This window comes from Centropristis striata, chromosome 22, assembly GCF_030273125.1.
Source record: "Centropristis striata isolate RG_2023a ecotype Rhode Island chromosome 22, C.striata_1.0, whole genome shotgun sequence".
In the NCBI taxonomy this organism is placed as follows: Eukaryota; Metazoa; Chordata; class Actinopteri; order Perciformes; family Serranidae; genus Centropristis; species Centropristis striata.
Window position 1 is genome coordinate 16,412,396 of NC_081538.1, and position 72,089 is coordinate 16,484,484.

General features: G+C 38.2%; 1 protein-coding gene across 4 annotated transcripts; it reads left to right on the plus strand.

The window, feature by feature from the left end:
• The first annotated feature begins 240 nt into the window (after positions 1 to 240).
• Positions 241 to 9,226, plus strand: pfkfb3 (6-phosphofructo-2-kinase/fructose-2,6-biphosphatase 3). Of its 4 annotated transcripts, XR_009389799.1 has the most exons (16): positions 247 to 655; positions 3,069 to 3,197; positions 3,342 to 3,438; positions 3,544 to 3,610; positions 3,915 to 3,989; positions 4,082 to 4,138; positions 4,255 to 4,379; positions 4,470 to 4,677; positions 4,785 to 4,931; positions 5,022 to 5,126; positions 5,326 to 5,455; positions 5,574 to 5,701; positions 5,827 to 6,015; positions 6,329 to 6,351; positions 6,966 to 7,614; positions 7,815 to 9,226. XR_009389799.1 is itself a non-coding variant. In XM_059326205.1 (15 exons), exons 1-15 carry the CDS (start codon positions 574 to 576, stop codon positions 7,819 to 7,821), a joined length of 1,569 nt encoding a protein of 522 aa, XP_059182188.1. In that variant the 5' UTR covers positions 249 to 573; the 3' UTR covers positions 7,822 to 9,226. The 4 variants fall into 4 exon arrangements, 3 of the variants coding, with proteins under 3 accessions (XP_059182187.1, XP_059182188.1, XP_059182186.1); XM_059326205.1 differs by lacking the exon at positions 6,966 to 7,614 and having other exon boundaries at positions 249 to 655; XM_059326204.1 differs by lacking the exons at positions 6,329 to 6,351; positions 6,966 to 7,614 and having other exon boundaries at positions 241 to 655; positions 4,255 to 4,370.
• Positions 9,227 to 72,089: the final 62,863 nt, after the last annotated feature.

A 72,089-nucleotide genomic window follows, 5' to 3' on the forward strand; every position in this document is an offset into this window, starting at 1 on the left:
CCTAAGTTACTTGGGATAAAAGCTTCTGCTAAATGACTAAATGTAAATGTAAAGAAAATCATTGGAAAATGTCTAGATATCAGCTCTTAACTTAAACTCTTATGAGCTATTGTTGTTGTTATCATTATATTTGTCCAAACAAATGTACCTTTAGTTGTACCAGGCATTGAAATGAACGAGAAATCGAAGAAAACAAGGGTGGTCTAATAATTTTTTCCATGACTGTAGATGAGATATTATAATGCTATGAGAGTTTATCACCGCAGGGTGTCGCTGTTGTTGCCTGTGGCCGCGTGCATGTGTGTATGTAAATGTGCGCGGGTGAGTATGGCGTCACCACAGTCACGTTGTTTCCCGGCCAGGCGGGGTTAAATAGCGGATGTGTGCCGCAGACCGGCAGATTAGCCCGGCTCAACAGCCTGCTGTAGACACCGAGAACAGCCCGGTTATTTTACCTGATCGGACGAGGCTCCTGCTCAGACTACCATCGGCTCTTTTTGTCCTCGTCTCCCCTCTCCGGACTCTACGCGTCTCGGTTGTTGTGTTGCTAAGCGACTCTCCAGTCCTTAAGGAATGCCCAGAGAGCTGACCCAGAACAGGATCCAGAAGATCTGGGTGCCCACCAAGGATGACAAGCCGGCGGCACCCCGGAGAGGTAAAACACAATTTCTTTTATTGTTTTCTTGTGTTTTTGCTCAAATAGTATCACTATAGAATGATATTTTCTAATATTATTACTGGTACGTCGTTATCTATCCCGAGCATATTTTTCAATGGACTTAAAATGTTGCTAATTTTACATTACACAGCCTACAGACGGCTCCTTTTATCTCTAGCTTAAACGACAAAGCGCGTCGGGGTCAACACTACTTATAGCCGTCAACATCTTCTTTTCCTGTGTTAAAACAATGTAGCAACCAGTTAGTGTTTTTATTGATGGAAAGGGTCATTTTTTCGACATTTTCATTTCATATTTCGTGTCATATATCCGCTGGTTGCCATATTTCTGCTGTGACAGTCATCAGTGCACCTGTCTTTAACCGCTACTCTGACGTGGTGGTCTTCATCAGCACGCGTGGCACGTCACAGCCCTCAAACTGGAGGCGCATGACAGAGGCTCCGGTCGCCATGGACACCGCAGCCTCTGTCGGATGCTTTGAAGCGGCTCCGCGCTCTAATTGGTCGGCCGGCAGCGCGTGTGCATGGTGCGACCCTGGAGCCGGCTCGTTCATGGCTCCGTACCAGAGACCACAGACAGAGGAGACACAAAACAGGCTCTTTACACTTTAAATAGCAGTTTGTAATCAGCCTCAGTGACCCTGAGAGCCTTTCTCCTTATTTTGCGCTTTTGGATATTTGTTATGGCACCTTTTCAGGAACACAAAAGTCAAATAACTGAGTTTATTAAACCAATGAAAGAACAATGAAACAATGATCCTCTCCGACCCATCGCCTCAAGAATTGGTTTGCAGTAGGGCTGGGCGATATGGACCAAAAGTCATATCCTGATATATTAAGGCTTTGTGACAAACCCTAGTTAAGGGCAGCATTTATATATAAAGAAAGAAAAACATTTGAAAAAAAGAGCTATATTGATATATGCGATATCGTCTAATTCCATATCACATTTAAAAATGTATCAATATATTTTTTTATATCGATATATCTCCCAGCCTTAGTTTGCAGTAATAAATGCACCAATTGTGAAATTCTGGGCCGATACAGATGTTTTAAAGAACAATTTGCCCGAAGGCTGATGCTGTTACAGATGTTTTTTTGTTGCTTATTTTGTTTTTGTTGTTATTTTTCAATCCCTTTGTGTCAGGGAAAACAAAGAAATCTTAATTATAAAATTAACTGACTATAAAGTACTGCTTTGTCTGAATTTGACCAACACAAGATTTAGCCAGTGCAAAATTGATGTGACACATACCAATGTTCGGCTCATATATTGGTGCATCTATAGTGTGCAGACATTTAAGCTTTAGTGTGTCATTTTTTATAGTATAACTAAAGAGGATTATAATCTACTGAAAAATATTAGAGCAATCATCAGATGAATTTGTAAGACATCATGACATGATTTTAATGAGATGCAGTCCGTGCACATCTGGATTCACATTGGTTACTTCACCTTGTGTTCCTCCCTCACTTGTGCCTGAACTCAGATCAAAGAAAAGAGGTTTTTATTAAACTTGTCCTTAATCTATCTATCTATAACTACTTACTAAGATACTGAAGAAACTGTGTGTCTAATCTATTTAGGGTGAGAGTTTAAAAAAGCTTTAAGGCAGGACTATTTGAAGCACAGAGGTGGTGATGCTGTACAGTAGGTGTAATAGATGTGAGGAGAGCAAAGGGGTTTGAAGGGATGATGAACCAGATGTCCGAGGATCGACTTAGAGTACTTAGAGACGACTTAGTCCCTTTAAGCAACGTGGCTCTTTTGTTATGGGAACAAGATTAGCAGGTATAAATTTGCTCTCAGGGCGTCAGCAGCAGTACAACAGCAGTGATGGGGAATGAAAAGAATCTTGCACACCTGGATGAACAAAAGACAATTTCCAACTGAAAATGTTTACCGATCAAACAATTTCCATGACCCACAGAACACATTTCTCACGTAGAATCAACGCCCTGCATTCCTCTGCCCTGCCACCCACTGTGAATCCAGGGCGACATATCAAATGATATAAAATCTCCCATGGGCCTCAGGGGTAGGGGTTACAGTATGTTTGGCCAAGTGAAACGACCCGTCCTGGCTCGTGTGAGCGGGTTCACGCAGAAGTGGGTCAGATGTTTAGTGAGGGGGAAGTCAAATGCAGCACACAGCCACGTGCCTGTTAGGAGTGGGTCAACATGCAGAGAAATAGAGATTATATGTCAGCAATAAATAGATTCAGACAGGGTGCATCTCTCTGTGAACTGAATGTGAATTCTGTCGTTGTTCTCTTCTGCTTCTTTGCTACCTGAATGATATGACTTGTTGAGAAAGACTCTTTTTTTTCTGTTCTGCAAACATGCACTGTTGTCATGACATATTCCTCCTTGTTTTTCCCTCTCTGCAGCGGCTGGCGCCCCTCACTTTGCCAACCCTCCCACCGTCATCGTGATGGTGGGTCTTCCCGCCCGGGGCAAGACGTACATGTCCAAGAAACTGACCCGCTACCTCAACTGGATCGGCATGCCCACCAAAGGTAAACAATACACACAAACACAGCAGCTGTTCAGTAGCTTATCAGTTCCAGCTCAAAGTGTTTTCTCCTGGAACATGGGCTCATATTTCTACCCCCAGGACATCATGTTCATACTTGTTGCTTCTTTTTCTGTGTGTGTTTCAGTCTTCAATGTTGGAGAGTACCGTAGGGAGGCAGTCAAGAACTACAGCTCCTACGACTTCTTCAAGTCTGATAATGAATGTGCCGTGAAAATCAGGCAGTAAGTTCTACATAAATACAAATACACTTTCATAATAGTTTTGAATCAACTGTTTATTTATTTTAATGGTAACAAATAATGAAATTCACTGTCTTTGCTCTTTAGGCAGTGTGCCTTAGCAGCCTTGAGGGATGTCAAGTCCTATTTGAAGGACGAGGGAGGCCAAGTCGCGGTAAGTTCCATCATCATGCATTACACGCTCTTCTAAAATTATTATAAATTAAAAAATAATATATATGGAAATATTTATCAATTATTTTCATTTTCAAAGAATCTGCAACTTATCGTTACTATATACATCTTTGTTTTACTAAATGTCAGAAAATAGATAAAAATTTAAATCCAAGCTTTTTTTTTTTTGCATGAAAAATTACCTTAACGATTACTATTAATCAATCTTCAAAATAGCTGGCAATTATTCCATCCATCAGTTGTTTCAGCTTTACTTGAAACCACTTTTTTCATGTCCCTTTCAGGTCTTTGATGCCACAAACACAACAAGAGAAAGACGAGATATGATCCTGCAGTTTGGAAGTGAGAACGCCTTCAAGGTATGTGTTACTATGGTGAGGTGCGGCATCAAGATATGACATCACTGATGATGCAGCTACTTTGAACTACCTTTTCTTTTTTCTGTGCCCAGATCTTTTTCATCGAGTCTGTCTGTGATGATCCCAGCGTCATCGCATCCAACATCATGGTGAGTCACATGACATCACAATGCATCCTGGTCCCTTTTGAAATGACAAAAAATGTTTATAACTCTCTGGCTTCAGGCGTGTTATTTGCCGTCTGACAATGTTCCTCCCTGTGCAGGAAGTGAAGGTGTCATGTCCAGATTACCGGGACTGCAACAAAACTGACGCTATGTTGGATTTCCAGAGGAGAATTGAGTGCTACAAAACCAGCTACCAACCCCTGGACCCTGATCAGTATGACAAGTAAATAATTAGCTTTGATTTTTTTGTTAGGACATCTGCGATATCCAATACAAACTCTCGCATTAATTGCACATCCTGTTCTTCCTCCAGGGATCTCTCCTTCATCAAGGTGATTGATGTGGGTCGTCGCTTCCTAGTTAACCGGATCCAGGATCACATCCAGAGTAAGATCGTCTACTACCTGATGAACATCCACGTCCAGCCCCGCACCATCTACCTGTGTCGACATGGAGAGAGCACCGACAACCTGGTGGGGCGGCTGGGCGGTGACGCAGGGCTCTCGCCACGGGGCAAACAGGTAAGAACGTCCGCAAACAGAAACTGCCTCGAAAAAGCTTGAAAAGGGCTTGACTTAGACTCTAGAAAAGGTGTCAGAGGTGCAATACCGTCTCCTCTCTGCTGTAGTTCTCAGCTGCCCTGGCTCGGTTTGTGGAGGAGCAACAGCTGAAGGATCTGAAGGTTTGGACCAGCCAACTGTGTCGCAGCATCCAGACCGCAGAGCACCTGGGAGTCCCTTATGAACAGTGGAAGGCTCTCAACGAGATAGACGCTGTGAGTATAACACTAACACACATTATTACACCACACCACACAACTGTATTGTTGCCAAACTGAAATCTTATACTTCTTTGTTCTTTTCAGGGGATATGTGAAGAGATGACATATGATGAGGTGAAAGAGAAATTCCCAGAGGAGCTGGCTTTGAGAGATGAAGACAAATACTACTATCGCTACCCTGCTGGAGAGGTACGCACACAGTCTTCAACCACTTCCACACTTAAACCATAGCTCATCTGCTGCCATTACAACATAATATTAACCACTGTGATCCAAGTATCTAGGAAAAATAATACAGATTATAATTTAGATAATATTTACAACCCTGCTTCAGAGGTATTTGATGAAACGGTAATAAATAACCCCACTCTCCTGATCCTGATTACAGTCCTACCAGGACCTGGTCCAGCGTGTGGAGCCGGTCATCATGGACCTGGAGAGGCAAGAGAACGTCCTGGTTATCTGCCACCAGGCTGTCATGCGCTGCCTGCTGGCCTACTTTCTGGATAAGAGTGCAGGTAAATCCAACAAGTCCTCCGGTTAACTGTCAAAGTGTAAATAATATTTTGTTATACTCCAATCTGCTACATGCAACCGTGTTCATATATATGTTTTTCCTTGCATTTGTTGTTCCAGACGAGATGCCCTACCTGAAGTGTCCCCTCCACACAGTGCTGAAGCTCACCCCAGTCGCCTACGGGTGCAAAGTGGAGTCCATCTATTTGAATGTGGAGGCGGCAAACACCCACAGAGACAGACCAGAGGTAAAATACCTCAAACTGCACATTCATTTGCTGTATTATTATTAAATAATACACTGCCTACAAAAGTTTTATGTATACTGCTGAAGTAGTCCAAATGTCATATGTACAATATTTTTACCCTGCAGGAGGTGAAGAGGGGTCCCGGCACCTTGATCAGGCGGAACAGTGTGACTCCTCTGACCAGCCCGGAGTCAAACATCAAGAAGCCGCGCATCGATGAGCTTGATGAACCTCCGATCCAGGAGCTGCATCCATCTGTAGCCTCTCTGGCACTCTGCAGCCCCTCACACCTCCCTCTCGCCCTGGCCGGACAGGTAGGTTTCTTATACACAAACACACACACACATGCACCCCCTTTAAAAATATCTATATGTAGAGCTACTAGAACTGGGTTTCTTAAGGCCAGAACCAAATTAGATAGGCTCAAGTCACAAGAAGCTGATGCTTATTTAGGGAACTTTCATGGTAATTTTGTTGTGTGGTGAGAATCGTGACGTAAAACCCCCAGAACATCATTTCCCTTATCTGTTTCCTTTGTGACAGCCTCTGTACAGACTGCATGTATATGTTCACTCACTTGTTTCCTGTCCTCTTTTGCTCTGCTGCATTCTCCGCTGCTCCTTACAGCACTGGCTGGGCAAAGTTTGCCTGTAAGTATTGGCTCAGTTCACTATCTGTGGCTGTCTATCTGCTCTTTCTGTCGCTGTGTCTTCTATACATTGTGTTCAATGCTGACATTTCTTTTCCCAAACTGAGAACAGCACAAAAAACAATTATTTAGTCATGGTAAATCTGAAAAATACACATTTTGCACAAAAAGTGGATTAAGAGATCTACAAAACCTTTAATAGTCACATTTATACATCTTGGATTAACCTCTATTAATCACATTTTAGTGTTTATTAGGATAAATGTTTCTCATTTCAGTAAATTGACATTTTGGCCCCGGACATACTCTTACAGTAAGTCTCTACTGTTCCACACTTGAATCATAGGAAATTATGCTTTATATTTAGGAGTAGCAGCACAGTTTCCTTCCTCCCTCAGTGTGGGAAAAGAAAAAAAGCTTTCATACTGTATTTGGTCATAGGGAACCCTCATTTCCCAGTTTACATTCCTGTGATTCCTGTCTGCTTGCGTTATTGTTGTTATCATCAGCACAATCTGCTTGTACTCATTCTACGCTGATTCATGCTCATTGCTGACTGTCCTGTTCTTGTCTCTGTGTTTGGTTTATTTTTGGCCTGTCCTGTCCTGCTTAAAGACGAAACCTCCTCGAATATCTGAAAGTGGTTTCACTAGTTTTTCAAAGGTAAACATGCTGTAGCGGCTTCGCTGTTGCTTCATACTGTAGTCCTGCCAGCAGCCACATCTGACACTAATAACTTTAGATGATTATCTGCCAACCTAACTAAACCAGATTATTGTGACACATCTCACACGCTAAATCATAATCATTCTTAGAAACAAACTCATGTTAAGGGTTTTTTATGATTAATTGAGATGTTTTAGAAGAACTGAACTGTTAACTAAATAACTCGGACTCATTTAGCAAAGCACCATGCTAAAGTTAGCTTCCATTAGAAACACGTCAACAGTATTGAAAAGCTAAATTAAAATAATAAATAATAATTTCCAATTCAGAAACAAACATAATCCTCATTGAGTGCATGAGGGTAAATGGCATGTATGCACTAGTTTTACTAGTATAGTGGAAAAGCGAGGATAACGCTGTTGGGTGTGTGAGGATCTTGTCAGCTTCATTCAGCTTCGTTCTCAACTGAGGATTAACTTTGTGCAGATACAAACACAAACAGTCAGCCACAGCAACCTGTTCACACTCTTGTGGACTCTGGTAGTTTTCACGCCCTCTAAAAATATCATAGAGGAAATTAAGGGCTGAGAAAACACAGGTGATGTAACTTGTGGTTTAGGGATTACATTGCGTGAGAGTATCATTGGGGATAGTAATGCAAGAGCACTGTCTTTTGCGTTGTTGTTGTTGTTGTTGAACTTGTGGCAGCCAACTGTACTGTGTTGCATAACTAATAGTTTCAGAAAAATACAGAAGGCATCTAAAGTCTTATTGGTGTTATTTTTTGTGTGTTTACAGAACCTGAGGAGAAGATCATCTAGCCGCCATGACCTCCTGCAGCCCTGCCAGTAAAACTGCACCTAAAGAGGCTGGAAAGTGGATCGCTGACAAAGACTCACTGAAAACAGCAGCACGAAACAAGGAAAAGTCCAATTGAGGAGGGGGGGGGGGGGTGTTCTGTTTGTAAATGTTTCATTTTGTCAGCCAAGGACACGAATAACTGGACCATGGTTATTTAACTGCTGTCCTATCAGATATTTCCGTTCAAAGATATGTCATTTCAAAGCAAGACTCTTAATTGTCCCTTTCTTGCCATTGTCAGACACTCTGAGACTGAAGAATCTGTGTTTTTCTGGAAACCTTTAACTTTGTCACGTGAAGAATGAATTCAGACTGAAAGAGGCAAACTGTGACTCATTTCAGTGCACATTCCTGTTACACCTCACAGCTCAGATGGCTCTCTGGGAAACCAGTTTATACTGGAGACCAAAGACCAACCACCACTCCCAGGTACACTTTTCAGCCCATCCTTTTTTAAACTTATGGTTTAGTTTACATTGTAAACTTTTTTGGCACTTCTTGAGAAGCACTGGTGTTATACATGCACACTTTTCGAATGTGCATCAGAAGAGCGTCATGATTTAATTGACTCCTTTGTATGCTGACACTAAAAAATAAGCGATTATTTTGCACATTGGGGATAAATTTGTACTTTTTTTGTGTCACTGTATTTTTCATGTCACACAACTTCACTAAATGGAGGTGATTTTTGCCGTAGAGTGCCTGTAGTGCTTGTTTTGCAAGCCTTACGCCGCTTCTCTTGCCATTTCTCTGGAATTGATTGCTCGAGGAGGGGCAACACATTTCACCTAATAACTCCACATATCACGTCAATATTTTACTTTTTCAGTTTGAATATTTATTTTTCATTGTTTATAGTTTTAACGCTACAGTGCATGCTGATCATTCAACAGAGTTCTTAATTTTCAAGTTTATTTTCCTTGAATTCCTTTTGCTGTCATTGTCTGCTACGCACAAATGTAAGCACCTATATTTTTGTTATAACTATGCGTGCTGTTAATAATATCTTTGTAAATGTTAGTGTACATACAGTATAACTGGAAAAACATGGGAGATCTTGGGATTCTTTTAATGAAAATGCCTGTAGAAGTATTTTTGTACTAATAGCAAGCACATCTGTTGAGGAAGAAGCTGCTGAGTAAAACTTTTGTTAACATGTTTGCTTGAGATACTTGAAATTTGTTTTTTGTAAAAACTTTTATTATATTCTTTATTTATTTATATGTAGTTCTGAATGCTTGGAGCGAGAGACACATTGTTTTAATCTGAGGACTATGCATGAGAGGACAGTATGTTGTACAGTTGATTTTGCATCTGCTGGACCAATAAATTAACTCCTAGAAAATATACACTGTTTGTTGTTTGCTTTACTTTCAAGTTCAACACTACTATTGCGTCAAGCCTTTGTGTTTCCTTTTATGGAGCTAATCTGTAGTGTACATAGCGTTTCCTGGCACACCTGCCTTCACTATCTCACCCATTCACAAGATTCATGAGTCAGACTGCTTATCAGGCTGATTGTGACTGGGTGCGTTCATGCTGTGAAATTGCATTACAGTGGATGACAAAAGAACCCCCTCACAAGACTGAGCACAAAATGATAATATTGTACTCATAAATATAGTGGTGACAAAACCAAGCTATCAGACAGGAAAAAAAATACAGGCAGAAAGCCTGGTGAAAATAAATATATTGACTGCTAATTTCACAAAGCTATTGAAAAACAATTTTAGAATTTGAAAAATTATCTATATCTTTCTGAAATGATAAAAAAAGATCCAACATGAAAAATCTCTCTGTTAACATTACAAACCTTTATATTTCAAATCAAATTCCAAAGTAGCAACACATTGTGTGAGCTGTAAGCTTTGATAAGATGTATGTAGTCGAGCTGCAAAATTCAAAGTGGATTTTTATATCCATGTTATTCTCATGACTTTTGTTATTCCATGACTTTTAGTTGACACGTGGTTTTGAGGATTTGAATGAAAAGTTTTTGACTCAAACTTGAGTCACAAACTAATCATTACTGTTTCCTGTTTTGACTGAGCAGCTGCCATGTGATGAGGGAACGTACTGCATGAAAATGAACGAATCACTCACTGAGACTCCCCAGCCATATAAAAGATTAGTTCACAGCCCCAACTTATTTAAATCTTATAACAGATGTTATGAGACATTTAGAGCTGGAGAAAATCAGATTCTTACTGAAAAATCAGTAAACCAAGTTCTATAGAATTTGGCAACCATTTATTGATTATTTTAACCAGAACACATAGTCTCAGGGCAAGTTATATAAGTGCCCTTAATAGAAGGAAATCACTTTTATCTATCTGATTTCAACATACATTTCTGCAGAAATTAAATGTAATATTTGCCAACCACGATGCTATTTACAGTGACATGTCATTTCCTCTGCTCTCTCCATCTGTTTCCTACTTTCCCACTCATCACACACAGACACACCGTATTTTATTTATTTATTTTTATTCATGTCTCTGTATATTTTTTTTATATATATATATATATATATTTTACTTTTGCAGAGTGTATACATGTTTGGGTACATAGGTATAACCTTTTTTTAATTTTTTTTTTAAAACTTTTTCTTTACTTTTAAATTAATCTCCTTTCATCTGTCTACTTTTCATTTTAAGATACATAAGTTAATACAACTTAAATGACCTTTTTTATGTAAACGTGTACTTGTAAATGTGTATGGTGTCTGTAGTGTTTGATATGTTTTATGTTCAAAATGAGGAAAATCAATAAAAAGAGTTGAAAAAAAAAGATTAGTTCAAAGAGAATGAAATGTTCATGAATGACACGAGCACGAGAGTTTAGTGCTGATCAGGAACCGTTAGCATGGTAACACACAAAACCACCACCAGCACATGCACTCAATTCATACAGTAAAAATGATAAAATTCTATGAGAATTACTGCCTTTTTTCATTTGAGATGACATGCTGTGATTCGAGGCGCTAGCTAGCTACAGAAACATGAACATGAATTAGCTACAGCTGTTAGCCTTTGGCTACAATTCGTAGAACGCTAAATTATTAGCAACATTTTCTCTCCATCTCTGAAATATTTGGTAACAATAACACGCTTTATAGTGTTTATTGTCATTGTTTATTGTCTTTCTTTTACACCCATCTCTTGACCGTCCCGACAGTGTGTTTTGGATATCTGGGATAGCAAGTTTTTCTGCAGGATTGTCCACAAATAATCAGACTTTTACCAACTGAAGGAATGTTCATGCATGTGAAGTAACCTTCGAGGTTGTGTTTTATTTTGTGTTCTGGTCTCGTTATTTATTTTGAAATAGTAACTCTCCTCTCGTTTCAGGTCACTTGCCCTTCCCCGTGTGTCATCTGTCTGATTGTCTCCCCTAATCACCGATTGTGTTCACCTGGTGCTCCCTTCCCTCCATGTGTTCCAATAGTCTGTGTTTCCCTTGTTTTGTGCCAGTGTGTTTGACCCCGTCACCATACCAGCCCGTACTCTTATTTTTGCCACAGCCACAGCTTGTCTTGCTTCCCCTTTTTGAGTTTCCTTGCAAGAGTGATTTTTCTTTGTAATTTTATAGTGCAGCGCTAGAAGCCCTTCCCTTCCCTTTTAGCCCTTTTCTAAGTTATGGTAGTGTTTTGTAGATTTCTTTCTTAGATTTTTTCCCTATCAGGTTTGGTTCCTCCCTTTTGGAGCGCCTTTTACTTGTTGGAGTTTTTATTTGTTAGTTTTCCCCTTGTTAGATTAGATGGAATTCCCCGTTTCTGAGATTAGGATTTATTAGTGTTTTGTAGCCCCTTTGTTTTTCACTCTGTGAGGATTAATCCTGCTGCCTTTTTGAATAAAGAGACTTTAAGTTCACCTGCTCTGCGTCTGAGTCCTGACTTGAGCCCGGCCTGACACCTTGATTTGCCAAAGTCTCCAGTTACGGACACAGTTTTAAAAAAAAAGAAGAAAAAACCCAGAGCAGAATCTTGTTTTCTCTCAGACCACTTGAATTACAATATGTTGAAAAACACTTTAGCATTTTAGGCCCAATTTAAATAATAAAAAAAACACACAAAAACTTAACTACTTTAAGCTTGAAGCTATGCAAAAATAATTGTCTGTCAGTACCAATATCTGCTCCAAGCTTGTCACATTTTCACTATTTTCCATAAGTACATAAACTGATACTTTTACTGCTTCCTGCTTTGTAGAAATTTTCCAAATGGGTGCTTGACTGCTGCTATAGCTTCAGAGAAGACTAATGCAATGAGTTTTAAAATAAATTTTAAAAAGTATACCATGCACTAAAACTTTTTGCAAATGTAGAACTGGAAGCTAGCTTGATGCTATCTGATTTCAACATACATTTCTGCAGAAATTAAATGTAATATTTGCCAACCACGATGCTATTTACAGTGACATGTCATTTCCTCTGCTCTCTCCATCTGTTTCCTACTTTCCCACTCATCACACACAGACACACCGTATTTGCCAGCTGAATGTGGTATTTCCCCATGTCTGAATCAGGAGGAAACTGAGAGTCTTGGCTCTAACTAGTCATCCTGTGGCCAGATAGGCTATGTGACTACTGTCAGGTACACCACTTGCTGCCCCGCCTCACTTACACACACACACACACACACACACACACACACACACAGATACAGGTTTTGCATGCGATTCCTGGCAAGTTTACCTTTTCCTCAGCATCATGTAACTGAGCCTCTAAAACCTATTTTGCATTCTGACTTTGCATGTTGTTGTCTTTCATATTGGACCAATTTACCTATGCAAATATCTTATTATTAACATGCAGAATCTTGGCGTCACACCCTGTCAATTCAGCATTTTATTAGACTTCTTTTTATGGTTTATGTGCTAAATAAAAAGCATGATATACATGTAATGACTGGTGGCTCAGCAGTATAACTTTCATGTGGCCTGGCATTGGCACTGGTGGTTATGCTGGTGTATGTGTGTAATCTCTGTGGGAGTCTGAAGTTGCTGTGTCAGATATGTGAATAGTACGTGCACTTGGTGTTAACTGGCAGCACTAAGCCAGCAGCTCCACAAATAGCAGCGTAATTCTGTGCTGACGAAGGACTGTGTACGTTCCTAAGCACTCAGCTTAAATGTATACAAGAGTAATGGAGGCTGGCCCACTTAGTCAATGGATGACAAGATTATGATGAATGTTTGTTTACAATTTGTTTTCAAGTTGAACTGATATTGCTGTTAATATTTATTAATTCTATTTGATCAGCGTCAAGCCTTGTATCTTCATCACGTGATTAGCTCAAATGCTGATTTTCAAAACTGTTTTATAGTGTGCCTTAAAAAATTTCAAAATATTTTTTCTCTGTAACAGATAATCTCAGATACTCATTAATCAGCAGATACTTACTGATTTGGATTTGATTTATTTTGGCACAGTTTTAAAAGAAAGAAAAGAAGAATGTAATAACAACAATAATACAAATTATAAATTCCAAAAGAAATGATTTGAATGAAAGAAAGACATGCCAGGGAAGCCCAAAAAACCCTCATAGGGCTTGAATAGTGGGATTCCCTAATATAACATAAAAAGAACGAGGAACATAGAATCATGGTTAGTGATTTAGGAGGCCGAAGTTGTAAAGCTTTTCGGGTAGGTGAAAGACATTGAAGACTTTGTGGTTTTCTTCTGGTGCTCCAATTAATGACTTCCAAGCAGACTTGCTAGAAATGCAATGCACACACTGGTGCTTCTCATATGTCCCTGCAAAATAATTTAGTTGACAATACAATCTGCAGTTGCCTGCCCTTTGATTCCCTCATTTATTTATTTTTTAGTACTTAAAGTTAACACTTTTGCATCACAGCAAGAAGGTTGCCGGTTCGACTCCGGCCTGCAGCTCTTCTGTGTGAAGCTTGCATGTTCTCCCCGTGTCAGCGTGGATGACCTTTGTTTCTCAATTGATTAAAAAAAAATGGGTTTGATGTTGCTTTTTTATTTCTAGAGGTTAGAAATATGCTTTTTTTTTTCATAGACGTGTATTTATTGAGTTTTAACAGTTTACAAAAATTACATTTTAATACATTTGACAAAGCATCAAAGTCAAGCTATAAAGGAATCCACTCCCCCCACCCCAAAGGAAAAATAAATAGTTAAAGAAAAGAAATGACAGAACTAGTAATAAACCAAAAAAAAAAAAAAAAAAGTGGGTAACGACATTACATATTCATACACAGCTTAGCATCACATGGTTAAGAAATCAACCATTAGGGACACATCATCTTCAGGTTTCCAAAGTTTCCTCAATTTCGCAGTTCTCCAAGAGGGTTCTCATCGGGTACTCCAGCTTCCTCCCAAAGTCCAAAAACATGATAATCTGGCGACCTGACCAGGGTGCACCAATGGTGCGGATAAGCAATTAAGGATAATGAATAAATGAATAATTGAAAGTCATAGTATGTCGTTAAAATTCCATTATAAAAGTCATAGCGTTGTATTTTCACTAAAAAGTGTCGCAAAACAAAAAAGTCATAGTATAGTATGTAGTTAAAATTCCATTAAAAAAAATTATGGTATAGTATTTCGCCAAAATTACACAAAAAGGTTCATTTAAAAAGGTTGTTTATTTTTTCCAAAAAGTCATACTATAGTAAGTTGTTAAAATTTCATTAAAAAGGTCATACTAGAATATGTCACAAAAAATTACACCAAAAAAGTCAGAGTAGTATGTTGTCAAAATTTGATTAAAAAGTAATACTATAATGTCGATTTTTGTCAAAAATGGTCATGGTCAAATGGTCAATGTCCATAACTGACAGAGAAACACCATTTTATGTTGTTGTTTGGATGTTTAAAAATTGTGAGAAAAAAGTCATATTATACTATGTCGATTTTTGTCAAAAATGGTCAAATTTTAAAATGCATAAAAATGCAAGAATTTACTTTATTCCAGTCCGTTGATACATATTAGTGTTTCCTAATTGATAAAAAAAAATGTGTTTGATGTTGTTGTTTTTTTCTCCCCTCGAGGTTAGAAATATGTTTTTTTTTTAAATATTTCTTATGTTTTGTTGTTATTGTTGTTCATGGTGCTTCTGTGACGTCTACATAGTTGCCCCATATTCCCTGTCTCCCATGCACCATTGAACAGTGAAAACTGTCAAAGCTCAGGTAGTTGCAGCCCAGGCCTCTCCTGCTGACGCTGATCCAGCCCCAGTGGACCGGGCCATCCCCAGTACAGCTGACTACCATTGCAGCTGTAAAGTGTGAAGGACGTCCCTCATGGATTCATGCTACCTTCTGTTTTGATGCCCCTGACAACCTTTGTTACCTTATTATTATCTTGACACTGCCAGCAGAAACAGAGGGGGGAAGATGGTTGCTCCAAAAAATCTCCTTTTTTGAGCTGTAATTACCAACTCACCAGAAAGGTTGTTAAGTAGAGCCTGTCTCCCTTTAAATGCTGCCCTCCCATCATAACCAGTGAGAAACTGGCCCCATTCAGGCCTCCACATTTTTCAGTTTACCCTGAACAGAATGGTGGACGTAAATAGCACTTTCCCATTCCACAGAACATCAATGCAGGAATTCCCTAATGGTTTTGCCAATCTTTGACTATGACACATGCCATCTACTCTACCCCATTTACATCCTCCACCCAAGAAATGTGCCCACTTCTCATCCGTGTATCCTACGTTGTCTGTTTGTATATTTTGCAAAGAGTTAAACTGTTCTACATTCTACAAATGATCTAGTATGTATCCTGGTTAAATGAAGTGTTTGCCTGTGATCTTCAACTGCAGAACTGATTTTCATTGAGTGACAAAAGCCTTTGATCCATTGTGAATCCCAGTCCAGGATGTGAGAAGAGAACACCTGCAATTATTCAAATCACCTTTTGCTTGTGCAACAGAGTTCTATTAAAATAAAATACATTCATCACTCTGGACTACCAGTTGCTGTCTGTTCGACTAAATAAAATAAAAATACAATGTCAAAAATGGTCATAGTGTAGTTTGTCCAAATGCCTTAAAATGCTTTAGAACACTATGTTGATCATGGTAATATTATAGTATGTCCAAAAATATTTAAAAACCTCCACTATATTATAGTATGTCGAAAAAATAAAAAATGGCATGCTATAGTATGTCGAAAAATGTCAAAAACTGGTCATGTTGTAGTTTGTCTAAAAATACCATTAAGAATAACACATTGATTATTGTAATAATATATGTCCATACTTTTTAAAATGAAAAATAAAACACCATATGTCCAAAGGGAAAAAAATAAATAGCCATACTATAATATGTCTTAAAATGCCCAAAAACACTTGTCATACATAAAAGTATGTCGAGCATGGTAATAGTATAGTATGTCCACATGTGTTAAAAAAACCCACAATAATTGTATGTAAAAAAAATAGAAAAACGTGTTGTACAAAAAATAATTAAAAAAAAATCATAGAATAGTATGTTGTTAAAATTCTGTTAAAAAAAGTCATATTATAGGATGGTGTTAAAATTGTAAAATGTTGGTGGTGTAGTGGTTAGCACTCTTGCCTCTCAGCAAGAGGGTTGCCGGAGTGTGCATGTTCTCCCCGTGTCAGCGTGGGTTCTCCGGCTTCCTCCCACAATCCAAAAACATGCTTAGGTTTAATTGGTGACTCTAAATTGCCCGTAGGTGTGAGTGAGTCAGCCCTGTGATAGAGACCTGACCAGGGTGCAACCCACCTCTTGGCCAATGGTGCGGATAAGCGCTTTAGGATAATGAATGAATGAATGAATGAATGAATGAAAGTCATAGTATAGTATGTCACCAAAACTACAGTAAAAAGTCATAGTATAGTATGCCACCAAAATTACATTAAAAAAGTAAGTTTTTAATTCCATTAAAAAAAAGAAAAGTCATACTATAGTATGTTGATTTTCTCAAAAAAGGTCAAATTTTAAAATGCTTGAAAATGCTACAATGATCATTTTAGAGCATAGTTTGTCCAGAAATGAGAGAAAAAGTAAAAATACTATCTTAAAAAAATCGTCAAATTGAAAAATACTTAAAAAATTAAATAAATACTTTATTATAGTCTGTTGATACATATTACAGCATAGTTTGTCCAGAAATGGCAAAAAAACCAACATATTATGGGATGTTTCAAAATTGTGAGAAAAAGTACTATAGTATGTCAATTTTTGTCAAAAATGGTCAAATTTTAAAATGGCTAAAAATGCTAAAAAAATTACTTTATTCTAGTCTGTTGATACATATTATAGTATAGTGTGTCCATAAATTACATAAAAAAATACCATATTATGGGATGTTTAAAAATTGGACGATAAAAAAAAGTCATACTATACTATGTCGATTTATGTCAAAAATGGTCAACTTTTAAAATGCCTAAAAATACTAGAATTTACTTTATTCCAGTCTGTTTACACATATTAGAGCATAGTTTGTCCATAAATTACAGAAAAGCACCATATTATGAGATGTTTAAAAATTGCAAAGAAAAAAAAAGTAATTATTATAGTCTGTTGATACATATCGGAGCATAGTGTGTTCATAAATGAAAGAAAAACACCATATTATGGGACAGTAAAAAAAGTCATACTAGTATGTACATTTTTGTCAAAAATGGTCAAATTTTAATAGGGCTTAAAAATGATAAAAATTACTTTATTTTAGTCTGTTAATGCATATTAGTAAACTATGTAGCCAACACTAGATCAAAAAGTCATAGTAAAGTATGTTGCCAAAGTTCTTTAAAAAAGTAATTATATAGTATGTCGCTAAAAAAAAGTCAGAATATATTTTGTCGCCAAAATTACATCAAAAAGTAGTCATTAAAAAAAGTAATAATATAGTATGGTTTTAAAATGACATGAAAAAGGTAATTTAAAAAGACACTTAATAATAGTATGTTGAGCATTGCAATAGTATAGTATGTCCAAAAAAATTAAAAACACCATATTATAGTATGTCCAAAAATGTGTGAGAGTTTATTTCAAACATATTGAGAGTTGCTAGTTCTCTCTAAAAAAAAAAAGGACACACTCAGACAGGTTTGAATCAAATTGTTTATAGCATGGAAAGAGGGCCACAGCATGGTTGTTTCCTGAAATGGCTTTTACAGTGTCTTGCTGATATTGCATCAAGTAAACCAAACAACAACAGTCATGACCAGTTGATTCAGTCAGACAGTCACGCATTCAGCGCTCATCATGTGTCTGAAGCCCCCTCAGTACAGGACCCTCTACTCTCACAGGGAGCTGACACACATATCATGTATCAGAACAACACAACATGAAAAACAACACCTGTACTTTCCAGTCAAAAAAAAAATCCCACATCACCCTTTGGACACAAGGTGTCGAGACAATACTTTTGGGAAATTCCACAATAAATCACTCACTCATTTCCTAATGATAACTAAAATGCCAAATATTATCAATTGATAATTACATCAAAATATTACAGTTTAAATGTTCTCCATGCGCTTAAAACTAAACAATACTAACTGTAAAAGTAACTCTCTATCTTTTTTATTGTATTAAAATACTGCACTGCTATGACAACGAAATTTCCCTTCGGGGATGAATAAAGTAATCTGTCTGTCTGTCTGTCTGTCTGTCTAAATTGACAACCTCCATATTGGAGGTAAGAACAGGAATACTTCATTTATACAGAACCTGTGGAAATTATGTGGTGTGCTCTAATATGCAGTATTGAAGCTACTACAAGAAACCTTTCTCCTGGTGTTGACCTTTGCAGCCCCTGTAGACAAAGTGGTAGTGTTATCCTGCCAGATTCCATTAAAAAAAAAAAAAATTTTACTGCAGCACTCTGATCAAGCCTGATCCTAGTGTGTCCTGGCTGCTGCTGGATTTAATCTGATTTGTGAGGATCAGACTTGGTGGCAGGCATTGAAAAGAACTACACGGTCGCCCATAAAGTTGAAATCATTTTGTTTTCAGACACAATACTCTGATAATTGTGGTTTCATTTTCATTGTGATATGTTTGAAGGAGATTTTTTAATAACATTTTGAGAAGATATACATTTTATCTGTCAAGAATAAATCACATTGTCACAATCATTTCATGGAAAGAAGTAAAAAATATTTTATTCCAACTATATGTATATAGAAACAACCAATTATACTACTCATAATTATATTACTCATTGTCATGTTTGTTTATGCAGGTCATATTGAGACATCATTGTTAAACTGAGAGTGATTCATAATCAATTCCTGTTGTAACTAAAGTCAATAACTAGAACTAGTAAGATAAAGGAATACCACCTGATTTTTAGAACTATAAAAAAAGTAATCTGCAATAAACTGATGTATCATCTTGCACGCTGTATGACTTTAAAAAAAAATTTTTTTTACCACCCCTTTGATTGGAACACAACACCTGTGTTTACCAAGCCGATGATGAAAACTGCAGCCAACATTTGCCAGCAGTCAGTCATCAATTCCCCATAAGTTTGGTGTTCCAGGGATGAACCCAACACCTGCAGACTGTCTGCTATGTTGGTGGCAACCACGATGTGTTATGAGACAATGTGCCATGTTAAACCAGTGTTCCCAGGGCTGTAGGGAATCCTTGTTTACCCATTATTGACCAAAATAGCATATCTGCATCTGAATTCACTTTGTGTGAATGGTAACATTTTTATCTTTTGCTACCTGATAGATTCTCACCAGTCCAGATAATACAGCTGATGAAGCTTAAGGGAGGCTTTTAATAATTCAAAATCAGTCGCAAATTGCATACCTTATGTATGGCACCCATAGACTGTATATAAATAATGGACATAGTCATCGTGACGTCACCCATTGGTTTGTGGCCCGTTTGAGGCATCAAGTTCAGCGTTACACTCGTCATCATCTTGTGTCGCCATCTTGTTTCCAATACGGGGAGCAGACCATATCTGGACTGTGGAGGAGCGAGAGGGAACTGATCACTGACTACAAGCCTCTCTACACCTCAACCTGACTGAGAGAAGCTGCTGCTAATTCATGTTAGCATTAACTGGAGCATTAACTGGGATGTTCATTTTAGCTAGCAAAAAACAAAAATAAAATGCATGTTACTTACCTCAGAAAACTGAACAGCGACTCCTTGGAGTGTCTGTTAGTCCAACCAAACGCTGAACAAGACATTTTTACTGAGCAAAAGGTTCAAATAAACTGTCATTAAGTGAAAATACAGTGAAAGCGAAAACGGTAAACATCCGTGGATACGCATTGTTCTGCTTCTCTTCTGATGACGGCTTGCCTTGTTAGCCACCTGTCAATCAAAGGTAGCGTTGCCCCAAATCATACGATTCTTTATCTTCTAATTCCTTTTAAATTGGACCATTATTTGAACTATTAAGATCAGATTGTCTTGCAGAAGATCTTTTACTAGCGATTGAGACTATAGTGTTGTCCTAAAAAAAATTCTGAGGTAATAAATCAAGTGAGAAGTTTTCTCATTTTGTATTGAAATGAATGGACTGAAATGCTTCAGCAACCTTCATCAGCGCCCCCTGCTGGAATTTTCAGTAGAATGCAGCTTAAGGCACTTCCTGGTTTGCCACCCTGCCCAGACCCGGAAGTTGCCGCCTGACAGCAGAGCCCTCAGTGTAACAAACAGATCAGAGCTGGAGAAAAAGTTTCTGAAAGGTCAGAACACAGTTTAGATGGACCTAAAATCAGTTAGTTCTTTGAGTATTATTTGTGGGCAGAGAGGGTTACACAATTGTTGCTCCACTGGTCTCTGTTACATGTATGTATGCCTCTTTTTTACTGAAAGTGAATGCATCATGTAGGACTGTGAGGAGAGTAATATCAGCAGATCTGTTGCATGTGCAACTGCAGATATACGACGGGAGCAACATGTCCGTAAGAACAGTAGGAACAGACTGCACACATTCACATTTATGAGCACGTCTGCCTGGTAGGAGGCCTCCGGGGGAAGACCCAGAACACTGTGGGGAGGGATTATCTATCTCGTCTGGCCTGGGAGCGCCTCGGGGTCCCCAGGAGGAGCTGGGGAGGGGGATGTCTGGAATGCCTTGTTTAGCTTGCTGCCCCCGTGACACGGCCCCGAATAAGTAGATAAAAATGGATGGATGGATAAATGATTATAGTCCGGGAGCCTGAGTGCAGATGCTGACAATAATAAAGGGACACACTATTCTGTCTTGAACAATGTGCCCCAAAAATGTCACAAAACATCTTAGTAGTTTGTCATAAAAATGTATTGAAAATGTCAAAGGATCCCATAAAAAATGTGTAAAACACCTCCTAGTATAGTACAGTCATGGAAAAAAATCTTAGACCATTGTTTTCTTCAATTTTGTGTTCATTTATTGCCTGGTACAACTAAAGGTACATTTGTTTGGACAAATATAATGATAACAACAAAAATAGCTCATGAGAATTTAATTAAAGAGCTGATATCTAGACATTGCCCATGGTTTTCCTGATAATATCCAAATTCATTATCAATAAAACCATGTTAAATGTCTCGATATTAGCTCTTAAACTAAACTCTTATGAGCTACTTTTGTTGTTGTCATTATACGTGTCCAAAAAATGTACCTTTAGTTGTACCAGGTATTAAAATTAACAAGAAAGCAAGGAGAAAACAAGGATGGTCTAATATTTTTTTTCATTAAAAAAGTAATGAGAAGTCATTAACACGTAAGCCATAAAAAAAAAAAAAGTCTGGTATATGCCATATTTAATGCATTTAATGAAAATTTCTTCATTTTTTCCATCTATTATTGCACAAAGTTGCTTCTGTAATGTTGAATATTATATCTTTTTTAAAAATGTGTTCCGTTTGTATACCAAATCCAGATTTTGGCCTTATGGTTGTTGATTTTCAAGGTTGCAAGACTGTACCATTGTAACAGATGAATTTCTGGGCAACATGAACATGCATTTAGACTCTTTAGATGAATCAACAAGATGCATTGAAAACCTAATTAATAAATCACAGAGTAAAACATACGATGTGGTGAAAAGACAGGAAATATTCTTATCCGTCAACTTCACCAGAAAACTGTGGATAGGACTATAGCTGAGATAAACGATGAACCGGGCACTAAGCATCTAGATCACTCATGAGATCAATTCATGTTTTTATAGATTTTACTAGAAGCTATATGATAGTGAATCCCTCTGCGACGACACTTTATTTGATTAATTTTTCAGGAAAATAAATGTCCCCACAATTGATAACAAAACTGCATCCGAGCTAGACAAACCATTCACTGTAGAGGAACTTACTAACCATCTGGAGTCCATGAAACCACCGGCACATCACTTCTTCATGACGTGAAGACATAAAAATGAAGCAACATTGAGTCTTGCCATCAGCTTCCCTCTAAAGTTCTGGCTTGAAACTCCATGCCAGTTTTTTTTTGTGATGATATTCGGCCAAGTAAAACCGGAGATATTGTCAAATAAATTTAGTATAAAATATTGCACTACATTTTACCTGTTATATGTTGTATATGCAACCTGTATTCATATTTGCAATATTTAAAATTTTGTGTTTTGAAAACATAATTTTCAAGATCCGATTTTATGTTTCCTTTGTGTCTTTTGGGTTCAAAATTTGAATCAAGTAAGTCAAAGTTAAAAATGAATTATCCGGACATGTAGGTGAGGTTGTGCTAAAAAAAACTGATACCAACATGGCATTGGTAAAGATTTTTTAACAGCTTTTTTAACTGACATAATAGCCTTCAGAGGGTTAATGCAATTAGGCTCATGCAAACTGGAAAATCCCCGTGCAAATTCTTTAAAAAATTTGACGGTCTCACAGGAATCCGTGAAATAGCCACGAATTCGCTTAACTCAAAATCCGTGGAATAGCCACGGAATCACTCAAATTTCCGTGAAACTGACACGGATTTTGCTATAATGCAAGTTAATGACAGTCATATCCCGTGGCTATTCCATGGATATTTTTTTTCCTATTGGTTTGTTCCAAGTCACGTGACTTTTAAGGTCCCAGCGGTCAGAACAAAAAACATGGCGGACAGTTCTCTCATTTTTAGTGAAAAAAAATCAATATTTTGACTTAGTTTCTGCATAAAAATGGATTTTGATCTGTCATTAACTTGCATTGTAGTGAAATCCGTGTCATTTTCACGGAAATTTGAGTGATTCCGTGGCTATTCCACGGATTTTGAGTTAAGCGAATCCGTGGCTATTTCACGGATTCCTGTGAGACCATGTTGCCCATCCTGCTCTCTGTATTTGAGGAGTCATATGCTTCAGGCTCCCTTCCTCTGACTATGCAACAAGCGGTCATCACCCTTATTCCTAAAAAAGACTCTTTAGATGACCTTTTTAAGTTAATTAGGAAAACAGCATTGCTGTGTTTAATACAGGCTATAAAGGGGCCTTTTAAACATCTACACAGAGTGAGTCAGCATCACATCGTTATGTCTCACACTCTATCTTTGTCGCTCCTCGCCATGACTCAGCAGCTCGTCCTTCTCTACCTGCTTAGCTCCTCCTAATTACCCAGTCATGTGGCCCTGTCCCATTTGAGCTGAAAGTAATCTACTTGTACCCTTCACAAACTCAGTAGGCCTATATACACTAATGCATGTACAGCCAAACGTATACAGACACATACACAAACAAACTCTTTGACCCAGACAGACATATTTTAGTGGTATTTTATTTTTTATGAAAGTGAAAAGGAAACATTTAGTGACACAGACACCTGAACAAACATTTCAAATAACATTATTTTTATGGAAGAATTATCCTATCTTTATTCAAGAGCGTAGATTTTCAGTTTGAGAGCATAATTTGTCTTTCTCATGCTCAGATTTGTTCTCCTCATGCTCACATTTTGCGCTCGCACTCAGATTTCTGCTGCTTTCTTTCAAAATGTATGCGTGCACTTAAAAATCACATGCTTGTGCTCACATTTCTTCTGCTTGGACACAAACATTTCGCTCGCACTCAAATATGTCCTGTGCGCACTCAAATCTAAAGTCTACGCGCTCAGATCTCAACTCTGCGCTCTCAAAACTTTTGTGCTCGGACTCAGAACACGCACGTCCTCTCAGGTTGAGGTGTCTGCTCAGACTGAACGATGTCCCGCCCTGCGCTTAAACTAGTGTGTTTCACCAGCCAATAGGGAGACAGCTAGATTGTGACCCCGTCTTAGGTGCGTTGCCTCGCCTTTTTGAGCGCTCCGTCGGGGCGGGTATATGGTCTGTTTGTAAAACTGCTTCTCTCTTAAAATACACCAATTGACCATATTGCTCCCTGGTCAAAGCCAGGGAGCGCGTAATTAGGCTAATGTTGGTAATACTTTCACTTTCACAAGAAGAAGACTTTGAGCAGGATTCGGAGCGCGGCAGCGAATGAATGGGAGACAGATGGATGGCCAAAGACCTCAAGTAAGTTCATTGCTAAATGTTGCTACAACTCAAAACACTCGTACTTATCAACATATATAGCGGGCCTTTGTCGGCACTAGGGACAGCAACTCATTATGAATGAAGTGACGTCAGCGGGGATTCCCTTCAGCTCGCGCATCATTATGTGTGCCGACCTGCCGCTGGTACGATCATACGTTGCCAATTATTGTACTTTCGTTGTACATGTTACAATGAAGGCCCGCTCTATATGTTGATAAGTACGAGTGTCAAAATGATTACGGTACTGTTGAAACTATTGAAATTGAAATTGAAATTACTGTATATGGTCGATGTGTTTTGAGTTGTAGCAACATTTAGCAATGAACTTACTTGAGGTCTTTGGCCATCCATCTCGTCTCCCATTCATTCGCTGCCGCGCTCCGAATCCTGCTCAAAGTCTTCTTCTTGTGAAAGTGAAAGTATTACCAACATTAGCCTAATGACGCGCTCCCTGGCTTTGACCGCGTAAATAGGACGGTGATACACTGCATTACACGCACCAATGTTATCCTCAAATCATTATCATCATCATAGCGTATTTTTCATTATACTTTTTTAAATCACGTAGCCAAGTCTATTTACCCATCATCTCTTGTTAAACGTTTCAATAAGAGAAGCAGCTGGTTACACGGATTGTATTACTGTTACATTAATTTATCAATTAAAAATGTAAATCATAATAAGACATGCAGCAAGAGTGCAGCGGACGGGATGCGAACCGGCGTCCCATGGTTTAAAATGCAACAGATGGCAGCGTCCTTCACCACTGGACTATCGTGACACCACTGAACAGGTGAAAAATAAAAAACAATAAATATATATATATAAATAATAATTAAAAAAAAATATATATATAATCTAAACTACGATAACTCCTTTTAGGACTACTTAAGATTAATTCTACATAAATATGCTGCGTCTTAAATAGGTGACGATTCAAATAGCTGGCTAATATGGTCAATTGGTGTATATATAAGAGAGAAGCAGTTTTACAAACAGACCATATACCGCCCCGACGGAGCGCTCAAAAAGGCGAGGCAACGCACCTAAGACGGGCCACAATCTAGCTGTCTCCCTATTGGCTGGTGAAACACACTAGTTTAAGCGCAGGGCGGGACATCGTTCAGTCTGAGCAGACACCTCAACCTGAGAGGACGTGCGTGTTCTGAGTCCGAGCACAAAAGTTTTGAGAGCGCAGAGTTGAGATCTGAGCGCGTAGACTTTAGATTTGAGCGAGCACAGGACATATTTGAGTGCGAGCGAAATGTTTGTGTCCAAGCAGAAGAAATGTGAGCACAAGCATGTGATTTTTAAGTGCACACATACATTTTGAAAGAAAGCAGCAGAAATCTGTGTGCGAGCGCAAAATGTGAGCATGAGGAGAACAAATCTGAGCATGAGAAAGACAAATTATGCTCTCAAACTGAAAATCTACGCTCTTGAATAAAGATAGGATAATTCTTCCATATATTTTATATTTGATGTTTTTTTATTTATATAAAAATGGCCTTTGTATTTTTTTTTAAATGTTAATGCAAATAAAAAATGTAAAGTGCTGCAAATTGCCGTTGAGATTTTCAAAATTATTATTATTTTTAACATTTTCTTGACATTTAACGGTCCTGCAATAATACTGTAATTGTGACAATTTTTGTCACTATAATTGTGCACTGCAAAAAAGGTGTGTCTAAAAACAAGATAAAACACTAAATCTGAGGGAAATGATCTTGCTGCATGGACAGATAATTTCACTTGCCAAGATTTCTTAAATTAAGATTACTTTACTTTTCATACTGATTCTAGATTTAATAGACTACTTCACTTTTATATCATAATAGTTAATATCCTGTTTAATATATTCAAATGATGTGTTTGGAAAAAGGGTCACTTGAGTTAATGTGAAAGCACTGAGGGGATACACCGCAGAAATAAGACTGGAAAACCGCTGGCCCACATACCTTTGCACCTGCCAGTAAATACACATTTATGTCTTTATGACTGTCTGGATCACATGCTCACAGTTCACACAGTAACCTTAGACAGCCTCACGAGTGGAAGTTTACAATTTCAAAGTGGAAACATTCACAAAATGATCAGAAAGACCTTGTAACCCTCCAGAGACCCTGTTGGCCTTTGCTTTCAAACTGGCTAAACCAGTTTGAACCAGTAGAATAACACTACAGTCTTTATAAATAGGGCTGAATAGGCACCCCTAATTTGAATATGAGCTGTCCGGTGCTGACTTTTGTTGTGACTTTTTTCGTCCCTGTAGAAGAGAAGGGTCTTTTACACGAAGCAGGATGTGACATAGTACTCTATGCGACAACAACACATGCCATTTGTAAAAGCCGGCGAAGCAGTGTTTAGCTGCAACTTAGCGACTTTGTTGCAATATTTAACGACTTTTCAGAGCCCCTTAGTGACTTTTTTTTCAAGAAAGCGACTGGAGACAAATCCAGTGACTTTTTCTTGTGTTATTGGTGACTCGTTCTTACTCATCTTGAGTAAGAACGAGTCAAAGCGACCCAGTCCTCCTGCAGCAGTCTCCCCCAGCTGCAGAGCCGAAGGGGATGTTAACCCCTTAACGTCCAGTCTGCAAATTGCTAATAGGCTAACAGTTAGCTCTGTAACAGTACAGTGTGTATGTGCTGCTGCTGCAGGAGGTGTTCACTTAGCGACCTCTGTTTGTTAACAACAAGCACCAGACACTCTGTGCACAGTTAGCGATGCCGGTTAATTCATGATCACAAATGTTTATGATCAGCGGAGACGCTGTGCATAATTAGCCATGCTGCTTTGTTTATGATCAGCTGCTTCAACTTTCTGTCACTCTTTTCATAAAGATAAATAGTTATATATATATATAAATGATCAGGGCTTTACACATATATTAAACCACTGGTTTATGCCACAGTTATCCTTAATTAACAGCATTAGTTATTACCCAAATCATTTTTTATGTTTTTGTAATGGTTAATACACCAGTATGTAGAAGCTCTTTAACCGAAATTATATTTTTAATGCTAAAATATAATTATTATTGTTATCCAGGAATGTTCATGTTTACTTATACACAAAAATAACTGTAAAAACAGTAAAGCACATTATTATCTCTTGATTAAGATGTCAAATGAAAGTTATTTACTTGCATTCCTGAACAGAAAAAAAAAAGAGTTTTAATCCCAGTGAGCCGGCTCAAATCTGGGTATAAAATGATGAATTTAGTTTGGTATTTGCCAAAAAAAATAGCAATCACATTTTAGTTTTAAACAAGCTGTTTTCTTGTTCTTAAGATCACTGTAAAAAAAAAAAAAAAAAGTTAAATTTACGGTAAAATACCGGCAGCTTTGGTTGCCAGAATTTCACCATAAAAAATACAGTGAGTGGGTTTTCTACTGTAAATTTATATGTAAATATCAGCAAAAACTGTAATTTAGACTGAATAATCCTGTTATTTTTAGGGAAATTGTGTCTGTGAAATTATAGCATTTCTCCATTAATTTTACATAAATGTTTTCTTTAAAAAAAAATACATTTTTACAGTTGAAGTTTTGTACTATTCCTTGATTTATGGTAATTAAGTGTCCACTTAGGTGATAAACATTTTTTTTATTTTACTTCCTATTTCTGATGCTATTTGACAGTGTTTTACTGTAATTTCTACATTTTTTTTTTTTTACAGTGTAGGTGGTCTAATACATTTTTTATTTTTAACAAATGTATTAGAAAACTTTAAGCACTGTAAACTACTACTAATAACTGTATAATAAAATGAAAATAGAAAAAAAAATAGAAAAATGAAAAAAAAATAGAAAAATGAAAATAGAAAAAATAATTTACTTTTGTCAGTTGTAAAAAGGGTCTAAGGACAGAGGGTGTCGTACCATGTACAGTCTGTGAAGCCCTTTGAGGCAAATCTGTGATTTGTGATTTTGGGCTATATAAATAAAATTGATTTGATTTGATTTGAAGAATAAGAGAAGAGACAATTAAACAATAGTTATATAGGTAAATGTCAAAACCTAAACCCCCTGCTGTGGTCTACAGTCACTGAGCTGTGAAAGTTGGTTATGTATATGAACACTAAGCAGACTGTTACGTTACACGTTTTGTAATGAAGGCATTACCTCCATTATTCATGTGGTTTGGAGTGAAAGCTCATCGCTCATTCTTTGTCCCAAGGCCATTGATGGGGAGGTTTTGCATTGAATGGAGAGGATAAGTCACTCAGCTGGCCTTGAATGGAGTAGAGCAGATTAAATAGACCATGTGTGGACTTGATTACACTGGCGCTCAAATAAAAGCCCTTTTACGTGCTCCTCTGCACAGGTCCATCACTGACAGAAAACTATCTTACTGTATCTACACTGTAAAAAACTGTTGTTTTTACGGTAAAAAAAATGGCAGCTGTGGTTGCCAGAACTTTACAGTAATAAATATATTACGGTAAAATTATATTAGCACTGTTGATTTCACGTTTAAGACTTCATTTTTATTCCTTATTTTACCGTAAAAAATAAAAAGCTTTTCCTTCAAAAGAAACTGTTCTAACATATAATTTACATGAAAATTCTTTATAAATGCTGCATGAATTAAAGATTATACCATTAAATATTACAGTATATTTTTGTTAGAGATATGGTCTTTAGTACATTTAACAGTGAGAATTCTTTTTACAAAAAATAAATGCAAAAATTACAGATGGCTTGTATATTACAGTATATTTTTGTTACAAAAACGGTGCCAGTGTATTTTATAGTGGCGTAATGTATTTTTTTTTTAAAACCTGTAAAAAATAGTGTTTTGGCTGATATATACATTTACGGTGTTTCATTGTTACTGAAACTGAATTAACCCATTTATCATTTTACGGTCTTTTACTGTCATGGTTTAGCAGTTTTTCACCGTAAAATCTACAGAATTTTTTTTACAGTGTAGTTTAATCCTAATGTTTTGTGTTTGGCATTGCATTGGTAGATTATACAGGTGCATTTCAATAAATAGAATATCACAGAAAGTTTATTTATGTCAGTAATTCAATTCAAAAAGTGGAAATAACACATTATATAGATCCATTACACACAGAATGACACATTTCATATCTTAATTTATTTAATTTCTTCTAATTATAACGATTATGGCTTACATTTAATGAAGACCTAAAATTCACTGTCTCAAAAATGTATTATTATTATTTATTGTTTTGCAAAAGACCAATTTAAAAATATGTTTAATATGTAAATGTTGGCCTCTGTAAAGTATGTCATCTATATGACTCAACACTTGGTTGGGGATATTTGACTTGAACTACTGGAAATTGACTTTTGCACCTGTATATAACACTTAATCTAAATAATATATAATAACTTGGCTTTCAATTTCAGTTTGAGAACAGTATAGTTTGTCAGTTTTGCTTTGACTGGATTGTGTATTCAGTTGTATTTGATCTCAGAACGAAACTTCCTGCCACTTCTGTCACTTTCCCAGAAAGGTCCTGTTATCACCCACTGAATGATCACATGCTTCCTCACATCTTACATCCTCTGCTTTCTGCTCTGAGTGCTGAATAGACAAGGCACTGTGCTACGACAGCGCTACTTCACTTTTTAGCACTCATTTTAACTTTACTTGCATTTCATTTTAATTTGAATGCCAGAAATATCAATAGGTATGTTTCTTTGGCAGACTTTTATAGTAAGTGTGTGTATGGCTGTGTCTTTTAATGTGGAGTCAGCAGCTATAAAACAGAAAGTAACAACAACATTTAGAAGAACAGAAAAAAAAAACAGTAGACAGCACCACAGCTAGATAAGAGTCTCTCTATGCTGGTGCCCTCTTTAATCTGCCCACAATCTATTCATTTTCTCACGGGTAGCTGACTTGTAGCACCAATCTCCACTCCTATGTAGATGATATGCATCTTTATGTTGCAGGTAAACCATTTGATTGCTATTAGATGTTTTTTTCAATTGTGGTGTGTTCAAACACATTGTCAAATAAAGAGTTTGTACAGATGCATACAAAGTCAGTGGAAAGATGAAATAACATGTGAATTTGCCCTGGACAATGCAAATGTGTTACCCATTATTTATACAGTCTATGGTTATCTCTTTATGCTAAAGGCACTGACAAACCAAAATTGTTGCTCATAACTTCTGATGCAGACCTCACACTCAACTAAACATATTTGTGTTTTCATTCACGCTCTGTACTTATACCTACAAAAATGAATGCACTATAATTCATATCTACACTGTAAAAAATGTCTGTAGATTTTACGATGAAAACTGCTAAACCATGACAGTAAAAGACCGGTAAAAGATAAATGAGTTAATTCAGTTTCAGTAACAATGAAACACCGTAAATGTATAAATCAGCCAAAACAGTATTTTTAAAAAATGACATTACTCCACTGTACAATACGCTAGCACTGTGTTTGTAACAAAAATATACTGTAGAATATATACAAGCCATCATTTTTGCATTTATTTTTGGATAAAAAACTTTTTCTCACTGTTAAATGTAATAAACATCATATCTTAAATATACTGTAATATTTAATTTGTGCCGCATTTATAAAGTATTTTCTTGTCAATTATATGGCAGAACAGCGTTTCTTTTAATGGAAAAACTTTTTATTTTTTATGGTAAAATAATGGAATAAAATGCCATCGTATGCGTGAAAATCAACAGTGCCAATATCTTTTTACCGTAATATTAAAAAAAGTTGCACCGTATTTATTACAGTAAAGTTCTGGAAACCAAAGCTGCCGTTTTTTTTTACCGTAAAAACAACAGTTTTTATTTTACAATGTAGGCTGACCCAGGTAATTAAGTGAGCCTGGAGGCGGGACATGCAGGTTTAACTCAAATGAAAGAGTTGAGTGAGCTAGTATAAAGAGTGACAAAGTTCATATAGGGCAGTGGGGGGACTGGATGGTTGGGTCATATAAACACCCAAGAGAAGTGTATACACTTTTCATTAACCAAGTAGCTTTGTTGCATAAACACGTTCTGCACTGTAGGGGCTTGCACAGTCATCACTCATGTTGGTGGACAATTGCAGGGTAACTCATGAAAATGGTGCATATGTTTAACCCTTGTGCCCTCCTTGGGAATTTTTGTACATTTTTTTCTCTCTTTTTTTTTTTTTTTCATTTGTTGATTATTTTGGCTGTGTTACAGCTTGAGGCATTAATTTTTGCAGAAACTTTTCTTTTTAGTAAATTTTTTTAAATCCATTGTCCAACCCTTACATGTCTTTCATACCCCATTGGTGCAATTACTACCCTCTCACCACCCTCGTGGCCAAAAAAAAAGCCACACACACAACAACTGCAATTAAATCACTATACAAATTGTGGAGTTACAGACCACTTGCTTGAATGGAAGTCTCTGAGGCATTTTTGGCCACAAAGGTCACGCGAGAACTGGCATACAAAGGGTTAAAATTCTGAAAATTATTTAATTTTTGGTAGTTTTGAACCTGTGAACCTGTTGAACCTGTTTACAAGATTTACAAAAAAAATTCTGAAAAAAATATTGATGTATGGTGGATTTAATAGTAGTTTAAGTGTCACCAGAGGGAGTATCTGGCACAACATAAAAAATACTAATGCAATCAAATTGATTTTGTTGATAATGTTTGACATATCTGAGACTCTAATCACCACCAAAGTCCTAGCTCCCTACAATTTATTGTATGGAAAATAATTAATGTTTGGTGTTTTTTTTGGAAGAAATTATGGAAAACTTCAAATATATAAACTGGCATATAAAGGGTTAAAATTCTGAAAATGATAGAATTTTTGGTAGTTTTGAAAGAGTCTGAAGTTGTTTAAGAGATTTATGGAAAAAAAATCTGAAAAAAAAATATTGATGTATGGTGATTTAATAGCAGTTTTAGTGTCCTTTTTGGCCATGAGCGTCACCAGAGGGTAGTAAATTTGAGGAGGACATAAGGGTTAAGATATCATTTGAGGATGAATCAAATATACCTATGTTGTGCAGATGGAGCTCCGGCCAGCAAGATCTCCAACCTAAACGGACCGTCGCTACAGGAGTGCTGATAGACAGAATAGACCGTTTGTCAAGACCACCCATAACGACTATTATGTCTGTTTGTCAAAATGAGCGTTTCGCAACTCACGGTAGCACGGAGCGTTCTAAAAATAGATGACAGGTCATTATACATACACGTATGTGTATGGTTTGCAGTTGTAAAAAAGGCTGCAGTTTCTGTGAATCTATACCACAAAACCACCGACCTAAGACAGTTAAAACAGTGAAAAAATGTACGTACATGCCGGAAGTGAGGTAGTTACGAGGATGATTGGAAGGAAAGGAAGTTACGTAAAAAATGTGAATCACAAACTGTGAGCCACATAAGTTGTGTAAGTTATGTAAACAAAATGTTATGTAAGGTTACTTTAAAAAAATGTAATTCACGAACTGTGAGCACGGAAGTTATGTAAAAAGTAATTTACTTTTCACACAGGTCGCCCACCCTGTTCTCCTTGGTGAAAGTCTGTTTGTTTGACCCATCCACCTCCCCTGCCTCCCGCCCCGAGTGTGATAACCGCCATTTAAACTTTGAATCGCCGTCCATCATTACTACAACGTCCGCAAGATGGAGGCGGAGGACAGTCAAAAAACGTAAATGTGAGTCATATCTTGCTGCACGTACAAACGATTTATATCTATGGATTTTGAGGCGAGACCAGTCTGGTACAGCAGGACTGCTGAATTGGCCTTTTCTGTACAGAGATGCACTTTTGAGTGTTTGGCCTCTGTGTGAGAATTTTATTTGTTCTACTGTATTTGTGTCCTTTACAGTGGGAATCAACAACAGGAAGTATACTGAGGGACAGTGGGCTAAGAGGTGACAAAAGTCCCTGGCTCTACTTGAAACGAGAATGCTGTGGTTACATGAAACGTGCAGAGTCCAGAATGCCTCAGGCACAAAGAATCCCAACTTAAAAATAGCTAATAGAGGACTGGTTGCCATAGAAAGGGAACATTCTTTAAATAGGCATTAGAACTGAGCTTTTTTAACTGGGCGCAATAGATGAAATAAATGTTAAAAAGTTAGAAACTGATTACTTTTGCTAGTTAATTGTCACTTGATTGATGTTGTTTTGTGAACCTTAACTTTATGGTAAGATTTTTTTTTTGTGACTACATGGGGTGTCTGTGTACTTATGTGTTTGTAAGTTAATAACAAGTGATGTATGTTAATAATGGTAATAACAAGTTTATATACTCCATTACTATGTTATACATATATGAATATTACTGTTGTTATATCACTGAATATAGTAAATTAACATAAGGAGAAGTGGTGGGATTTAATAAGCTTTGGCTTCTTCCCACTCCTTTTGAAGACAAATAAGTGTTGAGTCTTGTTGTTGTTTCATTTTGTTTTGTTGTCTTGTATTTATTGTTGTTTGTTTGTTTTTAATTGTTCATCTTTTATTTTGTGTTCAAAATAAATTCTCAATCAAAATCAAAAATGAAAAGATTTTCAGCACACTTTTTTTGCAGAGACTGCCGCAGTGGTTGTATTCAACATCCAACTGTAGTGAATTCATTCACATTGTATTGCTGACCAAGCCTTAAACCTGTTTGTTAGGCGGCCTTCAGAGGACAGACAGATACATTAGAATTAGGTACCAACTGTCTTGGCAGCCTACACATCATACATCATTCCCTTTGTGCCCAAATAGATACTGGATTGAAAAAAGAGCTAAATCTCCAAAGAAGAGAAGTTGCCAAGATGGCTCTTGATGTTGTTAGACAACAGCAGCTTACTTCCTGTTATATCGGTGTCCTGCCTCTTCCTAAATCCGCGCCAAGTTAATGGGTTAGAGATGACTGACTAATAGGATAGTCCCAGGCTGCAGACACGCCAACATAAGGACACAGAGGAGGAGGTGAGCCAGGGGGGAGGATAGGGAAGGAAAGGAGAGGGACAAGGAAAGGGAAGAAGTGAGGAAACACAAGGATAGATCGAAGTTGGAAATAAAAGAGGAGAAAATTCATGGAGGAAAAGAGGGTAAAGAAAAGAAAAGATGGGATTCATTCATAAAAAGAAGTGGAAAAGAGTAACCAAAGGAAAAATGCCCTTGCATCAATGTGCTCAAAGTCACGTCCACCTTCTCCTTCTACCCGTCTCGTCATCTTTCTTCTCTTGCCCCTCCTTTTTTTCTTTCCCCCTCTATATGAATAATTGAGAGAGTGATGTGTGGAGGCTCACGTAGTCTCAGCATGACAGAGAGAGAGAGAGAGAGAAAAAAAAACCCAAGGGGAGAATTACCACTGGTGAGGAGGGACACCTACATGTTGATACATCTATTTCTTCAACCCTGAAGACAGAACAAAGAGAAAAGATGATGACAACATGCAGGGTTTCACCATGGGTGGTAATAATGACCACATACACACTTTTCACAGGCAGAAATAATGCAATTAGTTGGTTTAAACCTCAGTGGGTGGAGTCATGTATGCCACCTTGCCAAAATGTAGCACAGTCTTTATGACTTCATTTCCTCTTCTGAGGAATGTAGCCAGTTTGTCTGACCTTTGAAATGTGCAAAACTAGAACAAGACTATTCAGATTAGAAGTTCAATCTCCTGTACATGTTTTTAATCAATCTGTCTTCTCAGACTGCATTTATAGGTCCCAAAATCTTCCTGTTACTCCTGTTAAGTTCGGTAAACCTTCTGATGATTATTTGGATAGTTTGCAGCATAGCCGGACGGTAGAGAATGTAACCCAACTTTAAAGCAGTACTAATAAACTTTTTGTCCACTTGGGGGGCAGTGGAATAAGAGGAGTCTGGAGTCTTGTTAATTTGAAATTATATATTATTTAAAAAATTTGAAATTATATATTATTTAAAAAAAGAAAAAAAAATGCTCTTCTTCTTTTCTCTTCTTTTCTTCTTTAACATATAGCACTCCTGTAGCGATGACAGTTAGCTCTTAAAGTTATGTACTTACTTGATTCCTGTGGTCTATGTCTAGTACCTTCAGGTTGAATGCACTTATTGTAAGTCGCTTTCGACAAAAGCGTCTGCTAAATGACATGTAATATAATGTAATGTAATGAAATTATTGGGAAAAAATTCCATTATAACCGTTTAACATAATAATAATTCAAATGGTCTGAGAGAAAACTAGACTCTTACAACTTTTCAGGCTTTGGAAAATCTAGACTTTGACCAATCATGGGTCATTTAATAGAAAGGGAAAGGGAGTTCCTATCTGCTGGTATGTTGTACAGAAGTGAAAGCCTGACTCAATGGCGAACAATACCGTGGAAAAAATGACTATTTCCACATTGGTACCAACTGCCTAAACTGCATATCAACCCCAAAACAGGCAGATGAACTTATCAATAGTAGACATTAAAAGAGAGTTTGGCAATAAATTAAATTAAAACATGTCCGTAGTCATGTTTCAATCCAAATGTCTTGCAAATTTATAACCAAATTTAGAAAAATTTGGCAAAACAAATTGCGGATGACTTCTTGTCACATTCACTGCCTTTATACCAATATTAAGAGTTGGTTCATTAAGATAACAAGTAGGTAGAATCCACTGTCCAAAACCATTTTACCACTGCATAAGAAGAGTGTGCAACAAGATGATATTGAGCACCAGTCAGAGCTAAAAAACTGCTGAAACTGGATGGAATAATGTTTGTCTCATTTTGCCTTGCTCTCTCCCTCTGTTCATTAGACCGAATAGTTTATTAGAATTAACTAGCTAGCACACTCCAGGGTCCCTCCGCCTGCTAGGAGACTTCACCCAGAGGACAGCAAACTGCTAAACATTCAGTTAGCGGCTTTAGCACCTTGAACACAGCCAACACAAACCCCAGCGTTGGTTACATCAGCAAGGTTACATAAGGTAAAACTCAAACAATGCGATTATTTCTGCCTCTGGGAATGTTTGCATAGATAAAATTTCAGTTGCTGGTCAAATAGCAAACATTCCACAGATGCTGACTGTGGTTTTTATATAAAACAATTAATGAGCTCTAACCTTATGGACCAGCCTTAACCTGCTCCGCACATGATTTCACTTGATCCCCATACTGGGGATGCATGCATGTGTGCAGTGATGCCATCTCTGGGGCACGTTAAGGATACTGTAGTCTGCATATTTGGCATTAGTGCTTTTCACAAAATTATATAATGAGATACTGGAAAAATGCCACCTCCCCCAGGAAGGATCTTTGGATCGTCTCGCCTGTGAGTCAAAGTAAGCTTAGACTGACTGTGGGCACTAATTTGTGTTTGGACAGAACTCACTTTGTGCTGAGTGAGAGGAAAAACACTGGAATGAATTGAATTTGTCTCTGTTGGTGACCCAGACGGACGAGGTAACGTTTCCTCAGTGGACCAAGAGTGCATTGATTCTTACTGGCCTCCAGCTATTGTGTTTGTGTGTGTGTGTGTGTGTGTGTGTGTGTGTTGTATTCCAGTAGCAGAGTGCAGGAGGAGGCCAAGGCCAAGGGTTACAGACATGCTGGTTCAACACAAAAACGTTCTTACAACCAAATACTAAAGCACAATGCTAGGTGATGTTTGCGATTAAAAAGTTCTCCATCACTTCCTCCAAGTTTCATGCAAATTGAATTCTAGTTTTACTGAAATGTCACTTCAAGGTGAACGCCATGCAAACCTGCACAGTGGGGTTAGACCATAATTTAACATTTCGTGTCAGCAGAGCTGCCAAACCTTTCTCTAACCCAACCTATAAATACAGAGGAGGGTAAGGAGCACCCGGGGTGAGACAGATTGGCAGTGACAGTTCCAAGGCACCCAAAGAGCCAATTGTGCCACCGGGTTGCTCTGTGTACCAACAACGGCTCACTATTTACTCTTGGGGCTTTTCATTAATGATCTTACGCAACTGTAGAGCCACAGGAGGTTCAAGGGTCACTTCATTCAGACATTAGTGGTAGACCGTGCAGATACAGTAGAGTCTAGTGGGGCAAATCAAGAATTGTCAGTAGGCCAATCAAGAATCCTCCTGGTCCAGTCTGTCTTAATGTTACATTATTAACACAGCTGGTGAGCATTAAACAACATAAATAATTTAATAAGCCTCTATTATATGACTTAAGAGCATTGACCATTGACCCTGAGGTCATTTGTTCTTGTTCAAACTTTACTTCTGACACATGGGAAGATTTAAGTACATGTCATCAACTTCTTTATTTTAAAATTGCGATAATTCGATTTTGAAATACCAGTTGCTAAACTTCCTTCACACAGCTCCCAAGTATTCATCCCTCATCCACATCATGTGAAGAGAAAACATCTAGAACACATACAAAAATGTGAAAAGCTCAACTCATATCCCTTTTCATGGGTACTAACCATCATACAGGTGTGTTTATTTTGATGGAATTTAAACTACACGTTATTCGACACTCATCCAAAAGTGAAAATTACTTCAATAATATACACATTTGCATTTATACTGGTATTACTAGGTAGAAATGGATGTTCCAACCATTTTCCTCATTCCTTTTCGTTAATCTATTCCAAATTACTATTCACTAGTTATAAGGCTAAAATATTAACCACTACTTTTAGAAAACTATTAAAATGTTGATATATTTCTCTTAACAAGTTCAACCATTTATCCATTAGCTATTTTTAGCTAACTATTTTAACAGTTTATAAATTACTTTTAACTATTTCAACCAGTAGCATTACTAGGTGACAGTTTTAACCAACAATGCCCTTATCTACCTATATATTCACTGTTTAATTAGCCCAGGTTTAGCTTTTTAAACCATTTATCTATTACTTGAAGCTACCTATTTAGTAGCTAGTTTATGAAATACTTCAACCTTTCTATATAAACTAGGCTACTCCTGCTCGTATTACTTTTAGCTAAATAGTTAAACCAATTATCCATTACTTTTAGCTAACAATTTCAACATTGTTTAAAAATGATATTTAGCTAACTATTTCAAACATTTATCCATGCGTTTTCGCTAACTACATAAGCTTTTTATTCACTTAGCTTCCTCACTAGTCTATTCATGACTTTTAGCTAATTAGTTAAAACACTTATCCATTACTTTTAGCTAACAATTTCAGCATTGTTTAAATGGCTTTTAGCTATGAGTTTTAGCTAACTACATATGCTATTTATTCACTTAGCTTCCTTACTAGCCTATTCGTGACTTTTAGCTAACTATTTAAACAATTTATCCATTATGCTATACCCATTTGTTTAAAAATTACTTTAAGCTTGCTTTTTATACTATGGAAAATTAACGTAAATCTACTTTTAGCCTACTTTTATCTCACTTTTATCTAAATATTAACCATTAATTTAAGCTAACAATTTCAGCTACTGATGTGATGTGATGTGTGTTGCTAACTAGATTTCACACCCAATTGCCAATTGCATTTTTCTGAAATGGTAATTGGACTGCACTTATATAGCGTTTTTATCCAAATGGCTTTACACTACAGACTACGCTCATTCACACACACATTCATACTGGTGGCCGAGTATTTTGCCCAAGGATACTTCAACATGTAGGCTGCATGTGGTCTGGGATTGACCCACCAACCTTCTGCTCTACCAACTGAGCCACAGCCTCCCCAAAAATCTCATATCAGTTGAGATACTCCATGTCTTTCCATGTACTCCCTGGTGCAGAATGAGTTCAATCACTAACATTATGAGTTAGTACAAGATGAAGCCTACCCTACTGCAGTGTGTCTCAGATGAAGAATGAACAAAGTGCTCTCTGAACATCTGATGGTGGTTACATAATTGGTTTCCACAGTGGATTACTACCCTGGATTATTAATGACAGAAATCAATGGCAGGGGAAAAAAATACATGTAAGAGTGAGACTGCAGAAAGTTGTACTTCAGGAATAAACTGTGATGCAACTGATCCACCACCCAGAGATTAAGCTGCATTTTTGAACAGTTTGAGCTCAGAGCTTAAAATTTATATCAAATAGTACTTTGCTCTGATGGATCATTAAGGAGTCGGTCGCGGTGCACAGAGCAGCATCAGGGTAAAAAATGCTGTGATTTGTAAAATTGTATCTGACAAGTGTGACGCCACAATACCTGATACCCAGCATGACCCCGGGGGTGTTGTAGCTGCCAGCTGCGTCAGAGGTACAAATCCTCAAATCAATCTGATTCATTACAAAAGAGCTGTATTGTTCTGAACCACAATGCATCACTTTTTTGAGGAAGTACTTCATCTGAAACTGGTTGAAGGTCATGTTCTACACAAAATCAAATTCTTTTGATGCTGAAGTAAGTGAAGAATTGTTCACTTTCTTGTGCAACAGATTGACACAACTGAATGTCTTTAGTTGCATAGCCAAGTTCCCAGTGTTGCAACAACACTTCTGCAAAGCATATCACCCCAGTTACCATGAGAAAATATAATGAGTAAATCTTTGTGGCTTTCATATTAATTTCAGTTGGAAAATGATGCAATTATCTGCGTTTTTTTCTCACAATTTTAACAGTAGGTATTTCAACATTTCATCTTTCGTCATCTTTAAATAAACAAAAGCTAAAGCTAACCATAGCCGCAGTGCTGTGTGTGACTTTGTCAAGCCGTTCATTGATGACAGACTCCTTAATCCTCAAACAAGTGGATTTTTTCCCCCGAGGAAACTTTTAACCTCTTATCCTCTGTCCTCTCAGCTGTAGGACAGCTCTAATGGTCTTACCCAGGATTCTCTACAAACCTGCTATCTGTGTGTAATTCTTTGCTTCACCATCTCAACTCTGCAGGCCTTCAAATCAAACTCAGAGCAAAATACCAAAAACAATTATAACCTTTCACACTAAAGAAAAACAAACTTGACTGTTCACCCTGCAAGGTGACATCAGCTTTGTCTGTGACTCTGCAGTTGACTCCTTAATCCATCAGAGTGCTGTGTGAGAGCAGGTCTAATGCTGAACATATCATGACTGTATCTGCTCTTAGCTGCTGTATATCCGCTTAACTCTCAGGATGCATGGCCCACTAACTTAACCCTGATCTCTATATGGTGCATTAAATGCAACATACCCTGCAGATCATTGTATAATTCTGACATAAAGCTTTAATTTTGTGTTGCTGCAGTCACTTCTTTATAGTTAGACATTGCTACAACATTATCATAGCAAAACCTATAACGCCAGTACCAAAAAAATTGTATAAAATTGTCATAAAACAGAATTCTATGACGATATTTTGACATTTTTTCGGTCATATATTCAATTGAAAACTGGACAAAAACTATATATTTAATATTCAAACTGATACTTTTGTTAAGATACGTGCTAAAAGCGATGAATTCTGTTTTTGTTTGTTTTGCACAGCATCCCAACTTTTGAAATCTGGGTCATACTTGCCTTTCACCCCATGACGGTGTAACTTTCAAAAGCCCAAATTATTATTGTGGCAAAAAAAATAAAGCCACTAATTACAAGTTTGTACAAAATGAAGCCTACCCTACTGAAGTGTGTCTCAGATGAAGAACAAACACAGTGCTCTCTCTCTCTCTTTTTTTTTTTACATTATATAACTGTTTGTCTGTGGGTGGTAGTGATGAAGACAAACCAGTTTTTGGAAGCTGTCATTTACTTTAAACCTGCGATAGTCCTCTTTATTATGTGGTACGGGCTAGTCAGTGTGCTGTGTGGGATGATTGCAGGTTGATGTGTGTGTGATAAAAACACGAGCGTTTGGATGACTGAAGTAATCCATGAGTCATAAATCTGGTTGTTTGGTTACCTGTGTGTCCAGGGCCGCCAACAGTCAGAGAGGGGACATGGGTCAGTTGTTCTGGGCCCGAGGTCAAGGGAGGGCGTCAGGGTGGGAGACCATGTCCTGGGCAGGAGCTAGACACATGGCTGCCTTTCCATTAATATATGTTTTTATATTTTATTCTGCATCCAGAAAATCTCTACTTTGTTTTCCACTAGCATCCATGCTAGTGCCAGGGCTTTACGCAAGCTAACATTTCACCTTCGATTCTCTTCAAGAAATATTAAATCATTTTGGGAAAAAAATACTCATTTGTTTCTTACCAAGGTTTAGACAAGAAGAACGATATTATTAATGTTGCTGCACTGTAAATATCTACCACCAGAAGCAAGTTAGCTTAGCTTAGCACAAGGGGGTCATCCCTATGTTCCCCGGGTCCTATGTTCCCCGCTTTTTCTGAAAAAGGGTCCTATGTTCCCCACTGTTACAGGGTTAGGGTTAGGGTTAGCTGGAGACCTGCAGGTTTGCCACCCCTGACCTAATCTTTCCTCGTCTAGGCCTATTTGCTTATGCATGTCAAACAGCCCGTAGGCCTACATAGGCCTATTTGCCATGAAATTTGGCAGTAATGGTGGAAAAAATAACAGACTGGGAAACATAGGACCCTTTTTGGGAAAAGCGGTGAAAAAGGGTCCTATGTTCTCCAGTCTCATACAAAGAGGGGAACATAGGACCCAGGGAACATAGACACGCTCCCAGAACAAGTAACCAGTGGGAAACAGCTAGCCTGGCTCCTTCAGAAGGTAACAAATCTGACTATAGCAACTCCAAAAATGTGCTTTTTAAAATCTTGTTTCTGGAATGTAAAAACACAATTTTGTGTTTTTTACAGTGGGTTATGTCACAACTGTTAAATAGTGAGCTTTAAGTACTGTTAGGTGGTTTCATTTCTGACAGAACCAGGCTAGCTGTTTCCCCTTGTGTCAAGTCTATGCTAAGCAAAGCTAAGTTAAGCTAAGCGGCTCTAGCTTTAGCCTAGTTATTTACACTTGACAGTGGTATAACCTTTCAAATAGCAAGAAAGTAAAGAAATTATTATTTTTGTGAAGCAGTGTGCTGTTGTAGCCTATTCAAATTTCACAATAAAAGTCCTTAAAAGGCTCTCAATTACAATTTGGGACACCGCTCCCATAGTTTACTGTAATTAGTTTCCACCTTTGAAAAGGAACTGACAATTTACAGTAAATTCACAGGAGAGTTTTTTTAGGAAACAACTATGTAATTAAGTAGCCTGCTAATTAAAGGGGAAGGGAGACGATAGCACAATACTAGTTTAATTGTTAGTGTCAAGTTAGCTGAAAATGCAAAAATGTAAAATTTGTCAGCAGCCATGCACAATAAAGTAACTAACAATATGTGAATAATTAATGCATGTTTGTGTGAGCTTCACTGGAGCCATTAGAAAATGTATTTCTTATAAAAATCAATTAGTACCTAATTAGATAATTCTGAGGAAAACATTAAAATAAATGATACAATAATATCTCACTGTTTATAGATATTATATAAGTTAGTCTGAGTGTAATATTGCAGGCTTGATGCTGATGTTTGTGTTGTTCTACAGTGACTTCACATCTGGATGTTCTGTGACACAGCAGCTGGATAAACAGAAGCCTGCAAAGATGCTGCGTTGTATTATGTTCTGTAATCACACTGTCTACTGTACCAGCAGATTGAACTACACTGTAGGTACACATGCTTTCTGTGACCTCACTCATTTGTGTGCATGCATGTGTGTGTGTGTCTGGAGAAGGGGTCGTGGTTAATCTGCCTGTCTGACTGTCTGGTGGTACGTCTGTGTTGAGATCAGTGTGTCCTGTCAAATTCATAATGCCATCTAATCTGAACTGAAAGCCTCTACTCATTCACTCAAACAGGCTGACGATTAAAAAACTAACAACCACACCGACATAAATCTCTCTGGCATGATTCCCAGCCTGACTCACTTTCACTGACCACACAAATGAGTGACTCAGACTCTCATGTGACAGGAAGGATATCAAGTGTTCCCCTCAAATTTCCCTTGAATTTCCCTGCTTGAATTGATATGAAGGAGGCGAGCGCCCTCTTCAGGAAAAAGAGTGTAAAAACAGATAAAAAAAGACCCCAATGAAAACTTGCATCAGAAACTGACAAACTGTAACTAACCCACTGATGTTAAAAAACAACAACAGATGCTACACAATATTCATAGTTTAAAAAAATAAATAAAATAAATATATATATATATATATATGTTATAGCTATGCTGACACAAAAATGTAATGCAGCTTCTTCTAAATATTGAAATATGGGTCATCCAATGACACAATCACTTTCTATCTTGCAACATAATGTCATTTTATGCTGCTGTTACAATGCAAAGGTGGTATAACTCCACTAAACATATCAGCTAGAATCCAGTGGTGGAGGAGGTATTCAGATTATTTACTCTAAATACCATGACCTAAAAATAGTCCATTATGAGTAAAAGTCCTGAATTAAAAAGTTCCTTTGGTAGTATAGTTTACAGTAGTATACAAATATCATCAGCATAATGTGTTTAAAGTATTAAAAGTGAAAGTAACCATTATGCAGGTTGATAATGAGTCCTAATATAGCCCATTAGTCTTTAATGATGTAACACTGCGAAATGTCACAATGTTACATGATTACAGAATTTCATAACATTCAGTTTAATGTTGTAGCATGGAGACTAATACAAATGCTCTGTATACTGCTGGCTAGATTAGTAAAATCAAAATCAAAATTACTTCATTTATCCCTAGGTACCCTTAGGTAAATTCAGTTAGTCTGGTAGAATCTCGATTAGAATGAGACAGCCTGATGGCTGTAGGAGAGAAGGATCTTTTGAATCTCTCCATCCTGCAACAGAGAGAGAGGAGCCGTCCACTGCCGTTTTTAACCCAGGGATGGGCAACTGGAGGCCCGGGGGCCGCATACGGCCCGTTCCCTCACTTGAAGTGGCCCTCAGTACAACTACATGCATTTGGGCATGAAATCTTAAAAGTGCAGTGTAAAAATGCACAAAATTACTCCTTGCAATTAATGTTGGTCTGCTGTTCTTGCACTGAAAAAAAAAATCACAGTAAGTGGTTATTTTTTATTTGCTTCAAACCTTTTGTATTCCTATTTATACTGTTATACATGCATTTGAGCATGAAATATGTGAAGTTACTGCACTGTAAACATATTTAAAATAGCAGTTTCATCATATCTGGTGAAGTGTACGGTCCTATGTGGCCCTGGGGTAGTGTCCATGAAAAATTGTGGCCCCATCCAGTGTTTAAGTTACCCATCCCTGACCTAACCACTCTCTGTATTTAGCATTTATGCTCGGGTGTGCGTACACAGACATAACTACATGCATGTCTGTCTGAGAATGCATATGTAGAGGTGAATGGTAAATGTGTGCAGAATTCAACCTGTTTGTAAGAACTACCTTTCTATATCAAACCTGTTTTTGGTTTGTTTGTTTGCTGTTTTTATTATTATAATAATAATTATTATTGTTATTTCTCGATCTTTATTATTTTCATTGTCATTATTATTTTTTTTTTTCCTTTTCTTTCCTTCGTGTTTTTTTGTTTTGTCTCCAGTTCTTTGTTTTGTTTGAATAATTAAAACCACTGGAAACAGTTGCACTGCATATGTGAAAATGGTAATTTAAAAATTAAATAAAAATAAATAAAGTATATAAAAAAGAAAAGTAGGGATAGTAACTAAGTGGCAAATAAATGTACTGTATTAAAAATTCAAATATTTTCCTTTGACAAGTGGAGTTGAAATAAGTAGCGTAATATGGAAATACTTGAGTGAAGAACAAGTCTAAATTGTCCAGTACTTGAGTAAATGTACTTAGTTACATTCCACCACTTTTAGAATCAATCTAATTAGGCCGGTTGATCTAAATTAGACTGGAACACTTTCACTGTCTCTTTACCTTATCTGAAAGAGACAAAGTCATGCTGAATAGAAATAATGCCACAGTGAAAAATTGAACATCACATTTATGTAATAAATACAAGTGTGTTAAAACTGAAATGTCTGGCTCATTTAACTAAAAAGGAAATGTTTTGGTATGACTGAATTTGAGGAGCCACATCCTGTAAACAGTCTTGTGTGGAAATGAAGCAACGTCGTGGTAACGCTGTGGTGGCAGCAGCACCCAGGGGACTGTGTTGCACCTTTGACACAGACAGGAATATAAACAGGAAATGTGCTGAATTATTGGTCAGCTGCATAGAGGAGTGCAGTGAGCAGTGCAGTGAGTGTGTGTTGTTGTTAATTTATCTCAGTCAGCATGACTTTGTCTGTTTTACTTCTGCATGAGGATGTTTGGCTGATTGTTGCATCATCAGGTTTTTTTGTTTTTGTTTCTTCCAGCCAAATGAAAAACAACTTACAATAGTAAAACAGTTAATTGTACTTTCCAGACAGCTAGTGTTTTTTTTATATATATATTAATTTATCTTTAAAAAAACAAAACATTTCCCTCTAATTCAGGATGACAGGGAAACAAACAAACAAACGGTATTTTGTTGATTGCATTTTTTCAGTTGGAGAGAAAAGCTGCATTATATGAAGAAAGAGAAGAGACTGAGAAAGTTAAACACCATGATTTGCTTCAATATTATCTACCGAGGCTTTCACTGGAGCTGCTTAATGTTGCTGTAAAAGAGTGTACTCTATATGAACCCAGTCAACCATTCCTGCTGTGTCAATGTGTCCCACTTTGCAGCAATCCTGCCACCTGCTGGACACAGTAAGTATTACTACTACTACTACTTACATCCAACTGTACTCTACAACTGACTGTATATATATATATATATATATATATATATATATGTATGTGTATATATATATATATATATATCAAACCACAATTACTGCATTAGACCTGTTTTCACTGCAGACCACAGAAGGGAAAATACTGTTTTTCTCAGTGGCTTTGGTGCATTTCTCACATCACTATTAACATTTGCACAACAGTTAATGCATTTCTCAAAACAATTAGTACAAACTCCAAACAGTTGATAACCTGCAAAAGCGTGTAACTTGCTCAAAATGGATAGCTCATTCCTCAAAAGCAAGTACTCATGTCAATGAAAGTGTCAGTGACATCAAGATGAAAAGTCCTGACACCATGTTTATGAACAACATAGTCAAATGTCTCTGTCATGTTTTCATTATGACAGTTTACTCTGTTTTCTGTTTTCAAATGTTTTCAAATGCAAAAAAGTCAGATCTTGGTGACATTACGTGAAAATGCTCCAGACAGCACTATATACTATTTGCACGGCCATTTGAAAACTACAATAAAGTTACACATTACTGTATTTAGTTAGCCTGGGTATACCCATACTGCCTTGCGGGCTCAAATTTAATTTCGAACCTCCATCCAGTCTGGCAACCAGGGCCGTTTCTTAGCCCTGTATTAGGGATCCAATCACAGAGCGGGGAGGGACGGCAAGACGATGACGCGTACTACTCGGCACTTGGAAGCTTGTAGTTTTCTTACGGATCCAACATGGCTGCTGCAGACGCGAAACTCTGTTTAGCTGTAGATGGTGTTTTAAATAGTTTAGAGCGAAAGTTGAAAGGCGAAAGGTCTCTCGGCGGCTCCGCTGTCCCCTGGCTCGTAGCGAGATCACCGGCGTTACGGTAGCGGGGCTATTAGCCACTAGCGGCGCTAATCACTGGTGCTACTGTAACGCCGGTGATCTCGCTACGAGCCGGGGGACATCTGAGCCGCCGAGAGACCCGCAGCAGCTTGTTTATTGCCCATAAAATCAGTGGATGTGTGTGGCTGAATGGCATGAGGGGGAATAAAGCGTGAAAATAAATAATCTTGCAGAAAGCGAGAACTGGAGAAGCAACGCAGCAAGCAACACTCTCACAGACACACACACAACAAACATTTCTGTTGCTCTACATACGTCATCTGGTATAACTGATACAATTGGCTAAGAGCTACCTACAGACGCTTTTGATAGACATTCTAAGTGCCCAATAAACGGCTCCGGAGGATCATAAACCACACCTCCTCTACGGAGAAATGAATGGCTGGTTTCCAGACTAAATCTCATTTGAAATTAGTCTGGTGTTAGCCAGGCTAGTATTTAGTGAGGTAACTGAGTACAACACACTGAATCTGTATGTTTCACATTTTTACTGCATATGCTCTTTGCAATTCTAATTTGTTTACAGCATTGTGCAGAAGGAAAAACACCCTTATTTACAACAAACATGGCGTCCCTTTGGGTGGAGCTGTGACAGTCCAGTGTCACAGTGTTGTAGAAATGTTACACACTTCTACTACTGCTGGTTCATACATGTTGTAAAGTGTTTATGGTTTATGGATTCAGCTCTGAGTGATTGTAGAGAAGTGGCTTATCATTGGTTCAACTAATGCTTCACACAGCCCTACTCATCAGGGAAAGCTGAGGTTCACCTGAGAGAAATTATTCAATTCTGGAGACATTTTCAGTAAAAAATAAAGATAAAAAAATGTTTAAAATTTGCTTGACAGATTTTGACAACTAGTTCAACATTTTTGTATGTAATGACTCAAGTAATGAAATGAGGACTATTAGTTTTATATGGAATGACTATCCAGCATTCACAAGTATAGTTAATTTTGACTGACATGACATAAGCAATGATAATGTTATAAAACAGCAGAGAGTTGTATGAAAGCACTTGATGCATGTCCAAAAGCATTTGTAATGTGTTGTAAGGAAAGAGAAACTGCTACTATGACTAAATGCACAAATGACTACATGCTGTGGAAGTTGAACTAACTGTTGTGCAAATGTTAATAGTGATGTGAGAAATGCACCAAAGTGACCGAGAAAAACCGTAATGTTGCTGTAGAAGAGTGTACTCTATATGAACTCAGTCAACCATTCCTGCTGTGTCATTGTGTCCCACTTTGCAGCAATCCTGCCAGCTGCTGGACACAGTAAGTATTACTTCTACATCCAACTGTACTCTACAACTAACTGTATATAGTATATATACTAGGGCCGGACTCGATTAAAAAAATACTCTAATTAATTATAGGCTTTGTAATGAATTAATCAAAATGAATCGCATTTTAATCCCATATAAATATTTGACCTGAGAACAGTGAGAAGTAATTTTTTTCACATGGATTTTTAGCATACCATTGAATAATGACTGAATACATAAGCTTAAGCAACAAAAATATTGTTTATTTTTGTTCAAGTCCAACAGACCAGTGCAATTTTGCCATTAAGTGTAGCAATAGCATATTTAGAAATATAGTACATTTCAGAAATTCCGGTAGCCTATAGGTAGGTAGACCTTCGCTTTGTTTTAGTTGTTTTTGCTTGTTCTTTGTTTTTATTTTTTTTTTATTGTTGGTCTGTCCTGCCATGCACAGCACTTTGTATCAGCTAACGCTGTCTTAAAGGGCTCTATAAATAAAGTTGATTTGATTTGATTTGATTTGTAAACTATAATACTTTGTTTTTTTAAGTAAAACACAATCCATGCTAGCTACCACACTAGCCGCTAACTGCTATATGTTTTCCATTGAGGTGATACTTGAGGCTGGATGTGCTGCGGTGATATGTGAATTCCTTGTTGCATAGCTTGAACACAACCATGCTCTTATCGACGCTTCCATCTGTTGGTTTTTTGTAACAAAATGTCCCATCATCCACGGGGCCAACCAAAGCGCTCTCATCAGCTTCTTCCTTCATGTTCACTGTGGTTTGTTGTTGTCTGAACTCATGAACGCTAGTTAGCGCTCCAGTATAATCGGTCCGCCTGAAACTCATCCAGTGAGAAACGTTCCGCGGTGCAAAATAAGTGTGATTAAAATGCGTAAAAATTTTTAACACGTTAATTTTTGTGTAATTAATTAATCTTAATTAACGCATTCTTCCCTAATGAAAGCAGGTTCACACTGAGCACATGTGACAGATGTGACAGAGTCTGGAGACGCCGTGGAGAACGTTCTGCTGCCTGCAACATCCTCCAGCATGACCGGTTTGGCAGTGGGTCATTAATGGTGTGGGGTGGCATTTCTTTGGGGGGCCGCACAGCCCTCCATGTGCTGGCCAGAGGTAGCCTGACTGCCATTAGGTACCCAGATGAGATCCTCAGATCCATTGTGAGACCATATGCTGATGCAGTTGGCCCTGGGTTCCTCCTAATGCAAGACCATGCTAGACCTCGTGTGTCTGGAGTGTGTCAGCAGTTTGAAGGCATTGATGCTATGGACCGGCCCGCCCGTTCCCCAGACCTGAATCACACTGGGACATCATGTCTCGCTTCATCCACCAACACCCACGTTGCACCACAGACTGTCCAGGAGTTGGCGGATGCTTTAGTCCAGGTCTGGGAGGAGATCCCTCAGGAGACCATCACCTCCTCATCAGGAGCGTGCCCAGGCGTTGTAGGGAGGTCATACAGGTACGTGGAGGCCACACACACACTACTGAGCCTCATTTTGACTTGTTTTAAGGACATTACATCAAAGTTGGATCAGCCTTTGAGTGTGACTCCAAATTTTATTAATAAATTAAATAAATAAATTTGATTTCCATTGATAATTTTTTGTGTGATTTTTTTTGTCAGCACATTCAACTATGTAAAGATTAGAGTATTTAATAAGGCTATTTCATTCATTCAGATCTAGGATGTGTTATATTTAGTGTTCCCTCTATTTTTTGAGCAGTGATACATAAAAAACATTGCAGTTGATTCTAGAGACTTGTTGACTTTCCATTTTCCAGCCAGCAGACTTTTCTTCATTCTTAAGCCTATATTATCATGCTTTATGGAAAGATATACATTTTTTCACTATGTGAAACTAATAACAATCACTTTCTTACAGTTAGACAAATACTATAACATGAAATTAAGATACTGACAGTACAGAAATAGTTTACAATTTCAGTGTTTTCTTGGCACTGACATATAACAAAGTGAATCATTACTGCCTGTGTCCACTAGATGGTGCTGTAGGGTTTACGATTAGAACAAGAACCAAGTCACAATGAATGAGATATTAGAGTACCTTATACATATGACATACAAAGTTGTTACATTTTTTTTATTTTATTTTAACTTATAAATGAAGACATTTTCATGAACTTCTATGAACATGCCATGAAACGCTCTAATTGAAAGCTAATTTTGAAAATACTAAATACTGATGTTAATGAATACAAATAGAAAGTAAGTAATTTGAATTCTCAGATATTTAGATTCTAATATTGATAAACGTTTTCACAACTTGTCCTGAATATTACCTTCATTGATAAAAGAGCTGACAACTGAACGAAAATGAAGGCCTAAGTGAACATAAATCATCTGACTGTCGCCTTCCTCATTGCATCAAGCCAAAACACATAAGAGCCACTTAATTCCCTGTAAACAAACTTTAAATCAACATGGCATGATCAAGAGTTTGATTTCTAGAAGGACAATAATAGGGACCATTACAGGCTGTAAGTGAGAGGGTCAAAAACATTGTTCTGCCTGTCAGCAGAATAAATGTACTTTCTATTTTTGCTATGATGAGAGCACAGGAGGCTATGAGAACAATGTTGAAAGTCTCTTGCAGAGAGACTTTAAGTGGTACCCATTATGTTTTGATATGGTCTATTTCTGTCTGTAGGCCAGGTGTGGTCAGTGTATATTAAAAAAAGACAAAAGAAGTCTTTGTAAGTCGGCCTGTTTATTGTATAAAGAGTTACATGAGGCCAATGTAAAGTAAGCAGCATTTACACATGCAGGCCTGCTGGTGTACATAATATAACATTATTTTATTTAAGTGGAAATGTTCATAAAGTGGTATGACAAACAGTGCTAACTAGCCTTGTAGAACCTGATAATGTAATAAATTCCCTATAATGTAATAACCCATATAATGTAATAAAAATCTGCACTTGAGTCCATTGAAAGTGTAATAAAACCTGATAATGTAATAACGTCCTGATAATGTAATAAAGTGCATTTCCCAATAATGTAATACACCTGCAGACGGCCTGAAGGCTGCCGACCCCTGGCCTAGGCCTGCTGTTAACCCTTAATGGCCACGATTCAAACATTTTATTCCTCGGTTTTCCTGTAACAACAATTTAATTTAATTTGTTTATCCCATCCTTAAATATTACATTTTGTTTCCCAGAGATAACAATAGATTTTATAGCTCTTGAGATCATGAAACTTTGTTTTCTCAAATTAAAATATAATTCCTTTAAGAGCAAAACATTTTTTTTTTGTAAATTCAATATTGTTTGCTTCACTTTTTAATCACTTAAATACGACTATGTCTTGATCTTGAGAAATAATCCAGGTATAGAGAACATTTGTTATTTTATAAGAATTGCATAAATATTGCTAAAAAAAAGTTACCATCATAGGAAAACACAGAAAATGAAATGCTTGAATTGTGGCCATTTAGGGACTTCTGTAAGTTTTCACCGCCACCCACGATCTATTTAATATTTTTATCAGTTGTGAGCAGCTTCTGTTTCTTTGGGAATTTCATTGTGGAAGCAGAGTTTACATTGACAACTCACTCTTTTTGTTTGAGAGCATTTAGTATGCAACCAGTCAGGTTTGAGAATCCTCAATTTTGTCACTTTTCCATTGTCAATAACACACTACTTACTCAAAGCCTGCTGTGTATTAGACTTGTCATATAAGTCACATAACTTCTATTTACTATCTCTAATGAACTCATTATGGTTGTTTAAATATCTACCCTTTAATTTGATCCTTCAGAGTGCCATAACATCATGTTGTTAGTGCATTAAATGTAACCTGGTTGGACTGCATGCTGCTTTCTGACAAAAGCTTCCTTGGAAATTATTATGAATGCCATGCTGATGTATAATAACAGACTCTATGTCCTCTCCAATCATGCTAGCGCCTCGTCGCAGGGTGTGTCACCTCCTCTCAGACACATTGGTGCTAATGAATCAACAATATTTACGGTATATTCACAAAAGGAGTTATACATAAAGCAAGTTAGACTGCATGCTGCATTTTTCTATTTAAAATTAACATCTGAGAATCATGTTAAACATATCAGATCCTTCTATAGTATCTGCAGGGTTAAGAAAAACTAAAACCTGTTAATGGTGGACTAAAATCTTTATACCTGATTATAAACCTGTCACTGCTAGCTGCACATTTATTGTTGGAACCCTGGGAACTCGTGTAGTCCGTCTTGGATCACTGCTTGCAGTAAAACCGTGCTCGTTCCCTAGAAACATACAGCTAAAGTAAATGCTTTGAATGTACAAGTGCTGCTGGGAAACGAGGGGCCTGTTCAGTCTCAGACCCAGATGTTTTAATGATACACCCGCTGTGCTATGGAAGAGCACAAGTTATTTATAAAGTCAGTGTTTTTTCAGCATTTTCAGATTGTCCCAAGATGGCAACTTAAAGTCATCATTAATCCTTCGTTATCTTGCTGAGACATTTACGACTCTGTAACGTCTCGCCTCCACGATGAACGCGCCAGAAGCGGGATGCCGGGATCAAGTGATCCCACCAATTTTCCGCCTCCAGAGGTAGTCACGGGTGGAAAATTGGTGGGACCACTATGAATGGGCCATCGGGGCGAAGCGGGATATTTGACCTTGCGTGTGACGTCTAAAGACTGATTTCCACTTGGCCCGTTAACAGCCGCGGAACGGCTGCGCCGCGGTCGCCGTTGCTGATCGATGTCACTTTAATCAATGAGAGCATTTCCACCGGGCGCGCTGCGGGACGTTTCAGCAGTGTCTCAGCCGCGGCTCTCCGCCAGCATTAGGTAGCATTTCTATTTTCTCAGCGAGCCGCTGCTAAACCTCGTAAATTTCAACAGAGCAGATCGCACCAGACAGGAAGTCCGACTCAGAATCAACGTAATACACTTCTGCCCCCTTTCAAAATAAAACACAATAGGCAGTTCATGCAGCCTAAAACTGCTTCACATCAACATTATGTTATGATTAAGGCACCAGATCAGCAATCAATCAATCAATCAATCAAAGGGTCTCAGAGGGTCGGAGATATGGAAGACAAGAGACTGATTGTTGAAGTGGAACAGCATACAATAATTTATGACATAACACATTGTTTTTATAAGGATAGATGGTCACATCAACAGATCTTCCACGTCAGATAAGCAAAGTAAACTGTTGGTTGTTGTTGTTCACTTTATACACACAGTTTATCACCAGATCTTGCGGTCTCCCGTATGTTCAGGATTATCACGTGTTCTTGTTATCTTGCGTGTATATGGCTGGCTTGATATGCTGCCGTTCCGCGGCCGTTCGCTAACTGTGCACAGAGTGTCCGGTGCTTGTTGTAAACAAGCAGAGGTCACAAACTGAACACATTCTGCTGCAACTGTAACTGTAACTCTGTAGCCTATTAGCACTGTGCTACTGTGCAGCACTGCTGCTGCTCTGTTGCACGTCACCATCGCCTCCCCCCACTGTCCTCCCTCGTTCTGCGATGCAACACTGAACTATGAAAGGCCACGAATATCACACCTTCGCGGGATCACTATGAGCGCCCTAAAGCAAAAAGCCGCAGATAAAGCACATTAGCTAAAATAAGTTGAACAGTGTTCTACTAACTAATACTTAAAGTTACTCCCCCCCCCCATTTCATTGTAAGTTTCACTACAGACACTAAACAAGTAATAAGCAGTATCAAAATGATCACATAAACGATAAAATTAAAATTAAAATACGCTTGTATACTATACTATATACGATATGTAAAGAGCGTCTCGACTACTCAGTGCAACCTCTACTGCCTGTGACCATCATGTCAAGCTCGAAAGAAACATTTCTGGGTCACAACTAAAAATCTATGCAAAATCAAGAAATAGACTTTTTTGCACATGTACTTTAATTCCAGATTTCCATTTATGAGCACTTGAAAGAAGGTTTTCTTATTTCAAAAAAGATATTTGGCCGTCACATACAGCACATGGACTTTTAAAACATGTTGAACAGATTTTCACATTTTATTCTACTATATAAAATAGTCGGTTAATACTCCACTTACACGTCTTAAAGAGGCAGTTGCTTACTTTTACTTCTGGCGGCTGCGTTGACTTCAAAAGTAATAAAATCAAACTTTATTTTGTGTGCTTGCTTGCAAAAGCACACTAATTGTTATTCCGTGGGCTTATTAGTGCCACGGCTGAGCAGCGAGGCACTCATCTTCACTGCAAGCAGTGAGGATGAGTGCCTCGTGCTTCGCACGAGGCATCTCTTATTATTGCTCATGTTTATTATTATTATTATATATAGATTATTCTTCCGTAAAAACTTTGGTGCGTAACTAGTCTCACACTAGTTACGCGCACAACTCACACTAGTTGGCCCATCCAGAACGCATTGCGCAAACTTCGGGGGCTCACCATTCCTAAACCGTTGCTCGTAAAATTCCGAACCGATTTAGAAAGTTGTAGGGTCTGAATTTAACTCTAGTCCTGTGAAATTTCAAAGCGATTGCACGTATAGTTTTCGTACAAAGTGTGAAAACATTTCCATTTTTCCAAACTAATGGGGAGGGCGATTTTCCCATGTGTGTGTATTGCGCGGAATGTTCAGACTCTAGAGTGGTGATGTCATCAAGCAGAGTGGAGAGGGAGAGAAGGAATTGTCAAAAAATAAATTTGAAAACTGCGCTCCAGGCCGCAAATTCCACTCAACAGAAATAATTTATACATAGAAACGGAGGAAAATTTGTCTTCTCACTCACAATCCTCTGGTAAAGCTGTCAGAGTTATAGTTTGGGCGCAGGACACAGAGAAGTGCCACCAAAACGCACCAACTGCCCCATTGTGTCCCATATTAAAAACACACGAGGATTTTTGAAATAATCAGATTTTACTGTTTTTTTAGATCGCTCTAACAAAGCTATTTTTTCATTTTTCTTAAAAAAAAAATATATGTAGACCTTCAGGAAGAACTCAGGACGCTCAAAGTGAAGTCGGATCAGTGATAGGTATTATGGTTTTGCCGAAAATGCTTTCTGTTCGAGGCCAGAAATTCCAGTCTCTCCAACTCTGGCTGAACTGGCTGACCAGTTCTAAGTAACAATACTTAGTAAATTCCCGCCCTTTTTGGTTAGCCACGCCCCCTTTCTTAACTAATGAACCGTTTGTCCTAGAAACTTGTATGAGGTGTCAGATTACTCAGCATAGCGTCCTTGTCTAACTGTTGATTGATAACCCCGCCCCTTTTGATAAGCCACGCCCCTTTTACTAACTAGTGAACCGTTTGTCTTACAGACTTGTATGAGGTGTCTGTGGACTCAGGACAGAGTCCCTGTTTGACTGGTGATTGAAGCCACGCCCCTTTGAGGAGCCACACTCCTTTTTACTAACTAGTGAACCGTTTGTCCTACAGACTTGTATGAGGTGTCTGTGGACTCAGGACAGAGTCCCTGTTTGACTGATGATTGAAGCCACGCCCCCTTTGAGTAGCCACGCCCCTTTTTACTAACTAGTGAACTGTTTGTCCTACAGACTTGTATGAGGTGTCTGCGAACTCAGGACAGAGTCCCTGTTTAACTGCTGATTTAAACCACGAGAATCATCCGGCAGTAGTCCCGTGGCACTCGGCAGTAGTCCCGTGGTTTCTAGTGTTTATTATTATTATTCTTTATTTTGTGTGCTTGCTTGCAAAAGCACACTAACTACTATTCACCGGGCTTATGTCTTTTTATTTTGTGTGCTTGCTTGCAAAAGCACACTAACTACTATTCACCGGGACTATTTCTTTTTATTTTTATTCTTCCGTTTCTTCCGTGGTGTTTTTTCGGTCGACTACTCCTCCCAGAGTTTTGGTCGCACATATACAAAAAAGGTATCAAATCGACCGGCTCGCCCATGATATAAGGTATTATGGTTTTGCCAAAAATGCTTTCTGTTCGAGGCCAGAATTTTCAGTTTGTCTCCCTCTGTCTGCGGAACTGTCTCCAACAGCAGTTAATTTCAGTTGATTGCTCTGCTCTTATTGGTCGACTCCACCTGGCCACCTGGTTGCTTAGCTACCAAAGCCTCCCCCCTCCCCCCTCCCTCCTCCAACACAGACATTCTAACTGATAACTGTCAGTTTACTCTAAGTGAACAGACTTCATAAAACATGAGACCTTATAACTTGACCATACATTGTCCAATCTTCCTCAAACTTGTCAAGCATGATGATGGTTCATCATTTACCAGTTCTACATAACAATGTGTCATAAATTCCCGCCCTTTTTGATTAGCCACGCCCCCTTTCATAACTAATTAACTGTTTGTCCTAGAAACTTGTATGAAGTGTCAGATTACTCGGCATAGAGTCCCTGTTTAACTGTTGGAACTGTCTCCATCATCAGTTAATTTCAGTTGATTGCTCTGCTCTGATTGGTCGACTCCACCTGGCCACCTGGTTGCTTAGCTACCAAAGCCTCCCCCCCCTCCCTCCTCCAACACAGACATTCTAACTGATAACTGTCAGTTTACTCTAAGTAAACAGACATGGTGTTTCTTCATAAAAAATGAGACCTTATAACTTGACCATACATTGTCCAATCTTCCTCAAACTTGCCAAGCATGATGATGGTTCATCACTGACCACTTATACATAACAATGTTTCATAAATTCCCGCCCTTTTTGATTAGCCACGCCCCCCTTTCATAAATAATGAACCGTTTCTCCTAGATACTTGTATGAGGTGTCTGTGAACTCAGGACAGAGTCCCTGTTTAACTGCTGATTCAAGCCACGCCCCCTTTGAGTGACCACGCCCCCTTTTACTAACTTGTGAACCGTTTGTCCTACAGACTTGTATGAGGTGTCTGTGAACTCAGGACAGAGTCCCTGTTTGACTGTTGATTTGAGCCACAAGAATGATGGTCCAGAGGCAAGCACACAATCAAAATTTCTTTAGAAATTTTCTAGTTTTTATTCTTCCGTTTCTTCCGTGTCATTTTTCGGTCGACTACTCCTCCCAGAGTTTTGGTCGCACATACACAAAAAAGGTATCAAATCAACCGGCTCGCCCATGACAAGTGTGCTATGACTTTTATAAGGGTTTCGACAAACGGTTTTCAAATTATTGGGCAAAAACACGTCAAAAAACCCCAATGTAACCCTATGGAGAGTCTAGAGTGGTGATGTCATCAAACAGAGTGTAGAGGGAGAGAAGGAATTGTCAAAAAATAAATTTGAAAACTGCGCTCCAGGCCGCAAATTTCACTCTACAGAAATAATTTATACATAGAAACGTAGGAAAATTTGTCCTCTCACTCACAATCCTCTGGTAAAGCTGTCAGAGTTATAGTTTTGGCACAGGACGCACAGATGCACAAACAAAACGCACCAACTGCCTCATTGGCTCCCATATTAAAAATGCAGGAAGATTTCATAAAAAAGTAGATGTAAGTGTTTTTTTAAATCGCTCTAATAAAGCTATTTTTTCATTTTTCTTAAAAAAAAATATATGTAGGCGTTGAGGAAGAACTCAGGACGCTCAAAGTGAAGTCGGATCAATGATAGGTATTATGGTTTTGCCAAAAACCATAATAGTTAGCTTTCTGTTCGAGGCCAGAATTTTCAGTTTGTCCACCTCTGTCTGCCCCGGTGGCGGAACTGTCAGTTAATTTCAGTTGATTGCTCTGCTCTGATTGGTCGACTCCACCTGGCCACCTGGTTGCTTAGCTACCAAAGCCTCCCCCCTCCTCCTCCAACACAGACATTCTAACTGATAACTGTCAGTTTACTCTAAGTGAACAAACATGGCTTTCTTCATAAAATACGAGACCTTATAACTTGACCATACATTGTCCAATCTGCCTCAAACTTGTCATGCATGATGATGGTTCATCACTGACCAGTTCTACATAATAATTCATAAATTCCCGCCCTTTTTATTAGCCACGCCCCCTTTTACTAACTAATGAACCGTTTGTCCTAGAAACTTGTATAAGATGTCAGATTACTCAGCATAGAGTCCCTGTTTAACTGGTGATTGATAACCCCGCCCCTTTTGATAAGCCACGCCCCTTTTACTAACTAGTGAACCGTTTGTCCTAGAGACTTGTATGAGGTGTCAGTGTACTCAGCAGAAAGTCCCTGTTTAATCCCTGCCCCTTTTGATAAGCCACGAGAGTCACGGTCCAGAGGCAAGCACACAATCAAAATTTCTTTAGGAATTTTCTAGTTTAACTTGATTTCTTGCTGAGCAAATCATTAATGTATCAAAACTTGCAAAAGACTGCAAGTAATGATACAAATATCATGGAAAATCCCATTGAGTCTTTGAGAGGGAACCAGAGCAAAAATCTGCTTCAACAGAAAACATTTATGAACCAGATTAAAATTGTGTAGCTGTCAGATAAAGAGCAGGAAATGTGGATTATCACTTACGTGCAGGATTTATAATGTGACTTGAGAATGGTCCAAAATGGTGCGGCAACTTGTCCAACACAGTTTGGAGTTTCCCGAGTTCCAGATCATTCTATGGAAGATGATAGTGTGATAATATATGAAGGTAAAGGCTTGATATGCTTGATTACATTAAACCATAGTTTAATCTTGCAATGTTCCTCGGCCCATAAAAAAAACAAAAAACTTTTAAACTACATTTGGTTTGTGAGGCTTTCGCTTTGTGAAATGCAGCACGAGAGTACCAGAGGAGTACTTTCTTTATGTATTGCTGCACATGAAGAACAAGTGGCAGAATGAGCTGACGCTGTTGACAGATGTATTGCCTTTGGCTCTGAGCCCGCTGCTTCCTACTATGTTCCCGTTGGATAGTAATCACTCACAAATAGTTGAATGACTTCCAGCAGAAATAGTTGAAGGACTATCTCTCTTCCCTTCCCATCTCTTCACATCAGCTTCAAGGACAGGGATCCACACACATTTGGCAAAATAAAGCAGTATCTGTTATTTTCATTATTTTTCTCTGTATACTGACTACAAAAAAAAAAAATTCCCATAACTGGACCTTTAACATTATACAGCAGCAAATAAAGCACATCAGGAATAGCAACAATGTGAACATGGCAGAAGTTAAAGTTAAATAAAGAGATTGTACACTATAATAGGAAAAGGGTCACAGAAACTCATCACCTTTTTGATGAGTGTATGTTTGCTTTTATCAGAGAGGTCGAAGGCTGTTGTGTTCACATGAGGATGAATCCTGTCATTAGTGTAAGCTGATGGAACTGAATGGTATGAAAACAAATAAGTGTTTAGACCACGATGCCCCAGCTTGGGACTGGTTTCTTGGGAAAAATACACAGGGACAGTGGCACATGAGATACAGAGAGCTGATGTATCAACATGCATTTTACTGCTGGTGTTGTCACATGGCTGCATGTTGTATACATGACATTAAGGTCTGATTTATAATCACTGTGTAACACAATAGCAAAATCACTTCCACATGATATCTTCACCAAAAGTGACTAATCTAATACCAAATGTTTCACATTATCTTTTGCAATACTCTATTTACGATGGCTGGGGAGAGGAACGTCTGGAATGCCCGGCTTAGCCTGCTGCCCCCGCGACCCGGCCCCAGATAAGTGGAGGAAAATGGATGGATGGATGTATTAGTTCGTGATTTTTAATATATGTCTGTGGAAGAACACAGTTTTGTTGAAAAAAAAACAACACACCAAAAAACAAAACAAAAAACAGCATCTCTCATGTTGTGCAAGGTAAAATTGCTGGTTTTGTCAGTGGAGTCTGGTAGCTTTGAAGAGAGCGATGTAGCGGCTTGAGTTCCCTGTTTAAAAGGGCTGTCTGATGGCAAGGTTAAGTTACACTTAAACTGAAACTGACTTTTTAAAATGATCATTGCTCAAATACAATTTGATGTTGCTATTCTCCACGGCAGTACCTATTGCTCTCTTTCAAAGCCACCAGACTTTAAAAAAACTGTAATTTTACCTTGCAGAACAAAGTAGTTGCTGGTCTACTGCTGTCTTGATTTGTTTGTTTCTTCGTGTGTGATTTTTAATGTCAAATGTGAACATAACATCCACAGTAGAGAAAGCAGTCAGAACGCTTGGGCAACACTCAGGCGACGATCTTAAAACTACATCTTTATTTTTACTGTTCTGTATTTTATTGTGAAGGATAGAAGTATGGTCTGGAAGTGTTGATAACGATGGATGATAACGGTGATATTTAAACATCCAATTTCCCCCGAAAAACTCAGCAGCTCATTGTTTTACAGCGAGGAGATCAAAGTGTCTGATTTGGGATACAATTAGCTCACAGCTAATTCACCAGCGTTAGCGTCCTCTAGCCGACTCTGGTAAACCCGAGCATAACGTACACGGTTAAAACAATATACCGTTTGAAAGATAAGAAGTTAGACTTTTAATTAATCGGAAGCATAACATGATCATTTATAGTAGAATCTTAGCCGAACGGTGTCCGATTTGGGATACAGTTACGCTACGTTGCTTAGCTTCAGTGCTGGTTCTCTACACTGCTTTGGAATGTAATGACTGCCGTCTGTAATATAAACCCTATTCTAAAGAAGTTATGAAACTGTGAAAAAGGTAACAATGTATCAAATTCAGAATTTAGATTTTTAATTTTTTTTTAATCCAAAGCTTATAACAGAATAACTGTGAGTCCAAAATAAATGTATAAACCTTCATTGGAAAGGTAACATCTTCTTGTTTGTGCAGTTGTGCTTGTTTAGCATGTAGCTAAAACACCACCAAAACTACATCAGTTTGAAAAAAAAAATACAGGTTTTGGTATACCTCTAACTGTGGTGGGCAGGTGGGTTTTAGGAGGTTAAATATGTTGTCTTTGTACAGTTTTCAATAGAAAAGATGTCACAAAGGATTATCGAATGAGGTCATGCTATCTGAATGAAAATAGGCTCTCTGTGTTCCTACAAGTCTCTTCTTAACATACATACCTACTTTATGCTGATAACATGCAGTTTAAGGCAAAAACCACATACTTTTTGTCATGTAGCACAAATGTTCCATTTCTGCCTGCTGTATTTGAGTATTTGTGCATACTGAGGTCCCTTGACAGGTTTTGATGACATAAACTGGGTATCGGTGAAAAGCTGAGACTCTTGTGGATTCAATGAGTCCAGTTTTCTTCGTGTGGGATGATGTTAGTCATCAGTAGTAGCCAGTTCATTGCAGTATGGGCATTTCTTGAGTCTCAACCTCACTATATAAAATGAGCTGCTGTGACCTCGAGTATAATCACAGCCTCATTAAACTTTACAACCACAAGCTAGAGACCTAGAGCATTCAAGGGAAGTGCAGCTTTCCTAGGTATATTGACCATAAGGGGATTTCTCAGCAGTTTGTAGAACAGAAGTGCTTGTCATCCAATCACTGAAAATACAGAAATCTCCAAAATGTTGTTGTTCCAAAGGTCTTTATATATTTGTGTAATAGTCTGGAGGTTTTCTCTGACCATTTTTATCCATTCTCGATATGAATGAAATTGCATTATTGAGCACCAAAAGTGTGAAACAAATGGTATCAATCCAAAAATTACTGCGACAACTTATGAGACACAGTTGAACCTGGACTGGACTTTAGAAAGCGAACCCTAATGTTATGACCCTTTATTCACCATAATAGGCTTCAATAAATAAATAAATAATTAATTAAGTCATTTTAATTAGATATTTTTGACCAGAACAACTTGAGCTGCATCTCAAATGAATCTTCATGTGCACCACTTCTATGTGACATTTATTGTTGACCTGCTATCTCCCCCTAAACATCCCCTGCCGGCAACCACCAAAAAGGTCTTTGAACAGTAATTATACAAATTTAAACATACAAAGTTATGTAGTAACATCATCAATCAGAAACCTCTGTCAGGTCACTTGGGAAAACATTTCCACAAGGGCCTGAGAAAATAGTATTTTGACCGTAAAACGTACATACTTAGACCAAACTGTGAATGTTTGAATATGAATACATAAGTAACACTCCTGGGTTCTTCTCTGGCTCATGCTACACCCTTCCAACATCTTTCATTAAATACTGCCATTAGCCTATTACATAATGACATCCTCTGTAAAAATTCCTCCAGATGATGTCAAAATGCAGGTGTTGCCTTTAGGTCCTAATCCTTTTTTCCTTTCCTGTTATTTTTGTGGTACAGCATTAACAAGAATATCTGCAATTTATTATATTACTTCAAATAACTAAGACACAGCAAACCTAGAGTCTTCACATTCCCTGAGGAGCTCCAGTTTCCTGCTCTGACCGACCATGTCTGGTGGTGTCTTCATAAAACAGGAAAGCATACCCAGTAAAATTTGACTTGCAAGTCAAGACACCAATGTTAAAAGTGAGCAAGATTTCGTTGAACAGTTAAATCATTTTCAAGGTTACATATGACTTGTTTAAATGTAATGTAATGTTACATGTGTTTTAACATTGTAGTGATAGAACTCAGTATGTGTAATTAATAGAAATGGAGTCACTTGGAAATCCCCGGGCTACAAAGGCGGCCTTTCTGTCATTTTAAAACCTTTTCCCCTGGATCAGGGCTGTCTTCCAAACCCAAAGAGTACCATTGTAACTTTTACAACACTTGAAAGGCGCGTGCTGATTCCCGCCATAAATAAATGAGACTGGCTTATCAGCCGGTATAACCACCAGGCCTTTAATACGCATTCAAGAGGCACTCTTTAATACCAAGTGTAACCTTTGTTATGTAACTTTGAGCTGTGTGCTATGCTTGAAGCCTCCTGCAGCCACTGGAAATTATGACCGTTTAACCGCAAATAGTCTGGACTTGAAAGAAGATGTCTATTTAGTTGGTAGTAACAATCTCCATCATTGTGCTTTTTAGAATGAACAGTGAATAAGTTCTTTTTCATCTGAGATAAACAACCATAAGGTAATGTGAATCAAATTCGAAATGACTGCAAGACTGCTGTATGGATCCTGTTATTCTACCACAGCAGCATGTAGAAATTTTTTTTACTGCCAATCCACACAGCACTGGCTAGCTGGTGTCCCACAAGGTTAGGTCATTACTGAGTTTAAAAAAGATGAGTTTGGAAACCACTATTGCTATGATGTGAACATGGATTACTGCTATTTTTTACTGCCAATGTCCACTATTTTTGTATTAAAGTATTTTTGTGTTAAAGACTAAAAATTCTACTACAAAGACTATAAGGTCCAACATGTTCCATTTGTAATCATCATAGAATTTCATGAATGTGTTCTCTTTTCAAGATAGAGACATTTAGTGCACTGTGACAAACCAATCACCATAACAAACCAATAACAAAATTAAAGAAAATAAGAGTAAACATTTTCAATTAAAAACATGCGTCACTGGATGAGCTTCATGTCATCCAGTGTACCAGAAAACCATGGAGAATTTAGCACGCTAGCCAGGTAACCCTCTGGGGGGTCACCCCTATGTTCCCCAGGTCCTATGGGTCCTATGTTCCCTTGTAGCAATACATACCAAGGAGCATAGGACCCTTTTTCTGAAAAAAGGTCCTATGTTCCCCGCAATCTATCAATCTTTACGGTAGACTCCAGCATGGCCAGCAGGCCTACCATCAGATGGCCCACCTTAGCTCAAGCAGCCCAAAACTTAAATTTGCACAGCAGCTACTTTCTGGTTACTTTGCAGTTCATTTTTCGGCTTTTTAAATAGGGTTAGGGTTAGGCCTATTTGCCATGGAATTTGGCAGTAATGGTGGAAAACATTAACAGGCCGGGGAACATAGGACCCTTTTTGGGAAAGGTGGGGAAAAAGGGTCCTATGTTGGCTGTGGCTCAGTTGGTAGAGCGTTCGTCCAGTAACCGGAAGGTTGGTGGACGATTGCATTATGTGTGTGGATGAATTCCCAATGGTGGCAGGTGGCACCAGTGTGCCCTGGTAGCCTCGGCCACCAGTATGAATGTGTGTGTAAATGGGTGAATGAGCGTAGTCTGTAGTGTAAAGCCATTTGGAAAAAAAGCGCTGTATAAGTGCAGTCCATTTAGCCATTTATTTACTATGTTCCCCAGTCTCATACGAAGAGGGGAACATAGACACGCTCCCCATTTTAGCTGCTACACAGGCAAATTAAGGAACTTGCTTTGTCCACACACTCTTGTAACAGTGTCTGCTATCCGCCAGTTAGCCAGCTTTAATGGAACACTGATGATAGAAAATTGAGCTTGTCCCTCCACTGCTGATACGAGACTAATTAGCCAGGGAAGCGGATGGCGTCTCCAGAGACGGATTAGCAAGCGGCAGTTCTGAGAATGGACATGCTAGTGGGGTGTTGGAGGGAAGTTGTCTTCACCACCATTGCTGTTATTGCAGTAGGCTTCTACTGATCAGGATGTCATCAGTGTTCATTGTTCAGAGGTGTCCTCCTCTCCAAAACAAATAGACCCAGTAATTAAAACTGGTAAAACCACTGAATTAAGCTTTAATTCAATTTCAAGTTCAGAAATTGAAGAAACAGAAACTGTTTATCCAACATTTTGTTCGGCAGAAACAGAACGCCCAGAGGGACTGCAAACTGCTGCTAATATTTGTTTAGCTTGCTATTCTGTTAATTTAAGATCAAGACGTTTGATGACTAAAATCCTTTTTCTAGGTCAATACGCTCAAGATCTAAAATCGACTGTAACAATGTGGCTTAAAAGCAAATAAGGAATACATTTTAGACATGGCCCTCCCAGGAGAAAATTTGTACATTTTTAAGTAAAATGTATCAATCTAGTGCACTTTGAGAGCTAAATGAGAGCAAACACCTCACATAACATTTTTCACAGTCTGGAGATACCCTATTATAGAATCTTTATTGAAATCCTACTGTGACATTTTTGTAATCACTGCAGATCATTTTCTTCACTGGGATTCTTTCTCTCTATTGCAAAGGAACTTTATTGTGTTTTCTAACTTGGCATTTAATTGTGCGAGTATTAATCCGCTTTTGCTTTGTTATCCATTGCGGATTTTAGTGCCACTCGATGTAGCTGTTTGTCATAGCAACGCCACATGAGTTTGTCATAGCAACGCCACATCTTTTGAATCTCCCGTTCGGCTACCAAAGAGAGGCACCATGGCACCAGAAGGACACACATCATCATAATTTATTGTATGAAGGGGCACTCTAGAGGGCACCAATTCCTTTTTTGCATGTGTAAAGGGCAGCCAATAAGGCACTTCCTCTCGTTTTCACCACTCTAGAGGGCACTTTAGCGTGCTTTCACAACCATGGAGGCATGAGGGGGCGCATGAGGGGGGGCACTGTGGCAGTTAATTTCAGTTGATTGCTCTGCTCTGATTGGTCGACTCCACCTGGCCACCTGGTTGCTTAGCTACCAAAGCCCCCCCCTCCAACACAGACATTCTAACTGTCACAGACATAGCGATTTTTCATAAAACATGAGACCTTATAACTTGACCATACATTGTCCAATCTGCCTCAAACTTGTCATGCATGATGATGGTTCATCACTGACCAGTTCAACATAACAATATTTCATAAATTCCCGCCCTTTTTGATTAGCGACGCCCCCTTTCATAAATAATAAATTGTTTGTCCTAGAAACTTGTATAAAATGTCAGATTACTTGGCATAGAGTTCCTGTTTAACTGGTGATTGATAACCCCGCCCCCTTTGTTTAGCCACGCCCCCTTTTACTAACTAATGAACCGTTTGACCTAGAAACTTGTATGAGGTGTCTGTGAACTCAGGACAGAGTCCCTGTTTAACTGCTGATTGAAGCCACGCCCCCTTTGAGTGACCACGCCCCCTTTTACTAACTTCTGAACCGTTTGTCCTAGAGACTTGTATGAGGTGTCTGTGAACTCAGGACAGTCCCTGTTTAACTGGTGATTTAATCAATGTCACGTAGTCACGTGATTGCAAATGAGCTATTGCAATGTAAAAGCAGTGTACAAATGGTAGGCATACAGTTAAATTCCGAATGATTTTTAAAGTAATGCCCCAGCTACAGAAATCCTCTCCTATCGTTGCCTTATCATAGGGACGAACAGTCTGCACGGTATGATCTGCTTTGACGTCATGGAGGCTTCCACTGGGGCAAATGCGAGAGGATATTGCAGTGACGTGCAAACCGCTTTATGAATGGATGTCCGTTGTTCAGCACCCACCTCCACTTGATCTCCCTTTTCCTCTCACCATGTTCTCCTTCACCATCCAGTTTTGTACAATCTCATTTCATTAGAGTAGTGAGAGTCGGCGTAAAGCCCAAACGGATGTATTCACTCCAGTGGGGACAAGGGGGGGGGCTGTGATGGTGGGGGCTTCCCTGATGATGTTGTAGGAGGATTACTGCGCTGCTCTGCCACCTCTCTGCTAGATTATGACCTTTGGATTATGTCTGCACTTACCCAGAAGGGAAAAAAACCCTGACTTTTAACCCCCTGTGGCACAGCTGTGACTTATTAAAGGCTTGGGGGCTTTTTACTTATCAGACAGCTGTGGGGAAATCATTCAAATCCATGGCATAACAGAGATAGTAATCATTATTATTATTTCAGTCAATTTCTATTTTCTGTGCTTATATGTTGACTGTTATATTGACTTATATGTCTGACATTCAGGATTTCAGAAGTCAGCTGCTGAACTGAATAATAAAGTAGTAACAGTAAAAAAAAAAAACAGAACGGTAAAGTTCCCCAATTTATAGTCAGTTTATTTAAATATATTAGGATTGGTATGACGAGGCAAAATGCACGTATACGACATAAACTCATGCATGTGTGCGTCCGTATTTGAGTTTGAGTGAGTGTAATCTGTGCGTGCAGTCAGAAGAGCAGTGATTAACGCTCATCTCTACTTCCTGCTGGATTAGTCTCCAAGCATGGTGTGTATTGTCACGACAACATCAAGAGGATGTGACCCGTTATGTGGACAGTGTCTCAGCCTTCGTCCTCTACCTGTTTCAGTGTGGAGGATTTGAAATATTTTATTTAATAATAAAAGCATGGTTTGGCCTTTTCAAAAGGAAAGCAAAGTTTGTACTTTTGTGAATTATTTTTGCATGTTAAATTTGTTAAAACATGGTCAGTGCTTTATCACTGAGGCTGAGTTTAAAGTAAGACTCTTTTCCTTTGAGTCTAACAGTCCTTGAAATTGTCATTTAGTGGCTGTTTAAGATTATGGAAACGATACGAAAATGTAAGCCTTGTGGGTAAAACACCAGATTTGACAGGTGATAAGAGATCAAGCTGTTCTCATTTCAAATACTCTTTTCTTGAAATGGGCAGTAAATCTCATCTTTAGATGTAATTTTCTTCACCATAGCTTACATTAATGTGTTCCAGCTGATGACCTCTGATGAAAAAAACAAAGTTCAATGTTTTGGGGTGTGTAGGGTCTCCTGCTTCCAGTTTACCTTCATTCTTCAACACCCTGTCTGCTCCCATCCATGATAGATGAAGGGATTAACATTTAATAAGGAGTTTCTTTGTGCTGGAGACACACTGAAGTTATTAGGCTTAGAAACAGACTGATATTTGGGGAAATACATCTGTTTCCTGCTTAACCCAGCTGTGTGAGAAGATCGACTTAGCATTCAAAGACAGAAAACATACAGCTCAAGAAATAGGTCAAGTAAGCATATTTCACATAATGTTGTTCATGTGGTCAGTATGGGAAGGAAGTCACTGATCTGCTGTTAAACAGCATGTATTTCTTTTACATTGCAGTTTTAATATACAGTTATACAGTAAGTTTTCTGGAAAATCATTCGAATAATTAATCATTTGTAGAGAAAAAAACAAGACAAATCCAGCAAACATATGATATCCATTAAGGTGTGGCTGCTTCATTACACTAATAAATCATTTAAGAACCCTATACTGCCATTAAGCAGTCCTTCTCAGTGATTTGCAACTCTTGTCACAATGTCAATCACGGAGAGAATGAAAAAAATAAATTAAAATGTGCATTTCGGTTGTGGCAGTTGTTTGCCATCCCCTGCAGTTAGTTTGTCAATAGTGCAGTATTGGAATATTGTAGTTATTCCGCTAGTCTTATGTCCTACTCCAGAGTTGACAAGACATCAGGAAGAAAGAAGTCTACAGCCATACAAGCAACTCTGTGAGGTAGGGCTGTACGATTATGGCAACAATGATAACCACGATTATTTTGATCAAAATTGAAATCACGATTATTAATCACAATTATTCATCATGTTAGGAAAAACATCTGTATTTTTATTGCACTACTTTCAAACAAACAGTAGGAACAGTTTTTAATGTGTCTGGTGCTTGTTGTAAACAAACAGAGATCGCTAAGTGAACACCTCCTGCAGCAGCAGCACATACACACTGTACTGCTACAGAGCTAACTGTGAGCCTGTTAGCAATTTGCAGACTGGACGCTGTAGGGGTCACAGCTACTCCACAAGGTTCATTTGGATTAAAGACTGAATGCAGTGAGAATTGTGTCAACAAATTCTCTCCATGCTTCAAGATGGAGGTCCCTCTTTGTTCCCCAAACAAAGACAAACGACCCCTACCCCCACAGGTATCTGCAGATACCTAAAGGCGTCTCATTGGCTGATACCAACAGGAAATACAACTTCCAGGTTGAGACACAAAAGTGTCCTGCAGCCATCTCCTCTTCTCTTCTCTTCTCGACTCCCTGAGGAACAGCATGCCTGCTGTCCTGGTCTGATCTTCCAGGAGGAAGATCAGACACCATTCCCCTCTGTCTCCAGCTCTAAGGGAAGGCCGGTGAGGCCCCAAACCAAGTGGGCCCACCACGACGCTTCTAAGTTTCCTGCCTGTGATCTATACTGGACATAATCACAGAGACCCTCACCAAGCTTCTGGAGCCAACAGCAACCAACGCTACCACCACCAAAACCCAACCAGGAACCAGATTCTCCCTCAAAAGGAGTGCTGCTTTCCCCTTTCAACTCTGGACTCCGTGGTATAGTACTGGGCAGTTAGTAAGCAAGAACAAGTTTGTTAAGCTTTAATCAATGGTGTTGATCTGTTGTGTGTTTAAGTATATGTGTTGTGATATTTTGTGTAGTTAGATCACTTGAAGTTGTATGATTGATGTTGCTCTACATATCTCAAGTTGTACATGTAAATTAACTATAACTCATTTGATTTGCTCACACACTAATCCACATGAAATATACTTTAATTTGGCTTCCTACAACACATAGACCTTCAAGACCGCATGGTCTATTGTTCTTCAAGAACAAAAGGGCTTCCGCCATTTTGATTTATTTAAATGACCGCCTTTCGGCAGCCATCTTGTTACACACTCTTTCTCACCCACATTTCCACTGTAAATAATCTTTTAGATTAGTTATTGTGTGTTCTGTTTGCTTTGCTTTATTTAGAATAAATATGTTTTTGGATTGATATGCTTCTCCCTTTAATGTTGCACATGAATGAGTGATTTGCTAAACCTCTGCTATGAGAAGAACTCAAAATTCCTTCAACCGTTACTAAATATTAATAAGGTAATTCGATTATAATTATATTCATAATTAATAATCAATGTTCCAAATTGATAATTTGTTAACTTTATGAGACTGATTAACTATGATTTGCTATCTTTTCCTATTCCTAAGTGAATAGATGGTGCCCCGAAAACAACTTTAATTCATTTAAAGTATTAAATATTAATTTAGTCAATTTCTGATAGCAAAATTGACCTAAATTAGCTTTACCTCTAAATATTTTGGTACCCCTGCTGGAGGCAATGTGTATCTGAACCAGATACCCCTACATTATTATGGAGCCCCGTTGCGAGGCATAGTATAGTTGGCAATCATTCATAATTGTGCAATATTAATAACAGCATATTTATTTTTGGTCCACACCAAAAATATTTTTGATTCCAAATTTTAGACTTGCCAGAAGTCTTTACATTTTACACCAGTAGTCTGCTACAGGAGTAGACCCATCTGTACTCACAAAAGTACATAGTGGTGTAAATTAATTAATTTATAAATTAAGTAAAAGCAATTTGAGAGATTTGTGTATTAGTAACTACCACTTTTTAAACCAGTTAAGTCATTCTGCTAAGTTAACCACTTGCTGCTGCTAACTAACTAGGTAAACCTACTCTGTAGAAGTTTAAGAACTTTGTTTCAGCATTTGAATACAGGATATTCAATGCAATCTTTTCAGACATTTGCTGTTAAATAAGTGCTCCCCTTTTTCCCTTGAGTCACAACGTGCCCCTGGCCCTGTGCATATAGAGCTGTATTTTTGCTGTTACTGCCATGCATTTCAGTGTAAAGAAGAGACTGAGTTTCAGATAGAGCCACAAATTAGCTTTACCTCTAAATATTTTGGTACCCCTGCTGGAGGCAATGTGTATCTGAACCAGATACCCCTACAACGCTAAGGGGTTAACATCCCCTCAGGCTCTGCAGCTGGGAAAGACTGCTGCAGGAGGACTGTGCTGCTTCGACTTGTTCTTAATCTTCTTAATGAGCCGCCGGCCCCTGTGGCTTGTTAAGAAGAGTAAGAAAGAGTCTCCAAAAGTCTCCAATAACACCAGAAAAAGTCGCTGGATTTGTCAGCAGTTGCTTTTTTTGAAAAATAGTTGCTAAGGGGGTCTGAAAAATTGCTAAATATAGCAACAAAGTTGGTAAGTTGGCACCACTGCATCGCCGGCTTTTACAAATGGCGCATGTTGTTGTGGCGTCGAGTACTACGTCACATCCTGCTTAGTGTTCTATCCAATCAGCAACCAGGCTTTTTTCAGGGGAGAAAAACGTCCCTGCCCCCTGGTTGTTGGTGGACTACTGGTATAGAAAGTGCTTGATTAGATATGCAGGAGAGCCGCATTTTAAAATGGAAATATTGCCGACAATCAGGTTAATTTAATCGTGGCGGCCAAAATTGTAATCACGGTTTGAATTAGATTAATTGTGCAGCCCTTTTGTGAGGCTGTACTTTGAGCTCAGACCCTTGGTAGTTACGTTAGCATACCACCATATATCAACTGACAGCTGATGTTAGCTTAAAACTTTCAGAATAATACAATTGTAATTCTGCAATGCTTAACAAAAACTAGTCAACTACTACTGTCAACAGCTATACTACTGTAGATCTTAACTGTTGTGTTGTCACATGTCTGACACTAAAAATAAGAAAATTAAAAGCTTGGAACCTTGATGGTAACGTTAGCATACCCAGTATCATCAGTTGTCTGGACACAAATCTTACCTGACTTACAATTAGCTGTGACTTTTGCCCACCTGGAAGAAAAAATTAATGATCAAATGAGATGGCTGGTCCCAATTGGCTTTACCGGTGTTGACAAAAGGAGTGGCATGCACCCAACAGTTCCCTCCTGTCTAACGTAATGTCATAGGTTTCTTTAATAGAAATGTATAGAAAATGAACGGGTATATCTGTAATATTCAAACATTTTGCCTACAAAGCTACCCTTTCCTTAATTACTGCTACTACTACTGTGGTCTTGCTATTTTAAATCTGGTGCCTGCAGTTCGCCTGAGGATTATCAACTCATGTACTAATGAGGCGCATCAAATACAGCTTTCAGTGTGTTTGCCACTTCATCCTAACTGGACCATTGATGCTTTGGTTGAAGTCCATCCAATAGTTGCGACATTTCACTCAAAACCACAAATGTCAACGTCACGGTACTAGAGAAAATCAAAGGTATTATTATTAACCCTGTGAGAATTTTCCATGAAATTTTGTTACGGTCATTCATCTTTGTCAGACAGTTGATACATTTATAAAGTTTTATTTTGTGTGTGTGTATATTATGCAATAAGACTGCCTCATAATTTATCTTTGGTGTGTTTACTTCATTTTTAATTTGGATGAATGAAATCAGCATGCAATCTGATGACTGAAGAAACATCGAACTGTCAGCGTACTGCATATGGGCTCTTGTTGTGATCGCAGCCTTGGGACAGTACTACTATGGGCTGTATGTGTTCATG

Excerpts from the sequence above, each read along its gene's own strand:
- pfkfb3 (XM_059326203.1), top strand. The coding sequence starts at position 574 with ATGCCCAGAGAGCTGACCCAGAACAGGATCCAGAAGATCTGGGTGCCC. Across the intron at positions 3,439-3,543 it reads TGTGCCGTGAAAATCAGGCA|GCAGTGTGCCTTAGCAGCCT; the intron begins GTAAGTTCTACA and ends TTTGCTCTTTAG. Across the intron at positions 4,932-5,021 it reads CTCTCAACGAGATAGACGCT|GGGATATGTGAAGAGATGAC; the intron begins GTGAGTATAACA and ends TGTTCTTTTCAG.